Raw genomic sequence first — 72,089 nt, forward strand, 5'->3', positions numbered from 1 at the left:
AAAGAAGATTTTCTATGACGATCTTCTCAAAACTCAAAGAAGATCTGTTAAAATGCTAATTTTTGAAAAAATCAGAATCATTACCACCAGGTTAAGTAGATATCCTTCAATGGAGCAGACATTCTGAGACTATGACCTAGCATGACTAAATAAAGAGGTAATTCGTTCTTCCCTACACTAGTTTGGGAGTTCTACTCAAACTACCAGGCTACCTTGAAAAACATGTGTAAGAAAAAAAAAGAGGCAGATAAGCCTATGTTGGAGAAAGTTTTGGTGAGGGGCATAGTGGTAGATCTCTCAGAAAGAACCATCAACAAATTCCTTCATGGTCCTGACTTCACTCCTCAGGTCACTTTACCAATATTCTACTATCGGTTAAAGGACCATGAAAAATAGCATCCATGGTTAGCCAACATCATAGCTGAAGGAGAACCGGAATGGTTGACCAACCCGAATGAAAGAATAGTCAAGTCCTTCCTCACTCAAGAGGTAAAGTTTTGGTGGGGTATAGTACGTACCGGATAGATACCTACGGTGGGAGATAATATTTTGGGTGATGATAGAGCAGTGTTAGTTGCGAGGCTCATGGCTAAGCTTCACTAAAACTTTGGGGAGATTATTGCTGATGAAATAAAGATTCGGGTATCAAGACCTGACACTGCATATTGTTTCCCTTATCTCATTACAAAGTTGTACCTGGATGCTAATGTATCGGAGGTTGTAGGGGTAGACGATGAACTTCCTACTAAGAAAACCCATAACCCTATGAGATTTGATCAAAACCACCCTAGGCTGGTGCTAGACAAGGGAGCAGGGGTTGTATCAGATCCAGTGAGGGTTGCAGAAGTACAACCAGCTATTATGGGTGCTAACTCATCACCAAATATAGAGGTGTAAAATTCTGAAGTTATACAGTCAACACCCCCTACGGGGGCAAGTTTAGTGCATAAGGATGAAGCAAATCCCACAGCAGCTATGCAGGTGTCGGCATTGACTTTTAATGCTCTAAATTTCAGGAGAGTGGCAAAACAAGTAAGGCGATGCGAGGCACAGCTGTAATAATTTGCCAACCAGTTTTCCTCGGTTATGGATAAGAGGATCAGGGTAGCCCTTAAACCCTTCCAAACTTTGCCTGGTCGGGTGGATAAGTTGGAGAACCATTTCAATGCATGGTTAATAGAAATATTAGCCCCAGATCTTGCAATACTCAGAGAAATATTGGATAAGTTAAAAGCTGATATTGGGGCATTACAGCAGCACCAACTTTTGATATTTGTGGATATAATTATGAATGAGTCTGAGGATGTAGTTCCCTTACTTGATCTTAATGGGGAACCAGTGAAGAAAAGAAAAAAGAAGGGCAAGATGAAAGATAAGGGTAAGAGAAAAAGGCATGATAGAGACAAAGAAAGTAAAGTGGAGAAGAAAGTGAGAATGAGAAATGAGAGGAGGCTCTATGAGCGAAGATTGTAGGTGCCTCAACTAGTAGGCCACAAACATCTACTAGGCTAGATACATTAGAACGGAGGGAGGTTCCCGATGAGGCAGCTGAGGATGCAGCATCAGGGTCAGCTACCCATGATTCGCTTGCTTAAGCCACTGCAGGTATGTCCTAACCCCTATGATTACGATTTTTTTAGATATGCATTGGGGACACTGTATGTTCTTTTCTGTGGGATATCTATTTGTTAGTTGTGTTGGTGGTTTTCTCAGTGTTATGTTTAACTAGGAGAGTTCGTATGGCAGTCATCATTGTTTTTTTAGATTGAACACCTCTTTGAATATGTACAGTGCAACTGTGTGATATGTGTCGACATGCAACAATTTTGAATCTTGGTTTGGCATTAATATTAGGTACATAATAATCAATAACAAGTGCATAAACTAGATAGGTTGCTACTTCTGATGTAACTATGTGCCAGCTGTGTATGAGATACTACCAAGTTCCCACTGTGTGTTTATCCAGAACTTTCCCGATTGGTCTTGCCTTGGTCTTAGGAAAGAAGTTAGGAAAGGATCATAGGCTATTTTTATATTAGTCCACTGTTAGCCTAAATGACCTTCCATGTATGAATAATATCCCTTAATCTTGACTTTGAGTCGGAATGCCTATTCTTTTTTATTATACCATCACCTTCTCATTTGTACCGTAATAAACCTATTTTGGCCCTAGTCCTCCTTAGGTATTGTGCACTTTGACTTAGGAAAATCACCTAAGTTGAGGGTTGCTATTATAGGGGTGCGTGATGTAAAAATGCATACAGAGAAAGGTAAAATAACAGAAAAGAGAATAAATTTGGGTGTGGTTAAAAAAATTAAAAAATAAAAAAGCAAGAAAAGAGAATCTGTGAATATAGGAAAATGAAAAGACTAAAAGACTGCACCAACCTTAAGTTGGTTGCGATAAAGAGAGGAGAAATAAAGAAAAAGGCAAATAAGTAGGACCCCAGAAACTTTTGTAGTGCCAAGGAGGTTTAGTCACATTAAATGTCCTTACATGTCATACCAGCCCCAAGCCTACGTTACAAGCCGAAGAAAAGTCCTACAGTGATCTTAATTCAGCTGTCTGAAAACCTCGAAAATGAAAATAAGGGCAAGCCCATGGTATTGGGCATACAGTGACTGGAAATTCTTTCTGAGAGTGTCTCTTGATCTTCCCCTTACTAACATACTTGAGTTCATATATATGTGAGGAGGGAGTTCTTTGTTATGAGGACATAATGGTTATATTACGAGTTTCTAACTTATTCGGATAAGTGTAACTTGTAGGCATGCATGATGATTGTTGCTAGGTTGATGCCCTTTCTTGATTTCTTTGTGTTATATATTAATCTTCATTAAGATACACAGTTGGGTTTAAATGTACTTGAACTTGGAGAGGATAACATGTTTTGTACTAAAATTGATGACTGACTATCGTATGTACTTCATATTCTCTTGGTTGAACATCGTGGTGCCATAATTTTCTTGTTTATTGAGGACAAGCAATTATTTTAAGTTGAGGGTGTTGATGTGCAAGCTTGATGCTAGCACATTTAAGGCTTTTAACTCGAAATAATTGTAAATTCTTAAGCAACTTTTGTTGTGTTTAATTGTTTTCTCTTTGATATTGCAGTAAAGTCAAGATGCAAGAAAACCAAAGACAAAGAAGTCAATGGATATGAAATTAGAGCAAGCAGACATCAAAGTATAGTTGACGACTTGTCTGATAAGTCATCAAAGTCATCATCAGCCTTAGGCAATGTATGGGAGTCAGATTTTGAAAGTGGTGACATCTGCTGATAAGCTATCAACTTTATGATAAGTCATTTGGATTACCATCAGCCTTAGGCAGTGTTCAAAAGCTGAGTTGAAGAAGTGATGAAATTCTATAATAAGACATCAAATCTTTGATAAGTCGTCAGACTTGTCGTCAGCTGAAGAAAGCAACATATCAAATACAGAAAGAAGTTGACGTCATATTTGATAAGCTGTCAACCCCCTGATAAGTCATCACATGTTGTCATCACCTGTGCAAGAAAAAGTTATATGCTATGATTTTCTTCCAAAATCAGGCTAATTATTTAAGGCAAAGATGAAGGTTTTTGAGGGCATCTTGAACTTCACGACATTAATTTGTTTTCTCTCTAGTTTTTAGGCTGAGACACTACAAATATTTTGGGAGATTATTATTATATTTTTATATATTTCTCTTGGGATTTCTACTGTGATTGTGAAGGAGGAACAACAATTGCTAATCATTATTCCATAACTTATCATCCATCAGATTATGAATGCAATTTGTATTGTTGCTTTTTACATCATGAATAGCTAATTTCCTTAACCCGAATTATGGGATCTATGGGTTTGGTCTTGTAAAGTAACTAGTGGATCAAGATTTGTAAACTTATAGGAACTTCTTGATAATTCCTCTGTTTTACATGTTATCTATTAGTTGCAAATGATAGACTATACCTAACTAGTGATTTGCTTGAAATAAGAAATCAAATCTAGTAGGAAGTGGATTATCTACAGGGACTTGGAAGCATTAAACTTCCATTTAATAATCAACGTTGTAACAAGGTTGATTAACCTGAGATAAAACCTGGTTAACAATTAAATTCCCTAAGTTCAAAAGGATTAAGCAATTGAATACCTGAATAGGTCGAGAGACATTTAGGCATTGCTTCGATACTAATGATCTGTTGTTTCTATTTGTAATGAGAATCTTGCATCTTTAATAGTGCATGTCAAGCACCAACACCCATAGTGAACACAATTCTGGTTTCTTCCATAACATTGATTTGAAACACTGAAATACTAGTAACAAGTGATAAACTCGAAGTGAGAAATAATTACCTGTTAAATCTCGAAAAAAAACCATTTACAGGATACTATTAACTATTAGTTGATTGACTCACAAATAACTTAAATTAACACCATATTCCCTGTGGGATTCGATCCCAACCTAGTTGGATTATATATTTGACAATGACTACTTACTGTCTCGTACGAGAGTTGTAATTTGGGCGTATCAGTGTCCGAGTATCAGTATCCAAAGTCACGATGATTTCAGTTATAGTTTGTGCATTTATGTATATGTCCTCATTCGGTACTCTCATGTTATTCAATTAATCTATGTTTATGCATAAGCCCTTGCAATTAACCTTACCTCATCTAGTATACCAGTACATTCAAAGTACTGACGCATACTTTTCTCTTGCGCTATGGTGTCTTATACCATAGGTTCAGAAGTCCGAGATCCAAGGCACCCTTAGCAGTCCAAACTCAATCAGTAGTAGTAGACATAGCAGTGAGTCCTCTTTATTCGAGGATGATCCTTATTTTATTATGGAATTAGACTCAGTTTATTTTCAGTAGACGGAGTTAGTTGGGGACATGTCCCATCAACTCCACAGTTTAGATAGTTAGAGGCTTTTCATACAGATGTATCAGTATTCATTGTTCAGTTTTGAGTATTTTAGATGTTTTAAACCTTATGAAAAGTTTCAGCTAGTTTTCCATATTTATTATATTATATTATGCAGTGCTCAGGTGCAGATATCAGTAGAGGGTTAGTTTGTGGTCCTTTGGGATCATGAGCACCGTTTGGCATTTTGAATCCAGAAAATTGAGGTGTTACAATGATGGAACTTCAATACCAAGAAATCAATATCGAGTGAGTACATGATGAACAAGTATTGTAGGAAATACTATCCTAAGGAAGTTATGTGGAAAACTGGAGGGGAGTCCCAAGTTTGGAACAAGATATTGCAAGTAAGGGATCTCACAAACCATCTTATAACATGGAAGCTTAGAGAGGGGGATGATCACATTTGGTATGACAACTGGACTGGTATTGGTGATTTGTACACTATCATGCATGATTGTAAGGAGTGGGATAATAGATAGGAGAAGGTTGGGGACTTAATGCTAAATGGATAATGGAATGCAGATTTACTAACAGAGTTGTTTACAGAAGAGATAGTAGAGCATATTCAGTAGAAAGTGACACCTCCTTGATAGTTAGATCAATATTATAGTGCAATATGGAGTATAGATTCAAAAAGGAAATTTAGTGTGAGCACAGCCTGGCACTATGTGAGATACAAAGAGCATCCTAATGAGATCTACAAACAGATATGGATAAAAGGTGTTCCCTTCAAGAGTTTTTTCTCATGTTGAGAATGTGGAAAGGCAAAATCTCAGTTGATGCTACTATTAGAAGATGGGTAATAGAGGGCGCCCCCAAATATTGGTGTTGCCAAAATCTAACTCAAGATACTATATGTCATGTGCTATTGAAATCTTATACTGCTAATAAGACTTGGTCCTATTTTTCTTCTTTTACAGGTATTAATTTACAAGAGTTGAGCTTCAGAAATACAATTCTAGCATAGTGGGAGGCACAAATCAAAGCAAGAGAGAAATTATATTTCAGAGCAATTCCTAGGATGATTATGTGAGAACTATGGAAAAGAAGAAATTCTTTGAAACATGATGGCAAAGGAGTAACAGTGCAGAGACTAATATTTAATGTCACTAAACATCTGAGAATGCTACAAAAAGTGAGAAAGCCAGCCTTAGATTTTCCATTGGAATGGCCAGACATCTTGAAGCAGTTGAATTAGATGAAGCATAGACTTAGAGTCATAACAGTGTTACAGAAACTACCAGAGACAAATTGGGTGAAGTATAACTCTGATGAAGTATCTAAAGGAAATATTGGGAGTAGTTCTTGGGATTTTTGTATTAGGGATACACATGGAGATTTAATGCATGTAGAAGGAGCAGTAATGGAAGACATTAATTGCATGGAAGCACAGGTTATGGCTATTCTACAAGCAGCAATGCATTGCAATAAATCAAGGAAGCTGAAGGTTATCATGAAGACAGATTCACTACTTATGTAAAAATTACTGACAAACCAATGGGAAGTACCATGGAAAATAATAGATAAAATAAGTCTAATATGGTAGTTATTATCTACTAAGCAGGTAGATTTTCAACACATATACAGAGAGAAAAACCAACTAGCAGATTATCTTGCAAATTTAGAACTGGAAAAGCAGGAATTCAAGTACACAGCATTCAATCAACTACCAAGTACAAGAAAGAGGATTTTAAATAGTGACAAGCAGCAATATCCTTACTTGAGGGTAGCCTTAATAAAGAGGTAATAAGACTAGGAAGGCTCATGACAAGTAGTTCACATACTACATATTTACAACTAGCAAAGCTTCAAAAAAAATAGGGAATTACTACTTAGCCGATCTACACCAGCCAAGAAAATTAGATTCTTAGTAGATCGGGAGGTTACATGGTTAGATTGTTAGTGCATGCAACTGAAGATATTGATAGCATCCAATTACATGTGGGTCCAAGCATCTCACCATCTCCATCCCTACCATAACTACACAACCACAAAGTCACAGTTGAGGGACAATGCAGGCCATGGTTGGAAGCATACGAAGAGGGATCTATTACCTGGATAGAATATCAATCTTTGATTGATGAGACCCAGCTTGTTAGAACCAAAAATCATTGAGTATACCCTTACACCGAAGAAGTCAGCTGGAAGGAAAAAAAGGTAATTATTAAGCAGTAATGGACAAGGTACTAGCAGCCAAAACCCAAAAACAATGAACTTACTCTTGCAAGCTAGAAAAAGAGTCAAGCTAACTCAACCAAAGTATGGTATTAATCACCCACAGCAGAAGTAGCTCAAAGTGGATATTTTTAAGATATAAATAGAGGAGTTGGTGGAGTGGAAGTGAGTTTAATTGATCTCAAATTTAGAAACCCTACTCCTTTTATTTCCTTTCTCAATTAGACTGGGTCGGTATATGGACCTGTCCAAGTTATATGTTGGATTATTTTTGTAGTTTTTTTTGGATGGGTTGGTCCATTCATGTTTGGATTGAGTTAAATAATTAATAAAATTCCAAATTAAACTAAAAAAAAAGAGGGCTTATCATTAGCATAATTGATAACTTATCAATAGCTTGATTGATAGCTAATCAGTAGCATAATCTATAGTTTATTCATAGCATATTTAATAACTTAATTTATGAATTATCCAATGTCAGACTCAAGGGCTCATTCAATAGTATATTCGGTAGCCTAATCAATACCAAAACAATAGCGTATTTAACAACTCATCATAAGCTAAACCAATAATCCATAAATAGCATAATAGTTTACGCATTACTTCCGACATCATTCATCATAACCAACAATTACCATGGCATCAAAATATTACCAAAATAACCTTCTTCCTAGATGTACACAATTGTATCAAGGGTCTTCAATAACTATCACAAGTGTTGGCCTAAGGTGGGTCAAAGAGCCCACTTTTAGATCCTTGGAATCATTTGCAAGTAATACCTATTCCGGACTAGGCTAAGGTATAAAAATCCACTATTAGATGTCGAACAAGTCACAACACTATTAGATGTCGAACAAGTCACAACTAGTCCTAAGATAGTGATTTCTACTAAAATAGAGCACCTAGATCAATTTTATCTATGGTAAGGCAATTTGAGAAAGTTTCATCCTAAACTCAAGTAACCAAGGAAATCTCCTCATTAATAGAGTAAATAAGGTATTTCCACCCCCAACAAGAGCCTACAAGGTCAATTTCACCTAAGATGGGAATAACTAGGCTAATTTTGCCCAAAACGATAGCCAAAATAGCCTAAATGATCCAACTAATCTCAAGTATTTCAATTTATCACACCAAAACCTAAAACACATCCCAAATATAACATAATATCATAAAATTACTATCAATTAGCTCAATCTAACAAGGGATAAAACCTAGCCTATCTAGACGCTGAAGAAAGCTCACAAGATCTGACATATTAATATTTTTCCCTTTTGAGTAGCTTCTGTAAGATGTCAAGCTATCAAAATCACATTATACTTATCAATAACACTATTTTTGTTTGTGTGCAAAAATCACCCAAAATTCCATGTGTGCCTCATTTATGAAAAATCACATTTCTGAAGCCAGCCCTATGTCTACACATACTCTAGGAATAATTAGCCTCAAAGATGGGCCAATTCCAAGAAAATTTAGGGATAAATCAAGCCCCTAAGATTTTTGGATTTTCAAACAAGAAATGGAATTTCTACCATGAATCTTGAGGAATCTTACATCAAACCCGAAGGAGAATCAAGAAAAAAGTGTTAATCAAGCTTCCCAAATCACCTACAAGCTTCAACCCCTAGTTATCTCATTATTTAGGGTTTAGATATCAAGAAGATGACTGAAGAATGGGAAAAATCAAGCTAAATTGGGGTATTTATACCCATACCAGGTTCATGGGAGCTGTTATCGTGATACAGGGCCTCAGACTCAAAAGTCGCGATCATGATATTTAACTCTGCGATCGCAGTTTTGGCTGACTGGAAAGGGAGTTGAATTTGTGACTTGAAGCGTCGTGATCCTGACACTTACTAGTGCTGCCAGATTGTGATTGCAATCTAAGGCCCACAATCGTGGGTGCACCAGATCACAATTGAGACTTAGAATTTTACAAGTCTCCACTAACCCCTCGAGATTCATCCGAAATCCTGTAAATGCAATGAACTATGCAGTCATACCAAATTCAATATTCCAAACTCAATGGAACAGTCAAAATTTCCATCTAAGATCATTTTTACATAATGTGGTTCCCACACCCCATTTTCAATTTCTTAACTTTTCGACCAATAGGTTGAAATGAGCTCGGGTGCGTTGGGACCCAAAACAAGAGTCCTTCTTGCATAATAATCAATATTCATTAGCTGCTGGAATAGTTAGAATTTTCATTTGAGATTTCTTAACTAGAGTTTTTTCCGGTGACCATTTGGAACCAACGAAGCTTTAAAATAGGGAATTTGCTCTAAAAACCAAATGAACTGCCCGATAATTGCACTGTTAGTTCCATCAAGTCATAAATGATGGGGAAGATATAGAATAGTTTTAATGGAAAAAATAAGTAGAAATATGGGAAATAATCTGAAGGCTCATTATAACAGGGGTGCGATCAGGACCTTTTTTGTCCATGTAGGTAGCTTGGCTTTCTTGAGTTTTGAAGATGGACCAAGTTCCCTTCTTACTTGTCTCTTCTATTTTACATGTTTTGAAATATTCTTCTCAGTTGATAGCCTAGCTTTACATTCATTATTGATATGTCCATTTCTCCCATAGTGAGTACACAGTAGATTGTGAGACATTGGCACATATTTACTATAGGGATTGTAAGGAGGGTTCAATTTTTTGCATCCTATTCCTTTGCCTTTGTTGGGCCTTTGAAAAGTTAGACTAGCTAAGATTTGAGATAAAGTAGTCCATTTGAGGGATTTATTAAGTTCTTCCTTAATATAGACCAGGTCCCTCTCTAACTCAACATTTTTTTTCAAAAGAGGCTGTAAGATCAACTTGAGATTTGTTCAATCTCTCTTCAACCTCAAATTAAAGACTCTTGCCTCACTCTTTACTTTTTAGCACACTCAGAAGGCTTTCTTAACTTCTTCTTAAAATAAGCATTTTCAGAGGACACTATACAAAGCTTTTCTTCCAACTCAAAACATTGAACAATTAAGGTAATTTTTTAATTTTCAAAATCATCTATACTCATGTTCAACAAAAAATCTCCTTTGTAAGCTTACAGAGAGAATCAATTAAGATACTAGCCATACTTTTTAGTTTCTTCAAAGAATAGTTCTTAATATTTTGTTTAATGTCAAGAAGGGTTACCTCTTCATCTTTATCATCTTCATATTTAAACATAAGAGTAAAGCGAGTTAAAAATATTATGTTCATATTCTATGGCTGTCATGGAAACATTTTTAGGATGCTTAGATTCATCAGATTCACTAGATGAGTCCCCCCAATCAGCAAGATATTGCTTGACATCATAGTCTATAACAACTCTTCTTACAGATTTTTCTATAACCCGGTCCCTCCTTTTATATTTGTCACCACCAGTTTTAACATAATTTTTGTACTTAGCCTTGTGCATTGGAAATTCTTTAATGAAGTGACTAGGTTTGCCAGATTTATGACAGAGGTTATTTCCATTTGAAGACTTGCTTGCACTTCTTCTTCTTATAAATTATCCATTTTTCTTAACACCTTTTGAAAGCTTTGAGAAAGATCGGTCATGTTTTTATCTTCTTCACGATACTATCCATTTAGCAGCTATAAGAGCCAGAGATTTCTCCTTTTGGGGGATTCTTTGTCCATTGATCCTTCTGTTTCTTGAGTTCCTTAAAATAATGTAGAGAATCCATCAAAATAGGATCCTCGCTCGGTGTTAAACATATAGGAAGTATGACTCTGATACCAATTATTGGCTTGTATGAGTCCACTATGATACTAGGAACTGGTCCCTTGACAGATTTGCACAATAGATTAACAAGAGATGAGGTTAGGTGCAAAAAGATAAACAACACCAAGGGTCAATAGACCAGGTTCCTTGACAAACAGTTACAATACTTTAAAGAACATTGAAGTTAGATGCAAGAATAATAAATGAAATACAATATTTACGTGAAAACCTCCTTATTTAATAGAGGAAAAACCATGACCTGTCTCACAGGATTTTCAGCAACTCTACTTACTTCAAAGCCAATGTGGTTATAAACTCTAGTAATCAATAAGGATTAAACTCTTAATCCTAACTCCTTGTAATAACTCTATTACAAGACTAATGTAGTGACTCTACATATCCTCTCATCGACCAACTCTAGTCAACAATCCTAGGTAACTCTGCCCAAGAGATGTACAGTAACTCTACTACACACTTTAAGCCAACTAAATCTAGTTGACACTCCTAGGTAACTCTACCTAAGAGAAACACTAAAAATGGTGAAAACAAACTTGACTAAAATAATAGATGATTCAACTAACCAACACTAGTTAATGTGACTCAACTAAAGACTTAGACAAGTGAAATATCTACTATTCTTTATAACATATGAGTTGATTATAATTTAAGAATGAAATACATAAGACTCAAAAATACAACAAAGACTAAAGCAGCAACTTGATCAGGTTCCTTTGTTGAAAATGAGTAATGTTCTTTTCATGAGGATGACTTTTGCTTTTGAGGGATAAGAATTTTTTAGCTTTGCAAAAACTAGATTTTGTTGTTGTAACTCTAGCTTATATAAGAGAGAGCAAAACCTAAGCACCATACCATTGGTTAAGGTTTGATAAGCTTGCTTCACCTCTGTGGCAGTGCCATCAAGCACCTACAAAAAAGTACAACTTTACAGTATTACCAAGTTGACTTCAAAATTTCAAAGATCGATGGACCTGGTCCCTCATTCAGTCCCTATGAAATAAGACCCGTATGAGGAATAGTTATAACTTCTTCTCCTTGAAATCTTGATTCCCTTGTTACTTTTGATATCTACCTAGTGTGGGTACCTGATTCTTCATCTGGTCCTTCAGCAAGTCTGTCAAATCATCAAAACAAAGCATAGTACCATAGTAAATATGAATCATCAAAACTTAAGTTCACATATAAAGAAAAATGGGTTATATTTTTGAGTGAAGAGAGATGGAATTTTATAGGTTTTTTTCTAGTATTAATTTAAATTAAAGTGTAAGCTGAAAATAGATGAAGGAAAGAAGAGAAAGGAGCAACGAGCAAAACTAAAAGCATGGAGAGAGAACTGGTAGGGATAAGAAGAAGAAAGAAAAAGTCTTTAGATTCTAGTTTTTTAACTTTTTGGTTAAGGAGGGGTACTATTAATCCTATGGTGTAATGATAAGGGTAATTTTGCATCCAACATAAAATGGAGGATATATCTTCTTCATTTTCAATAGTTGGAAGGTATTTTTGATCCTTTTCCATTTTCATAAGTTGTTAACCTGTCCAAGATGGTTCAATAAGACCAGCAACCTAAAGTCAATTTTAACACAATGTCTTCTTTTTCTATTTCAGCCATTCTTTAAAAAAAAAATTAACCTATAAACATGTTACGGATAAAATTGGGGCTTGTCCTCACATAAGAAGAGGTTTTGGGTCGGAAACTCAATATAAAAAAAATTAGGTTATTTTTTGTTTCCCACTTGGCATCAAAATTTTAATAAAGTTGTTATTCAAGTTGGAAAAAGATCAACCCCAAAAAAATACAAAGAAAAATCATAGGGAGAACTCTAAGTTGTGGAACCGGAAACAAGTATGCGAACTAACGTACTGTTTACATGATGGAGATTTCTTTGGATGTTCGTTCCACTATCACTTGATTTCGCCTTTACCGATAGTGACAAAAAAGTGGTCACTCTTTCTTACCTAGCTTCCATCCATAGACAACCTTATTATTTGAAGTCTAGCGAGAAAATCCATAGATTCAGTGTCTGGCGCCTTAGGTACGAGGAAATTTATGCTAATATTTATTTATAGGTATATTTTGTGATAATATAATTCAAGGAACTTATGAGAATCTCGAGTGAATTCGAACAACAACAAGAATTCTACAGAAGAATTTGAGTGGAATAGCTCAATAGGGAATGGAAGATAAGAAATAAAAAGAGTGAGTGTACAAATTGAATTGTATTATTTGATTGATAACTACAATGAATGGAATTACAATGATTTATACTAGATGACTATCACTATCAATTGTTACTAACTGTCTCACTAACTACGTTGCTGACATGGCGTACTAACTAACTTCTTAAGCTATCAACTATAGTAATTCTTCTTCCACTATGTAACTAATTTCCTACAATGTTAATAGTAGCAGTGTAACAACTTTCCTAAAATACTTATATCAATACTTCCCTCCATAGAAGATCCTTGACCTCAAGGATCAAAATTAGCAAACCTAGTATTGGGGACAGTAAGAAACTCTTAGGTAGAAGCATCTATTGGTACTCCATGCCACTTAGCCAACACCTGTGCAACCGTTTTATTACCTTTCTTCACCATCCTTCTCTATAGTATAACTTCAGGATTAGGGTAAGAAGTACTAGAAACATCAGTGGTTAGAGGGTAGGTAATTTGGGATAGAACTTCATAACACCTCTTTAATAATGAAACATACACAGTTGGATTAATCTTGACTGAAGCTAGAAACAACAATGTGTAAGAAACAAGTCCCACTCTTTTCAAAATCTAGAAAGGCCCATAATATCTTACAGCTAACTTGTGGAAGGGTTGAGCTAAAATGCTGACTTACTTGTAACGTTGCACCTTAAAATAGACACAATCCCCAACAGCAAAGACCCTATCACTTCCATGAGTATCTTCTTTCTATTTCACCCTATGTTGTGCCCTCACAAGATAGTATTTAAGGACTTGAAGTTTTAATTCTCTGTTGAGAAGGGAATGATCTACTTTAGTAGTAGAAAACCCACCAGGGAGGTATAGGAGATGTAGAGGGGAAGGATGACCATAAAGAGCCTAATATGGAGTGAGGTTAATTTCAGAATAATGACTAGTATTATACCAGTACTCATCCATAGGAAGGCGAGTGAACCAACCAGTACCAGCTTCAGCATAAAAACATCCCAAATAAGTTTCTAAATACATGTTTAAGACCTCAGTCTAACTATTAGATTGAGGGTGATAGGCAGATGACATATTAAGCTGAACACCTTGCAGTAAGAACAACTTTTTCCAAAAAAAAATGCTTAAAATAAAGCATCTCTATCACCAGTGATATCACTATCACGAAGACCATGTAACCTTACTATAATATCCATAAACACCTTAGCCTCATATTCAACAGTATAAGGGTGCTTCCAGGGTATGAAATGGCTATACTTACTTAGCCTGTCAATTACCATCAGAATGACTTCATAGCCATGTGATTTAAGAAAACCATCTATGAAGTCCATGCTGATTTGGGACCATACCACCTCAGGAATTAGAAGAGGTTGTAATTAACTAGGATAAGCAACTAAATCAACTTAATTTTTCCAACACACATGACATCTCTATACAAATAACTTGACATCCTTCCTTAAACCTTTCTAGTAAAATAGAGTTAGCAACCTCTTCAGTGTGGCATCAATACCAAAATGGCCACCCTGAGCAGTGGAGTGCTAAAAAGTGATGATGTTCTTCCTTAATCAATCTGATTTGCCAATAACCAATCTACCTCTCCTTCTAAGTTGATTATTGCTCCATGTGAACTAGGAAGAACTAGTGGGATCAACACAAAATTGGTCAATGAGAGTCTTCAATTCTACATTAGATTCCTAACTCTCCTCAATGGCCTATAAAAGGTCAGAGTAGGTATTAAAAATAACCAGAGATAAGAGCTTAGCACTTGATACTCTAGAGAGAGCATCAACAACTTTATTTTTTACTCTTTTCTTATACTCAATGGTATAATAAAGGGCATGAGCTTGGTTAGCCACATCAATTGGGAATTGGTATGTAACTTTTGTTTAATCAAAAACTTTAGGGCCTTTTGATCAGTTTGTATAGTAAATTTCTGTCCCAAAAGATATTGAGACCATATAGTCATAGCATATACCATAGCTAGTAACTCTCTATCATATACAGATAATGTTGCATGCTTTGGTAATAATATTTTACTGATAAAGGCTATAAGGTGGCTTTGTTGATCAATACAACACCAATTCCATATCCACTTGCATCAGTCTTAACTACAAAGGTCTTGGTCATATCAGGTAGAGCCAATATAGGTGAAGCAGTAAGGGCTAACTTGAGTTTTTCAAATGCATCAGTAGCTTTCTGAGACCATTTGAAGTTATCCTTCTTTAAGAGGTCATGTAGAGGTTTACATATAACACCAAAGCCTTAGATGAACCTTCTATGATACCCTGATAACCAGATGAATCTTTAGTTGTTTCAAAGTTGTAGAAATAGGCTAGTTTTTTACAAATTATATTTTTTCGAGATCAGTAAGGCTCTTTTTTCTGTGATAAAATGCCCTAAATATTCAATTTTTTCACCCCTAAAGAATCACTTAATTTGTTTAGCAAATAATTGATATTTCTTCATTTCTTGAAAAAAAAAATTTCAAATGCCTCACAAGGTCATCTAAGTTCTTGTTATAAATCAGGATATCATCAAAAAAGCTAACACAAACTTCCTCAAAAAAGTTGAAAAACTGAGTTTATTAAGCCTTGAATAGTTGCGGGTGCATTAGATAGACCAACGGGAATAATAAGGTACTTGTAGTGGCCTGAATGAGTCCTAAATGCAGTCTTGGGTATGTCTTCAGTAGCCATTCTCAGTTGGTGATAACCAGACTTGAGATCTAGCTTACTGAAAATCTGAACCCTCCTAGTTCATCCAATAAGTCTTCTACTATTGGAATGGGAAATTTATTATTCACTGTAGCCTTATTGAGGTCTCTATGATCAACACATAACCTTCACGTACTATCTTTATTCCCTACCAATACCACAGGTACAGCATAAGGGTTGCAGCTTAGTTGAATGACGCCTTGATCCAATATCTGATTTACTAAAGTCTCTATCACATCCTTCTTAACTATTGGATAGAGATAAGGCTTTTTATTAATAGGTTCAGCCCCCTGGTGAAACGCTACTATATAATCAAATACCCATCTAGATGGGGGAAGTTGTATAGGTTTATTAAACAATTCCTTGAACTCAACTAGTAAACTAGATAGGATATTGTCAGTTTCATCTCCTAGAGTTTCTAATGTATACCATTGTACATCATTAAACCTGTTAGGTATCAATTGAATCATGCATAATTGAGCCTGATTACCTAAAAATTTTGCTAACTTCCCAGCATTTATGCTCAAAATTTGTTTACCAGATCCTCTCAACACATGTCTCTTGCCCTTGTACAAGAATTCCATAGTTAAATCTCTAAAGTTCATCTTTATATCCCCAAGGGTGAGTAGCCATTGCACTCCAAGTACTACCCCATAACTTCCCAAGGGTGATAATAAAATTCAGGAGAAAACTCTGCTCCTTGCAATAGCCAAGACAATTTGCACATTTTTTCAACCTTCATAATTCCATTAGCTGATACAATTTCCTTAGGCATAATAAAAGTTACTGGACACCCCAACTGATTCACTAAGGAGGGATCAATGAAGTTATATAAAATGCCTATATCCACTAGAATATGCAAGGGCTTCTTTAAGTGATAACCAGTAACTTTCAAAGTTTTGTAGCCCAGTGACCCATTCAAAGCATGAAGAGATATCTCCACTTGTTCTTGATTATGGTTCTGCTCAATTTCTTAAATCATCAATGTTTTTTGTGCATCTTCTTTTGGATCTCAATCACACTCTTCCTGTACTTCCTTCAATTCTAGTATGCACAACTATTTTAAATTCCTGTACTTATGGCTAATGACATACTTATCATCACAGAAAAAACAAAGTGTTTTTTCCATCTTCTTATTCATCTCTTCTGGGCTTACTGTTATCCTATGAAAAATCTTTTGTTGGTTGAACCCATTGCTTAGAGTAGGCAAGATAGCTTTTCTCTGGTTTCTTTGATCTTAAAATTTTCTATTCTAATATAGTAATCCAGTAGGGGAAGAAAAAGGATGCCTAATAGTAGCAAGATAGGCTTCTTGCATTCTAGAAATCTTGTAAACTTGAGACAATGTGGTGGGGTTAGTTATCTTTACCGCAATATTCAACTCACGTATCATCCCCCCAATATAACAACTGATTGCATTTTCCTTAGATAATTTACCCTAGTTAAATACATCTCAAATATCCTTCGGTACTCTTTTACACTTCCAACTTGTTTCACCTTCTTGATTTCCTTCATAGGTTCATCGAAATCAGTACAAAATCACTCTACCATAGCTAGAGCATACTCATTACATGATGCAGGTTAGATATATTGCTCGTATCTCATGAAAGTCAAATACCACTAAATGGCTTCACCCTCTAACTATAAAGTGGCTACTTCAACTTTTTCTTCATTTGGTACATTTTTTACTACAAAAAAAATGTTCAATCTTGAACAACCAAGATCATAGGTCATCTCCATTAAACCATACTTCATTCTAGACCACCTATTAAAATTTGAGTGGTGTTAATGGTAATTGTTAGGGATTTTCTCCTTAGCCCTTGCTCCTCTTTCTTCAGATTCTTCATCCCTAGAAAGATTATTATCCCATTCTAATGGTGTTTTCTCTCTTAGAGTTTCCAAAGAAGAGACCTTCCCTGCTAATGACCCAACTTTCGTTATCAACTGTTGCATTATATCCCGTAATTCTCCTACATCTACAGATAGGGAATCATTGTTCTAATCCCCATTTGATTGAGCCTTCGCCATTAATTCTAAGAATCATCTGTCTCTGATACCACTGATAATAGAATTCAAGGAGCTTACGAGAAGCTCAAGTGAATTCAAACTACAACAAGAATTCTACAGAGTAATTTGAGTGGAATATCTCAATAGGGAATGAAATATAGAAATGAAGAAGAGTGAGTGTAGAAACTGAATTGTATTATTTGATTGATAGCTACAATGAACGGAATTACAATGATTTATACTAGCTGACTATCACTATCAATTGTTACTAACTGCCTCACTAACTACTTTGATGATGTGGCACACTAACTAACTTCTTGAGTTATCAACAGTAGTAATTTCACTTCCACTGTATAATTAATTTCCTGCAATGTCAACAGTAATAATGTAACTACTTTTCTGAAATGCTTGTATCATTTAGCTACTAAAGTTGTTAATATTGATGAGCTTTCACTTTTACTTTTATGTGAAAGTTATCAAACATATGAGTTTCCTCAATTTGCATATAAAAATTCGTTGTTGGGGAATTTGGTTTTAAGGCACTACCAATTGAACCCTTGTGGTAGTTTTAATTGGATTAATTTGATTTCTCTTGCAATTGAGTACGTGGAATTGACAGATGGTGTCATGGAAAAGGTATTATTTAGTTTCCTTAACTTGGAGAGCTTGGAACTACAAAAAGTTTTGGGTATACATCATCTAGAAATTAGCTCAGTGAAGCTGAGAGAATTGACAATAGAAGATTACTACAATAAGAACAATAAAATTTGGCATGAAATGTTAACCCCACATATTAAGCATTTGGAAATTTTGATATTGTGTAGTAAGATACGCATCGGACAGAAAAATATGTCTTCACTTGTTTATGCAATCCTTTGTTTGAATTTTGATTTTAAGGATGAGGAACACAACTTGGAGAAGGAGTTTAGCTATTTGAAGGAACTTCTTCATAGTGTTGCCCATGTCAAGAATCTTGAATTGGGTAGCTAGTGCATCGAGGTGTATTCATACTCTTCACTATCCAAAATTCAAAATCTTTTTTCAGTTTCAAAAAGAAAATCAAAATCTTTTTAGGAAAATTTTATTTGCTATTGGATCAACACTTCAGTACCGTTAACCCTGCTTAGGATAATTTGATAAACTAAGTTAGTAAGGACTAAATAGTAAAGAGCTTCCAATTGTTTGAATAACATTAAGTCATGTTGATGGGTTTTTCAAAGTGTTTAAAGTTCCATGTTTGGATTTTCAAACCAACTATGAACAATTTGATGTGGAAAATCGTGTAGCATTAAACAATTTTCATCTTTTTTATCAAGTATATCATAATTCATTATTTTGACATATTCTGGTTTATCCATTTGGTTTATAAGTGCATGTTTTCTTTAGAGTTGAGAGGGTGGTGGTCTCCACCATCAAGACAGAAATTCTTGGACTTAAGAGGGTGGCGGTCTCCACCATTAAGTTGGAAATTCTTAGAACTTAACGTAGCCGAAGATTATTTGGACTTTCCTGAAATTTGCAGCTTTCTACAGAGCTCATTGATCTTGAGTCATTGGTTATTGACTGGTGTGATGTTGGACCAAGAGTAAGTTTCCTTTAGACCTTTAATTTTAGTTACCTCATGTTATCCATATCAAACAACAATTATTTGAGGAAGAAGTTGATACATATCAACATATTTCTGATCTTAAGTACTTCAGGAAAAAAATCATAAAAGTTTTTTTTTTCAAAAAAAATTAAGCCACCTAAGTGATATATTTTATAGATAATGATTATATGTTATCAAGAGGGGGACCTGACTAGCTTACCTATTGAAAAAAGGTACAACTCGACAAAAGTCTGGGAGACAAGCCCCCAAGTGTAAGGAAAAAGAGGGAATTTGTATAGGAAGAGCAATCCAATTTGCAATTGAAACATAACTTAACTTATGTACTTGTGGAGAGTGTCCCCGTGTATGTAGTTTCTATAAGAATTAAATAGAGCAAAAAGTGAGATAAGTAACATGTGAACTGACAGAAGAGGATCAGACCAGGAAGTTCATCCTGTTGCATTATTGGAGAAGATAAGCTCTGGGTTTTCTTTCAAATTTTGTAAGAAGGGAGATCCACTTGTCAATTCTTCATTTCTCTCTTGTTTCTCTCGGTAGCTAGATAAAGCTGAAATTTTTCTTTTCTGCATCCAATAGGTGACTGTATCGAACTAAAGAATAAGCCACACAGAGACTTCTATTTTAATACTGTGCACCTTGACTACTCTTTGAATCATTAATCTCTTCAATAATAGCTTAATAGTGCCAAAACATTTTGTGACTCCCTTGACAATATTTACATTAAGTTAAGGGTGGTCCGCATCCTCTTTATCCATAACTACCATCTGTGTTTAGTTTTAACCATCCTAGATGAGGTCTGCACCATTTTACAGTGCTAGTCCATCAAGGTGAGTATTTCTCAATGTGTTACAGATACAGATCCATTGGAAATTTTATTTTAATGTTGTGTTGTTTGGATTTTAGAATCTATTTTTTAGTTTGGAAAGTTGATGTCTTCTCTTTGCTAAATCTGCTGCAGCAGTGTGCTTATTGTTCAGTTTTTTGTGTAAGATGTTTAGAGGAACTCTTTGTTCTCTTTTTTTTTATAAATTTTTTACTGGCCGCATGGCCATTTCATTAATAATCATAAACCAAATCTGGCAAAAGGCCCATAATTACATAATGCCTGAAATAGAAATTGTTTGGGTCCAGTCCACTTTCTAAAACCCTACCATTATTGAAGGACTGTACTTTCCAAAAAAGAGAACTTTCCATCTTCTTCTTCAATGCTACTCATTGATGACTCTATTGCTGTGGAGCCCTCATTCCCATGATGAATATACTTTTTTATTAGCACAAGATCTTAATCTAGGTAAAAGCTTTCTTATTTTCAACTGATGAAGGTGGATGGATTTGTGGAGGTTGTGATCTGAAGAGGAATACATCTGAGAGAGATCCCAATGGTATACCTTTTCCTTCTTCTCCAATTTCATCACAATAGCCATCCTTTTCACACCTGAGTTTGATGCTGCCCTTCTGTGCTCATTACTGAAGTTAATGCCATTACCCTTTTTTTTGGTGATTTTTTGAGCTAACCTAGATTAGTAATTTGATTAACAGTTGTACTAGTTAGAATCTGTGACCTTAGGATCTCTGTCTCTGTTGATCAAATTCTGCATGTGGCCTGATGTATTTAGCTTTTATCCTTACTGAAGTAATTTGTGTTTTCTCTATGTTGATGATTTTCCTGCCTTTGCTTGGTAATTATTGGAATGTGTGAAATCTCAGTTTGCTTGGCATATCAATTGCTAAATTAGCTATGTAATCTGCTAGTGCAGTCCCTTCTCTGTATATGTGCTGATTTTGTAGGTCGATTAGGTCCTCATTCCTTCTTATGTCCTCCAGTAGCTCTATCACTTCCCATGGGACTTGCCATACCCTTTTAAGCACTCGAACCAATATCAAAGAATCTGACTCAACCTGCACTTTTATGATGTTATTCTCTTTGCAATACTTAATTTCTTCTTGTAATGCCCTCATTTCAGCAACCACATTAGTAGTAAAACCAATGTTCTCACCTTGAGCATATATCAAGTCTCCTTCTTCATTTCTTAGATAGAAACCATACGATCCAATACCTGGGTTGCCTCTGCAAGCCCTATCTGTATTGCATTTAATGTAGCCAGCTTGTGGGAGCTCCCATTTCACCAAGTGATAGTGAATCCATGGTTTATATCTTGTGACAAAATTGATCATGTCTTCCCATTTCATAATTGAGCAGCCTAGATTTTATATCTCTTCTTCATCAAGTAAGTAAGGCTTTGTTAAATCTGATAAGCCATCCCAGAGAATGTAGTATGACCTTCATGCTTAATGTTATTTCTTTTTTTCCATAGTGCCCATAGGATTAGAGCTGGAATGGCCTGCATAACTGTTACTTCCTTCTTGAGCCTTGATAATTCCACCATATCCTCAAATGATGAGATAGTTGTCTCCCTTCATCCTTAATACCTATAAAATGAGCAAAGAACCTCCATAGCTTTAAAGCTATTAAAGATGTTAGAAAAGGTAATTTATAGTCTCCTAATTACTTGGGTCACCACACCAGCATCTAGACACCAAGTTCACTCTCATCTTCTGTAAATTGTCATCTGTAGGAACTCTTGCCTTCCAAACTCTCCTTAAGAAAAAAATCATCTTGAATGGTAGTTCCTTGTTCCAGATTTATAGATATTCTTCTTTCTTTTCATATTTGGATCTTAACAACTCCCAAGTAGACCTAACAGTCAAATTACCATTAGTACTGCCCATCCACCAAGATCTATCTCGTGTATCATTTTGCAAGGTCGGAGTGATATTGTTCACTATATAATCCATCATGTCTTCTGATAAATACCGACTGAGCATCAATTTATTCTACCTCTATTTCCACACCCCCTTGATCATGATCCTCCATATAATACAAAGCACCTTGCTTAGTCCAGTTATCAAACTAGACACTTACCTCTCCTGTCTTGATTTGACCCCATATATTATGTTCCACTTCTTCCCTCACTTGTATCATTTTCTTCCAAATTAGTGATGCCCCTATAACTTGTGCTATCACTGGATGTTTCTTTTTACAGTACTTGTTCCACATAAAGTTGCTCCAAAGGGTTCTTGCAGATGTCCTGAAATTCCACCAAAGCTTTGCAAATAAAGCATCAGCTACTAAATGTAGTGATCTAAGACCTATTCCATCCTCATTCATTGGACTGCACAATTGATCCCATGCAATCCAGTGTTTACCTTTCAGCCCCCCTGTATTACTCTAAAAGAACTTAGCCATTAGTTTATGTATTTGATCAATAACCCCTTTGGGAGGGTTCATAGCTGATATCAGATAGATAGGTAAACATTGCAAAACACTTTTGATAAGAGTGTATCTTCAACCATATGTCTAGAACCTGCTATGCCAAACTAAAATCCTCCTTTTTACTTACTGAATCAGATCCTCAAAGTAACTTTTCTTTCTTCTACCATAGTAGATAGGACATCCCAAGTAGGTGAATGGGAAGGAACCTATATAAATACTTGTGTACCTCCTTATTATATTCTTGACTTCTAATGGAACCTTCTCATGTATGTATAAAAAGATTTTGGAGAGATTAATGAGTTGACCAGACACCTTCTCAAATTCCACCAACACATTCATCATCTTCCTTATCGGCCCGTTATGACCTGAACAAAACAAGATTGTATCATCTACATATAATTGGTGATTAATCTTTTCACTCCACTTAGGCATGCCAAATCCAAGGCTCCTTGACAACACCTCTGCAGCAATAATAAAAAGATCAGGGGAAAGAGGATCTCCTTGCTTAAGGCCCCTAGAGGATTGAAAGAACCCATATGATTTACCATTAACTAATACAGAATAACAATTATTTCTCATTAATCTCCAAATCATATCTATGATTCTTTCTGTAAACCCAAACCTCCTCATCACCTTGGTCATATAGACCCAAGTAACTCTATCATAAGCCTTAGCCATGTCTAACTTAACCACAATATTATGAAACTTATCCCTTCTGTTTATATCCCTGATTATCTCCTGAGTCAACAGGACATTCTTAGCTATACTTCTTCCTTTTATGAACCCAGTTTGATTCTGAGAAATGATCATAGGCAACAAATCCACCAGCCTTCCATGAATTACTTTGGATATAACTGTACTAATATATGTGCTTACACTTATTGGTCTTAGATCAGTAAATCTCTTGAACACCTTTTTTTAGTATAAGCACTAGATTAGTATGAGTTACATACCTAGGTAGTTCATATCAGCAAAAGAAAGAAATTACCATATTAATGACATCTGTCTTGATGATATCCCAACAACTCTGATAAAACTTCCCTGAAAAACCATCCGGACCACAAGCACTTTCACTGTTGAGTGAAAAAAATTGCTTTTCTGATTTCATCTTCAATTGGTGTTCTATCCATAATCTCTTTCTATGACTCTAAAATGATACTTGGAATACCGTGTAGCAATTTATACTCCTCATTCTTGTTGTCCTCCATAAATTGTTTTTTAAAACAATTCATTGTTTCTTCCCTAATACTACGTAGTTCCTGCAAAACTGTTCCCTACTCATTTTCTATTTCATGTATACAGAGTCTCTTGCTCTTGGCCCTGACATAATTGTGAAAAAACTTAGTATTTCTATTATCATCCTTGAACCATGTCATTCCAGACTTCTGCTTCCAGAATTGCTCTTCTAACTGGTAATGCTTCCTCAATTCTTCTTCTGCTGCTCTCAAATCCATTTGATTCTCTTCTATACAATTTATTTCTAGTTGCAACTCCTTCACTCTTACAATATCTTCCAATTTTGATACTTTGTGAAAGATATTCCTATAAGTGCTTCTGCTCCAAATAGCCAGCACCTTCCTTAAATGCTTTAACTTCTCATTAAAAATATGGAAAGGATCGCCCTGAGATGTTCCAATTTGCTTGAACCACATCTTTAAAAGTACTGTGATGTGTCCAGAAATTTAAAAACCTAAAAGGTTTTAAAACTCTTTCACTGCGCCAATTACATTTTAAAAGAAGTGGACTATGATCTGATCCATCTCGTACTAAATGTTCTACCTCGGAATTAGGTGTCTCTTGCAAGAAATGTTAGTTAACCAAGATTCTATCCAACCTCTTGAAAATGCACTCATCCTCTATTCCGCCATTACACCAAGTATATGTACTACCTTTATAAACCAGGTCTGAGAGTGCACAATTGTTAACACATTAAGCAAAGTCAATTGTTTCATCAAAAGTAACATCAAAACCACCAAGTTTCTCATCTGCATTAAGAATAACATTGTAATCACCTCCGACTATCCAGGGCTTATTAACCTCATTGCTTATTTTTTCCAGCTCCTCCCAAAGTTGTAATCTCTCAAAAGCATTGCATCTAGCATATATTGTGGTTATCCACAACTCCTTTCTATTGGCAGAATGAGTAAATTACATGGTTATTTGCTGTTGAGAATCATACATCACTTTTTCTTCCCAATCATCATTCTAGAAAATCCAAATCTTTGATGAGCAATGAACTACAGCATTTTTTATCCCTAACTTACTCCTATAACTGTCTAATTCTTGTAGCCCCTGGAAAGAGTTCCAGAAGAGCTATAAAAGAGACCTTTTATCTTTTTTTAAGATCAATCACTCTATCAAAGGAATTTTGAGTGTTTGACTGATCTTTATATTCCAAAACAAAGATGTTCAGTCATTATTTAGAAATATTAGGTTTTGCCGAGCTACTCCTTGTACTTCTAGCCTTTGATACTTTGTTGTTTCTTTTTTCTGCCCTTAACTTTCTAACATGCCTAGGAGATAAGTCTCCTTTAGCACCAACTTCCTTAATATTTTCTTGCAAATCCTCTTCATCCTCTTCTTCATTTCTCTCCACCTCTTTATCTTCTTGTATCATGTCCCTTTTGCTAACTTGTTCCACTTCTTTTGTGCTTGAATTTTGGTGTCCAGTTGAGGATTCTTCAGCATCCATCTCACTATTTGCTCTGTGATGATCATCTGGTGGTTCTTTTTCTTTGTTCCCACTCTCTTTTGTTTTTTGATGTTGTTGCTCTTGATATGAGTCAACTGCTTCTACTATCTCCATCACCTTCCCATCAGTTTTCTTAGTAACATGTGTTCCTTGTATGTCCTCAACTACTTGTGCTGCTATGTTTGCTCTGGTTACCTCCTTCTTGTGCTGCGTTGTCCTCTTTGTTTCCTGTCATATGAGGATTGTTTGCCTTATCATTTGTTACTTGAAAAGTCTCTTCCACCCATTTTCTTGTTGACCTGATTTCCTTCCCCTTTGTAGCTCCCTTTGTTGCTGACTGATTATTACTTTTTTCTTGTTGTGACTCCTGCCTTTAAACGTCGTTGGTGTTCACTTGCTTATCAGATTCATCATTGTTAAGCATTTCAAACTTGTTGCCTATTGTGACTACTTCATCATTTATCACTTTCTCTCTTTGGCTCCACCTCTGTATCATACCTCCTCTATTATGAAAACCGGCTCTCTTGGTGAGGCTATGGTGAGGCTAGAAGCGCAGGAGGTAAAGAAAAGGGATAAGTTCAAGTACCTCGGGTCCGTGATCCAGAGTAACGGTGAGATTGACGAGGATGTCTCGCACCGTATCGGGGCGGGATGGATGAAGTGGAAACTTGCATCGGGGGTGCTGTGTGATAAGAAGGTGCCGCCCAAGCTTAAAGGTAAATTCTATAGGGTGGTAGTCCGTCCGGCCTTGCTGTATGGAGCGGAGTGTTGGCCAGTTAAGAACTCCCACACCCAAAGAATGAAGGTGGCAGAAATGCGGATGTTGCGCTGGATGTGTGGACTGACCCGAAGGGATAGAGCTCGGAATGAGACTATCCGGGAGAAGGTTGGGGTGACTTCAGTGGAGTGTAAGATGCGGGAAGCACGATTGAGATGGTTCGGACACGTGAAGAGGAGGGGCATGGATGCCCCGGTCCGTAGGTGTGAGAGGCTAGCGTTGGATGGTTTTAGACGGGGTAGGGGTAGACCGAAGAAGTACTGGGGTGAGGTGATTAGGCGGGACATGGAACAGTTACAGCTTACCGAGGACATGACCCTAGATAGGAAGGTCTGGAAGACGCGAATTACGGCAGAGGATTAGGGCCTGTTCGGGTCGCTAATGTAGGGAGGTAATTGGTGGGGGTGTATTCCTGGTATGATTCCGTATTCAATGTTCTGTTCCGTGTTCCGTGTTCTATGTTTGTTACGAATCTGTGTGCTTTCCTCTGCTTTATATTCCTGCATTCCTGCTTTACTCTGTTTTATATTCCTTATGGCTGCAGTATCTATGTTATGTCATCTGCTTCTGTGCTGTACTATGTGTTTGTTTGATATCTCGTAACTTGAGCCGGGGGTCTTTCGGAAACAGCCTTTCTACTTCATCAGAGGTAGAGGTATGGACTGCGTACATCTTACCCCCCCCAGACCCCACAAAGTGGGAATACACTGGGTTTGTTGTTGTTGTTGTTGTTTGGCTCTCTTGCCTCCATTTCTTCTTCTTTGTTGTTGAAACTTACTATCATTATTGTTGATTTTTCTTTACCATCCTCTTCCACCTCCTTCGGCTCCTTTTCAACTTTGTCTTAACAGCTCACTTTAATGTCCTCCTTATCATTATCGTCTTCATCTTTCGAATACAAATATGGATGCAACACAAAGCATTCCTTCTCATTGTGACCTTGCAATTTGCAGTTTTTGCAGTATTTTGGTAGATAGTCATATTTAATGGTGATCCACTTTGCTACTATTTCTCCTGACTTCTTCTTAATTCCAACGTTAACACGCTTTGGCAATTCTATTAAAAGATCCACTTCCACTTTCACCCTTGCACAACTGGGTCTTGTCTTGTTGCTGGTTGCCATGTCCACTTGCAAAGGTTTGCCCACTGCTGCAGCCAATGATAAAACGGACTCTTTGCCAAAGAAGTTTGGTGGTAGCGCCGGCAATGATATCCATGCAATTGCAATGGAAGTCTCCTCTTGCGGATCAAACACAGGATCCCACTTCAATGTCCGCATCGGATAATTCCAATTTTTGTGAGCAATGTAAAATATAGGTTTCGATAATAGGTTAACGTAATCTTCCATCCTTGACGTTCTTATTAAGAAGTACCTATTACATAATAAACCTATATTCACATCCCCTTTGAGTTCACATTGTTTTGGAATGAGTTTCCTCAATTCCTGAATGTCCGGCCAACCATTTGAGAACTTCCCTACAACAGCATATTCTAAATCTTCATTGATAATCATTTGGGACACTTCCTCCTCATCCCAAACCACTCTTGGTGCACCATGCAGATACGTTAATGGCTTTATGGGAATGGTTGCTCTGGTTGCAATGTAGCTGCTTAATTCATAGTTGTGGGGGGTACTACGATAGCGGTGCCATTTGGGTGCTGGCCAATCTCCGGTGGAGAGTGGCCGACGGCCATTAAGGCCATCCGACGGTGATCTCAAAACTAGGGATTTTTACGTAGGGTTTTTAGGGTAGAGAGCTCTTTTTGTTAATAACATATTTCCTGTTTTATGTTATAAAAATGTCTCTTTGTTCTCTCAATTTGTTTTTGTCAAGAAAATGGTTCAGCTTGAGTTTCCTTGACAGAAACTTCATGTTGTCACTATCAAAATTGATTGTTCTCACCTTCATGCTGGGATAAATGATCAGATTCGATGAAGCTTTGAGCATATTTGCTGTTGTTTGCATGTACCACTTTGTAACATTTGCTAAGTACTTACGATGTCCATCTAAGGAGAGTAACTGGTTAATATAGCAGATTCTTTCCTACAGGACCTGCTGTCAAGGTACACAAATGAGGATGAACAGACCAAGAGGTTTGAGACACATAATTTTAACGGCTCATTTCCACATCTGAAGACCATCAAGATCGACGACCTTTATGGACTACTAAAAACAAATTTGTGCTGCCATTGGTAAAATATCTGCTCAAGCATGCCATTGTGCTAGAAAAGTTTGTCATTTCTGCCACATTCTTAGGGAGTGATGCATTTCCAGATCTTGCTAAAATGACACAGGAGTTCCTAAGCTTTCCAAGATCCTCTCTGCACGCTTCAGTTGTCTTTTCTTATTGATAACCTTTGGCCTCTTATCATTTGAAACGATTGCAACATATCGAACTAATTTTGTAAATAAAGCAAAGCAGTGGAACCTTGGCCCGTCATGCATGCTGGGGGTATTACAGAAGGAAAGAAATAGCTGGTGCTTTGAACGAAATACTTTTTGTTACGTAGTCAGAAGGCTGCTGTGGTGACAGACTTAAACCCTCACGAGTAGCATGAGTTGTATATAATTTTTGTACTCACGAGCATGGTCCTAGTGCTTGACCAGATATATTCATAAAAATTAAATTTTCTTTACCCATCGAAAAACTATTCTAGTTTATTTATCTTATATAGTCTCCACTGGAAAGATAAATATATATAGGTGATGTTTGATGTGGCATCTTTTGGTAAAAAAATATGATAGTAGAATGATAAGAGGTGGAAAAGTTGCTGAACTTGTGCTTTTTGATAATTTGTAAGGGAGTAAAGTCATTTGTTCAAGTCTTGAACAAGTATATAACATGTTCGAGAAGGTCACTTGTGAGTCGTGACCTGTACTCTTGGGGGTGGTTCACTGATTTCAGTCCAGTACGGACTCACCATATTTTGTTTACTAATATAACTACATTTTCCTTTCTTAAAGACCAAGGACGAATGCTACTAATTCAATAATGTGATTGATTTTCCCTCCCACAGTCTAGCTATGTTGGTATATTTATTCTGATAAGCTGCACGGGAAAGAATTAAGTGTTGCAACCTACATGCAAAAAAGTTTGAAGAACGATCATGCTCTATAAAATTGGATCGGCTATTTGAATTGTCACTATCCATGTAGCTCAACATTGATGGTTGGGCAAAAGGAGTAATAAAGAAGATGTTTCCTCAAACATATGTTCCTTAACAAATAGGGAAACCCTAAGATGGTATTCGAGACTCAATCAATCTATAAAAACAAATCATTTTACCACTCAATCTTCCAAAAGACAAATTATCTTGCACGCGTGCAAAAATAACAACTACCCTTCAATTCCAAGACTACTTGATTTGGATTGTCATTGTTCATGTCACTCCGTTAAAGACAGTCATAGTTCAATATTATAGAAAAACTTGTTTCTCCAATACTATGTATTCTCTACTTTTTTCGTTGGCATATAATATGACAGTGAGCACTGAGCAGCAAACAGCTGCTCCACAGAGCTAATCATTTTACAAGATGAAATATCAACTTTAAGTCCAGCATTCAAAAGTTAATTTCACACTTTCAAAAGTACAAGCAACTACAGAAGGACGAAAGATCTGTGTTAAATGGATCCTATTCACACTTTCAACACTTACAAGCAACTACAGAAGGATGAAAGATCTGTGTTAAATGGATCCTATGCAGCGAATCTGGATAAAACAGAGGGAAGCTTAAAAGGGAACTGTGAGTCCACGATGTCCTGTTATGCTAACAAAAAATCTAGTAAAGATACCCTAACAAGTAAAATCCTAACCTTTGTCTACTAGCTACAAACCAGCTACAACCATAAAGTAACCGGTGTTAAGTTTAACTCAAATTATCAATATGAAAAGATAAATAAAGCATGTGAAGAGGATCTCAGAAAGCTTGCAACTCCAGTTCCATTTTAACATAATCCTGAGATGTAACAGTCTCTTTGTATCTGGCAGCAATAAAAACTTTTCTAGCACGGTTTCATGCTTGAGCAGATATTTTGCTGATGACAGTACTGACTTACTTTTCCTTAGTGGTCCAAAATAGTTAATGAGCTTGATGGTCTTCAGATGAAGCAATGAGCAGTTGAAATGATGTGTCTCAAACCTCCTGCTTCGTTCATCCTCATTGATGTATTTTGACAGCACATCCTACAGGAAAGAATCCGCTATATTAACAAGTTATTCTCCTTAGATGAAAGTACAAAACCAAGAAGTTGATTGTGGATAAAATGGAAAGGTGATGAACATTTGGATTCGAGGAACATATCAAGTACTCAGAAAATGTTACTAAGTTGTTACATGCAGACTACCAAAAGAAACGTTTCATAGTTCCAATGAAGCTGATCTTTTGTCTCCTGCCATGTGTACTATCGGCTTGCTAAATATTTTTTTCTACAACTACAACAAATGTTGATCGTAGATCCACTTTACTCATCAAATCAATTTCCATAGTGACTCATGAAATTTCAGCCGAGCAACTCAAGTTGCACTATTTTGTTTAGAAAATAAATCAAGAGAAAAATAATTCCTCCAAAACACTTGCATAAACTTCAAGACTAAAAAGTAGATTCTGAAATCCTTGCAAAGCAGCATTCGAATGAAATTTCGAGAATTTGAACTACATATTCCTTGGAGAAATTTCTGTCAACATATGGAGAAACTCTCACATCAATGGACAAGCACTACGGTAAAATTGTGCAAACCTAATCTGGGATGGGTAAAACTAGATGTGATGACAGTTGCAGACAAGGACAATGTGGACCAGTAAGGAACAAATAATGCGGCTGAAACATTTGCACTTTCCTGTAGGCTTAAATAGTTTCTTGAACATGGTATTCGTGAAAGCCTCAACACTGACGTTCAATGGCAACATATTTGATTAGTTACCTTCATCAATGCCGGATGCAAAGGGTAAAAACTCCAGACTAGTAACTAAAGGGTTGAAAGGACAGTGGCAGAATATAGCTCCCAGAATTTTAGCATCTTACTCCTAGAATTCACATCACTATAATGGTAGAGGCCACCTAGTGGAAGGCTAAAACTTAACTGTGACGGCTGTAGTGAAGGAATTCCAGGGCCTGCTACTGAAGGTGGTAGTTTGAGGAATGAGTTTGGACACATGATCATGGTCTTTATTGAGCCTATGGATCAGTGTTTGAATAACTTAGCAGAATCTCAAGCTGTTCTAACCGATATGAAGTGGTGTCACGATCATAACCGGAAGGGCATAATAGAAGAGTCCAATTCGTTACTACTGGTGTATACCCAACAACAACGTTTCTAACCCCATGTGGCAGTGTAAGTATTAGGTGCAGGAGATTTGAAAATTGCAGGAAGAAGGCTACTATACTTTTGCTCATGTCTTAAGAGAAGGCAATCAAGTAGCGGATCATCTAGTCAACTCGAGCTTGGAACTAGAGGACACTTTATTCTTCAATCCAGATGTTTACTTGCCTAGGCAGTTAAGATCCAACTTGAAGCTGGACAGAGTTCAATAACCAAATTTCAGAAGAAGAAATTTAAATATGCGCCTTAACCTCATGGTTTTGTTGTTAATAAGTGCCATCTGCAAATCCTATATGCTAAACTCTCTGGTATGCAATAGGATCTCTTTGGTCAGTAGCTACGATCAAGAATTGACTGTCAATTCACTCTTGGGCAGTGAGAAGGATCGAATTCATATCCCTATACTTACTGGTTATGAATCCACAGGTTGGGGGCATAGCGCGCGATAGCCCGCACCACGTGGGCCACCGCGGGAGGCTACTGCCTCACCCGTGCGATGGTCCCGCACCACGAGGGGGTTAGCCCGCGCCAGGGGTTGTGCCGCAAAGCGGCCGCTTCGCGCTAGGGGTCGCGCCGCAACCCCCCTTATTTCTGTCGATATGACATTGTTTTTAAGTATATTTTAAGGGCAATTGGATCTTTATATGTCCCTAAGTCGTTCCCAATTTCAATATGCGTGATTAAGACCCTAAGAACAACTCTTTACACTAAAAGTCATCTTGTAATCATTCTTACAACAAGAGCGGAGAAAACCACCTCGGGTCTAAGTTTTCTAAACTCCAAGGGTCAAATTACGCTACGATCTCTACAATAAGGTATGAAGAATGATCCTAATATCCATGAACTTGAAAATTACGTTTTCTTTATTCCAAATCAATATATACATATACATATATTATACATATACATACATACATACATACATATATATCTATATATATATAAAAAAGAGCAACCTGTTGATGTGGCATGCCTTATTGACAAGAATTGCTATTTATCTTTTTTTCCTTTTCTTTTTTTTTTTTTTTCAAATTTTTGAAGTTTAAATATATTCATGTTAGAGATTTTAAACAGAACATCAAAAAGTCATTTTTATTATCTCCTATTTAACCTTCGCTTCCCTATCTTCTGCTCTTCATTGACAATTGTTACGTTCTTCTTTTCCCTTAATTCTCTACACACAGTGTGTTTTCTTCTCTCAAATATCTAATTTGTTCTGTATTTTCAATTGGAGTTTTGATTTTTCTTCTGTCAAATATCTATATTCTTTATTTTCAATAGGAGTTTTGGCTACTCTTCTGTTAAATTATAAGCCCTTTTCATCATATTACTCATGAATAGATCTTAGGAAACATTCAACCGTATATGTTTGTTATATAATAAAGTTGGGAGATTTTTCATACATGACTATAGTGTCTTACAGAGCAATTGAGGAAGTGTTTTTGGGTCTTTCCAACTTTCTGTCTATTTTCGAATTGAGGAAGTGTTTGGGGATCAGTTCTGTATTTCAATTTGTTAAGTTTGTTATTTTGTGAACTAATTTATTGTAGTATTATGATGAATTTCTCATTTTTACTTTGTTTTGCAGAATTACCTTCAAGTTTTCATCATAGAAGTAAATTGGTGAATTGGCGATACCTTGAAGATCTAAAAAAAAATTGGAATTGAGGAATGACTTGAAAATAGAAAAGGGAAATAGTTGTGTAATGTTGTATCTCCTTATCCTTTTCTGGTCATTCTTAATGTTTCTTTGATTTGTTTTGAAGAACTATGTGATAGAAGTTTGCCTTCTCTTTTGATTTTGACATGAAGTTGCAAATCTTTCCTGAATGTTATACTTTTTCCCTCTTCCCAATTCTGATATGTTTTTCTTGTCCATTGTAGAAAAAAAGAACAAGATGGCAATGTTAAGGTTTGGGAAGGATGACTAGTTAACTTATCCCTGCATTTGTTGAAAATGTTATTTGATCAAACATAACTACAATAATCGATGTAGAAAATATAATCTAACAGTTTTTGTTAGTCAAATTTTGCATAATGGTTCTATCAAAATTGTCGAGATGAAGCAATTTTGCTCTCTCATTTATTGATTTTAAATACAATTAAGTTTTGCTCAAAAAAATATATTGTGTTTTGATACTCTTTGGTTCGTGCCTTCATGTCAGTTTTCCCCTTTTCGTTTTCCTTTCTTTCTGTTTGTATTTTTTCTAACTACTTTTTATGTGTTCCTTTCAAACTAGCAACAAATATCAAATATCGAGTTAGTATGATTGACTTTAGCTTTGAAAATTAGTTCATATTGACTTTTGAGATGTGACGACTATTTTGAAATGGATTCTCACAAACAAATGTAGACAAGTCCTAATGAATGTATTTTGAGGATCTATGTAGTTGATTGATTATTTGGGCATGTGATAGGCTTACCGAAGCTTACATTGGATCATCTAAAGAGCTAAATTGTTTTTATTTCCTGCTAAAATATAATACTTCTTCGTGCTTTGGCTTGAATTTCTACTTTCAATTGACTTTAAAAGGCCAAGATTGTTTTTGTGCTGATTGCTACATATTCTAGGTGGATTTGGATCGAAAATATGATTTCCACCTTGTCATTTGACATATATGTAGCATGTTAGGCTGTCTACGTCGCACTCTTTAGGTACAGTCCTTCCCCAAACCTTGCGTGAATGTGGGATGCTTTGTGACCTAGGATGCCCTTGCCCATTATATGGCGAATTTCTAAACATTGTGTGTGCATCTTTCTTAACCAAGAAATATAACATGCTTGAAAATTTTGATCACCTGAAGCCTTAGGACAACATCAAAATTGTGTCCATGTGATCTATATAGGTCACGTGTTAGAGCTATGGGATTAAGCACTAAACATACAGGGATCAGTCGAAAGTCTTGCAATTGTATGCAACTGGTTTACTTCTTGGATTGTTACATATACTTTTAACTTCTTATTTCCATGGAGTCCTTCAGGTATGCATCATTATTTGTAGAATTGCTCGAATCGATGGTATTTATTGTTCCAAGTCTGGAAATTTTCCATTTTACTAGGTGTGTTCATCATGTTCATATTTTTTTCTGGGTTGATGGTCCCATTTGTTGCAAAGATAGTACCAAAGATGAAAGGATGGAAGCTTAAAGAAATTCAGGCATCCATGACACTGCTTAACTGATGTTGATTTGCAAGAAAAGACCGTTCATGCGTATTTTATGATATATTCTATAGTTCATTGCTTAAACGATTACACCACTATTATAAAATTGTGAACGAAGTTACTTTTCTTTCATTTGTATAAAAAAATTATGTATCTTTTGCTATTTCACTCGAAATCATGGGTTACCCGTTCCCTTTTTCCTATTTAACTTTACAAATAGTTTCTGTTGCAGGACTAAATTATCATGAAGATAAAAAAGTGAAGCATAAAGCAGCTTATAAAATAGGGGAGACCTATCAGTGGATAGAATTGATCGAGATTGTGTGATATACAACAACTGCTGGCATGGGGGAATGTTGGGAAACCAGACCATCAGACAACTCAGGTAATAGATTACTCAGAGTTTCTGCACCATAAGACTGTTTTTCAGAATTTGAAATCCTCCCAGCAACTTTAGAACTCAATGTATTGTTCTCAGGTTCAGCCTTTTTTATCCCCTTCGAGGCATACTCAAATTGATTTCTTTGGGACCCCTCATGATACAAGCAAAAGTGCATCATGGCCACGGTTTATGGACGAAGAGGAATATTGTGATCCCCCATGAGAAGATCGGAAGAATGAAGACTACTTTTGTTATGTTTTGGGCTTTGGGTTGCATTTGGGCCCAATAGCTTTTAAGGTCACTTTTTGGCCCATTGTGTAATAAATATCCCATGGCTATAAATAGCTAGTTTTCTTTCATTTTTAGGCAGATGATTTTGGATATGTTTTGAATACACTTGAGTGTGTTTTGTAGAAACTTGTTGGGAGTTTCATTAGTTGTTTAGAAACGTGGGTGCTTGGAATCAATTTCCATTTGTGTCCTCGTAAGAGGTTGGTATTGTCGGTGGTTAATAGGAAGGTCTAGGGTTTAGTATACCCTTGGTTGTCCTTTCGTTATCGATTTATGTCAATCCATCTAACCTTTACGTTATTTGTTTTATTTTCCTCTATTTGTTCTTGTTTCGTATTTGTTTCCATTTTTGTGTTTCATTTCTCGTATCATTTGGTATCAGAGCTGAGCTTAGAATCGTTCCCATAATTAGAGTCTTGGGTTTTGCTATCTCAAAAATCAACAAAAAAGAGAGTCAAAAACCGAAAATAGTACTATTTATGTTTTTACCTATAGATTATATTTTGATTCTTTGATTTTGGTTTTTTCTTGTGTTTTGGTTTTATATTCTTGTTCCCTAACACCATTAGAGTCTAAACCTTGAATTTGAGCTCAATCGGAGGTGAATCAGAGGGTCTACCGTTGTTGAGAAACTCAAATTTGAAGGTCGAAGGTGGAGTTAAAATCTAAACTATTTGATTGAGAATTTGAGGAAATTGATGCTTGGAATGTGTTTAGAAGGTTGAAAATATCCTTGGCTAAAAATTTCGTTGCATTCCGATCAACGGTTTAAGAGATAGAAAATTTTGAACTTCTTGGTATTCTTAAAGGAGATTCAAATCTTCATCTTGAATCTTCTTCAAAAAGGTGGTTTTTGATCCTCAAAAAGTGTATAAAAGGTGTGCAAATGTGTTTGTACAAGTACCTTTCTGAAGGTCCTAAAGAATATTCCTAAGTGAGGACAAAAAAGGGGGACCATTGATGTCCATAGTACAATTTCTAGCTGATTGGGTAGGTGATGTGTGCCTGATGTGTGCTGGATCTGCCCCAGCAGGTCAGCCGCATCTCAATACTGTGATCAAGCATCCAAGCTACGTCCAAGGTGAGTGGAACCTACTCCCCACCTACTGCCACAACCCCAACGCAGACCAAGGCAGTGAGCAATCAACCATCAGCGCCCAGCCTGCATTCCAAATGTCCTCAAGGTGTGGCCATACCTCCAACGTACCTAGGCTGCTTTGGCATATTTCCAGTGCATCTCCCACGCATCTCCACCCCTTTTAAACACCTTATCAACTTCAAAACTCAACCAAATCAGGTTTAAACCCATTGCTTTCATCTCTTAATTCGTCTTTTCATTTCTTTGATTCTTGAAACTAATTAACAACTAAATTGTAATCTACTTAGTTGTTCAATTAGTTCTTGTTTGTTCTTCTTTTGTGTCATTGTTTCTTGTATCTTTTCCTTATTTTATCCTTTGTTTTTCTTAGTTAACATTTGAATTAAAGTTCTTTAAAGTCCTTTACTTCCTAATAGAGTCCAATACCAACTACAATCAACCAATATCAACAAGTTGAACTAAAGTATAAGCTAATCTAAACACCTGGGTCGAGAGGATTGATTTCACTAATGTTAACCTTGTTTGTTAGTTGTGTTTAGTGTCTCATTGATAGGTATATGGCTTTGGGCGACGAGATGCAACCTATCTAAAATGAGAGAATAATGGAAGCTATAATGGAAATGCGGCAAGATATAAATTAGAAGTTGTCACTTTTGGAGGAGAGAGTGACAAATTTAGACAGAAGGTTGGTGAGTGTGAAAGGAAGCCACAATTCTTCCAATACGACTCCTTAACTCTACCTCTGGGCATCCTCAAGTGCGTAAGTTCAAGAGACTTCAACTACCTTCTCTCCTAGAACTCTCCACCATATGTTCTACCCTCCCCCACAAGTAAGTGCTCCCTTTCCTACCACTACTACTACCGACCAAACTCTACAACATGTAGCCGACCACTACAATTCAACCAAAAAATGCCCCAAAACACCACCCAAGCTCCCCAAATTCTCACTCCACCCAATCAAACACCCTCAATTTAAGTTCCAAACTACTAAATTCCCCAAGGATTGAACCCACAAGGCCTCAATACACCATACTACCCATCCTATCAAGTACTACAAATCCAAATACCACACTACCAAAGGCCACCAAATCTGAATCCACCCTACAAAGCTCCACTTAACCAAATTCTACCGCACCAAATGCTACAAAACTAAGCCGTTAGAGTTCAAGGAGAGTTTGTAGGACGTGTTGAAAGAGGTTATGGATGTGGTGCACAAGGTCATGTACCAAGAGACCAAGGTTTCTATGGAGGTCATAATATGGGTCTTAATTCTATCAAGGTCACTCTTCCTAGATTTCATGGAGGTATTGATGTCGAAGGATACCTCAAATGGGAGTCGCAATATGATAGGGTCTTCCAAGATAATAATTTGCCTGATGTTAAGAAGATGATCTATGTCGTTGCTCAATTTAAAGGATATGCTTTGACTTGGTGGGAATCGGCTAAGAGGATACAAGGGATCCTTCATGGAGGTCAATATCCACCATGGGATGATATGAAGGCCCTTATGAGAGCCATGTATGTACTGAAGAGATATAGATAAGGGTTGTTTGATAAGTTGTACAATTTGAGATAAGAAGACAAAAGTGTTGAAGCATACTATAATGAATTTCAAAATCTACTCTTGAAGATTGATTAAAACGAGGATGAAGAGCACACCAAGATCCAGTTTAAGGTAGGATCGAATCAAGAGATTGCCTCTCGAATGGTAATACACAAGTTTGCCCAGATAGATGATCTTTTAGAAGTGGCTTTTGATGTTGAGGGAGATATTAAGTTGGAGAAGGAGGCAACTAAGCCTAAGGTGGGGAATCAATTTTCCTCCAATTAGAGTCAAGGCTCCAACTTTAAGAAGATTTTTGAGAAGAAGATCATTGAGAAGAGTGCTCCAAAGTATCCACGTAGTAAAGAAGGTAATCCTAATCTTAAGGGTACTTAATGCTTTAAATGTCAAGGATAGGGTCACTGAATGAGTGAGTGTCCAACAAGATGAGCCATCATACTTTGAGAAGGTGATCCATACTATAAAGATGAAGTGAAGCATGAGGAAGGAGTTAGAGATCTTGATGAAAATGTGGAGATTGATGTGAATCCATGTGATGGGGATCTTACCGTTCCAAATTTGCTAGTCAACAAGGTACCGATGGAGGATGTTTGGCCTCAAGAAGGTGAGCTTAGCATTCCACTTTACTTAGATACACATATTATGTTCCCTACCACTTCTAAGAACTCACCGAAATTCCTTGATCTTGAACATGTTAAACTCTTGAATTTGAGGACAAATTCTCTTCAAGAAAGAGAGGATGATACAAGCGAAAGTGCATCATGGCCATGATTTAGGGATGAAGAGGAATATTGTGATCCCCTATGAGGAGATCAGAAGAATGAAGACTACTTTGTTATGTTTTGGGCTTTGAGTCACTTTTGGGCCCATTGTGTAATAAATAGTCCATGGCTATAAATTTTTAGTTTTTTTCATTTTTAGGCAGATGATTTTGGATATGTTTTTAATACATTTAAGAGTGTTTTGTAGAAACTTGTTGTGAGTTTCTTTAGTTGTTTAGAAACGTGGGTGATCGGGAATCCGTTCTCGTTTGTGTCCTCGTAAGAGGTTGGTATTGTCGGTGATTGATAGGAAGGTCTAGGGTTTAGTATACCCTTGGTTGTCCTCTCGTTATCGGTTTATGTCAATCTATCTATCCTTTACGTTATTTATTTCATTTTTCTTTATTTGTTCTTATTTGGTATTTGTTTCCATTTTCGTGTTTTACGCCTCGTATCACCTCACTAATGTATTAATAAAAGATGTTGATGCAAGGAATTTTACGTCAAAAGTTTGTGGTTCTTCACCAGGTTTATCACCTCTATTATTAGACACCACAACAAACTTAACATCAGGTAGTTTTTTCTCAAAATCCATAGCTGTTTTGGATGACTTGTTATCAGGAAATTTACCCTCATGGCATAGCAATGCATTATTAATATCAGATGCATTCACCATCTCACAATTTGAATTTTTCTCTATCTAGTTTTTCAAATCGGGATGATAATTTTCCAAATTTGCTTTAGCTCCATTGTATGTTGTGTCTGTTCCATTAATATTTTTTTGCACGGGTCCATAGTTACTCACTGGATTTAAGTCAAAAGGTAAAACTGGAAATTCACCAAGTCAGTGGCCACAGTTGATTCCCCATTATGTACCCTAATATGATTTTGAGAACTGACTAGATATGTACTCTGATACAAAGACCCTAGGCTTTCTTGAGCAGAAGACACACCGAGTGACGATAACTTTGCAGGTAAAAAGTTCAAAGAGAAAAACGAGCTTATTCCCTCTTGCGAGTAGTAAGCTGATCTTTTTCCATATTCCTGAAGTTTTGAATCCGAAATGGCATGCGAAATTCCATTCTGAGTAACAGTGGAAGTATATCCCAGTAATACACCCATTTCATCATTTGGTTTGTTCAAAGAGAGCAGTCATTTCCTTGGGTCATTTTCTTTCAAAAGAGTACTTCTGAGAGCTTCCATCACATTATTCCAATGTTGGAGCAACAAAGTCTCTATTGAGGCCATCGTGATGTGAAAGCAGTTTGTTGTCAAAGAGAACCAGAAACCTACTGATGTCTCATTGAATTACTGCAACTTTCTTTACCAGTGTCTTATTTAGTATGGAAATTTTATTTAGTAATGTACAAAGCATATTTGTCAATAAAATTGACTGAATAGGTTACACGGGATAGTACTGGGTGGTTTTTTTTGGATGCTATTGGATTTCAGTTAACATAATATTGTGATCTATTAACTTTTGTCGATATCTTATCATATTTGAGTTATGAAATGTACCATGTGTTTCGTGTGTCGAACAAACCATTGATGAGGGATTTTAAATCTATGTTTCAAAAGGTTAAGCCCAAGAGGAAGTTACCTGAAACTGTGGCTGTGAGTGGCAATGCAATTACTGCTTTTTGTTTGGCCTATAAGACTATTGTGGAGTGTTGATACAATAGGATATTTGGGTTTGTTTTAACAGTCAACTTATTGAATTATGGGGGAGATTTGTATAGGAGAAACTAAGAGTATTCAAATTATATTTGGCTGGAAAGGAATGCACTTAATTTGACTGGTAAAATTCTTAACTTTCCTCTGAAGAAAAGAAAAAAGTTATCCACAAAATTTGTTATGTATACAAATCATTCAGTGTAAACATATACAACATGCAAGACATAAATTACTATGAAAAATTGTAATGCGGCACGACACAAGTTACTATAATAATTGTACTTCTATAAACTGTATTAGATGGAACAGATAGATGTTGAACTAGCTAAATTACTAGCTTTAGTAATCCTATCTATGACGTTATAAGAACTAGGAGACTCTCACATCCAGTGTTTTCTTCTAGTTCTCTTTTGATATTCATAGATGAAACCTGAAGAGAGTCGACACAGTCAATTAGTTCACTAAGTCACAATGTTGGAATATCCACAAAGCTAGGAGGGATCTCCTTGAAGTAGTAGCAAGTTCTTAGAACTAGCTTGTCAAGCACAAGAAAAGATGCATCTGAAGCATTCCATTCTCCTATTGTCACCCCATGTAACTTCAAGTATTTGAGTGTATGAAACTCTAGAGGTGTGACTTCTCAAATCTCATCGTCCAAACAAAATTCCCTAAAGAGTGTTGGTCGTCCCAATTTTTTGAGACGTTAGATTGAAATTCAAAATAACGAAAGTACCTTTTCCAACAAATATTCGATGAGTTGCGTTTCTGGTAATTTTGATATGCCTCTCCTATTAGTATTTTAATAAAGAGACATCTTGTAGATGAAATGTTATGTCCTTTAATTTTGTGGCTTTCACCAATTCTATTTAATCGTCCAAAGATTTCTCTTCTTCCAAACGATCAAGTTCAAGTTTCCCGTTTTCCTGTAGAATTTCTTAGTTAGACATCATATATATCTATGAACTTATGCCAAAGGTAATAATTGTTTATGTATGTATGTACAAAATATTTTGTTTTTACTTTTTTGAACCAGCTACACCCTATCATCTAATGTATATATATTTTCTTATCATTGTTTGGGATTTTGGCTGAGAAACTTAATTCGTTTTGCTTATCAGATAAAAAAATGATCTTCTTTTCAATTTTGTGTTCATTCATTAACTTAGTACCCCAGTTATTGATATTAAATATAATTATTTATATATATATAAAATATGTGTACAAGAGACTTAATGACATTTTTAATGCTAAGATTAATTTTTAAGAAGTTGTGTTCATGAAAGACGAGTAAGTAATCTGTACAACTTGTGTTGCATGTATCCCGTCATTTAATGATTAGCAATGTAGGCAACTTAATTGGAATATAGATAGTTGTTAAATTCTGATCTTTTAATTCTCCTTTTATGAAATTTGACAAATAATTATATCAAACACATTTTATGTTTGAATCTATTATAGAGAATTTAATTGTAGGCAAAAAAACAAGAAAGTTTTGTTTTTCCTATCTTATAGATGTATGAAGCCATTATTTTATTAAAATTATCGCACGAAGCACGGCTCAGTTTGCTAGTTATATATGTAGAGATATGTTATAGATTTTGGAATTGATTGAAGAGTATGAATCATGAGTCCCCTTTTAATGATGAAATTTATGCATTTACTAATGTTGTGGACTGTTTAATGAAGGATGATATGCTTGAGTTTCAAATGCTTCTATATCAAATTTGCATCATCGTTTATGTGCATTCAAAGAGGTGTTTCTTGTTTCTAATGATTTGGTTCTCTTATGAAAATTTGTATATGATTATGAAAGAGACGACCACCTAAGAGTTAAGTCTTTAAAGGAAAACATTTTTCTTAAACTTGTATGTCTTATTTCGAATACAAGAAACTCTTGTTTGATATTTTGAATCATTTATGGTGGTCAATAATATGTTTTTGAATAAAGGTCTATGGAGTTTATATGATATGATTTATACGGTTTGCAAGTCTTGGTATGATGATACCAATGTAGACATTGCTCTTTTAGACTCAAAATAAGAATTTGGGAAAAAGTGTATGTTTTACAGAACTAAAATGGGATCTAAGAGAGTTAGATAGTTATCCAAAGAAGGCATGAGTTGAAAGCTTATTACTCGAAATTGTGTTTTGCTAATGCGGAAGTAATTCTTTCCTAAAAAATAGATAGTTTACTAGACAAGATACTTCAATCCTTACGGCAAACTCGAATTGGGGGCTTGGCCGACGAGTTAATGACAGACCCATAGCCCGTGGTTTAATAGACTTGTAGGGCATACCGTCTTGCTCAGAATTAATAAAAAGAGTTGAGTTTATGCTTTTATAGGATCGACTGAAGTTTTTTATTATGCCCATGTATTTTGATTCTATATTGTTAAATTGTTTTAATAATGCCACTGTTGTTTTGTATAAGGAAATGTACATTGTTTTTGGATTGTTCTACATACCAATACATTCCAAGTATTGATCATCCTCGGGCGGCTTCATTTCTCATAATGTAGGTTCTGAGGCTTAGTCCTGTGGTTCAACATAATAGTAGGATATCCCTGAAGCTTCAAAGTTGGTGTGCCCTTCATATTTTGGAAGACATCTATTCATATATTTAATTTCTTTCAGTTTATGATTCGGTTGGGGGCCTTGTCACAGCTTAGATAGATAATCACTAGTAGAGGCTTCGTAGACTAGATTTGGTTATTGTTTTGTTATAACTTCATTATATCTTCAACATTTTGATGATTTATGCTTATGATAGTATGTTAAGGGGTCTCTCAAGCCTTCATGGTTCGAGATGCTCATCGTGGCCAGGGCCTCAGCTTGGGTTGTGACAAACTTGGTATCAGAGGATAGTTCAAGGTCCCAAGGTATCTACGAAGTCGTGTAGAGTAGAGTCCCTTTTATGGGTGTTTGGCGCACCATACTTATGAAGGAAAGTCTATGAGTCATTTAGAAATGTATCCCATTGTTCATGTTCTAGTTCGTGCTGCAGAGTCTAGTTACAATGAAATTCTCCTAACTTATGACTTTTTGCATTTCAGATTATGCTTCCCTGAAGATCCAACTGTTAGGAAACTCAGCTTGAACCTTCGTCTCTACTGGGTCAAATACTAAGAAGGTCCATCCTACTCAAGGGATGCAGACCCGGCATAAAGCTCATACTCTGAATTTCACTGCTACTCCTAAGGTTCCACCAGCCCCACCTAGTCCACCTCGAGCTCCACAAGTTGGTATTAATCATATGCAATCCCTACAGAGAGAGGTCTCAAATGCTAAGTTATATCAGTCCATTCATATGTTGGCTCAGATTGTGGAAGCGCAGTCTCGTCAGTCTGACCATGTGGGTTTTGTCACTGTCTCATCTAAAGTTACTAGGGTTGGTTAATTCATAAGGCTGGATCTTCCCTCCCCCCCCCCCCCCCACACACTTTTTTTGGTTCTAAGGTCAATGAAAATTATTAAACCCCAAAATTTCAACGATTTGATTTTGATACCTCTTTCATGTTTAATGGTGATTTTTGAGTTAAATTATGATGAAGAATGATAATGGGACTATTAGGTAATGTTTCAGAATTTTCAGAATGCATATGGGTTCATCTCGAGACCCCAAAATAATGAGGGTCTACGATAAGGGTGTGCCATACCCAACGACGCAGATTCTTTGAGGGACTTTTTGGTCTTTCGCCTATTAAATGACTTTTACACCATAATAAAAACAAATCTCATCCTCATAACGCATATTAAACGATCATTCTTCTCCCCAAATCCTCAAGAACACAAAAGAAGGTTTTTCTTTCCAAGATTCAAGGTTTCAAGGTCCCAATTTAAGTTTTCTTCAAAAAATTCATCAATTCCAGGTATGTGGGGTTTGAACAAGGATATTCTTCCATCCTTGTGCCCAAAAGTTTGATTTTTAATTGAAATTTAAGAAATTAATTTACTAGGTTCTTATGCTTTAAAGATGATGATATTTTCTCATGAGTTAAATCTTATTTAGTACAATATTTCTTGTTAAATTATGTTTTATTCATGAAAGTGATTTTATGCATTGAGTTTGATATTTTGACATGATTTTCTATGAGTTGATAAATGATTAAAATTTTGAGCATTTGTGTACTCAGTTTACAAGACGTTCAAGTTTATTAGTTCAAGTTATAAAGTATTACAACATGATTTAAGTTTATTTTTGATCTTATGATCTCAGATAAGTTATGAAATTCACATTTTCTTTATGAGTATGATTTAAGTAAGATAAACATAGTTGGTTTCAGTTTATAAATTCATATGCTATTTTAAGGTAAATTTCATAAGTATGAGCAAACGAGTATATATTTTGAGAGTAGTATTTATCACTGAGAGGAGAATATGGGTTGTGTATATCCTATTTCCTAGAAGCCACTGTAGGTTTAACGGACCTCACCAGAGAATGTCTCTTCGTCTCAAATGGGCTAAGTTTAGTGATCGCTTTAAGTTATGGTTTTATTCCAATGGAAAGAGTATTACAACTCTCTTCAATATGGGTAAGACGTTTAACTCCATGATAGCTTATGTGGCTTATGTCGGTTATAAGAATCTCCTACAAAGTGTAGATTTTAGAAACTAAGTGTAATGACTCACAACCCTTATTCAGATGTTATTTTATGATTTATGCTTATGTTATTTCAGCTTTCAGTTTTATTCATGATCAAGGTGAATTCACCTACACTTAGCATGCATGTTTATATTTATGACATATAACAAGTTTTATTTAGTGCATTCACCCTCATAGACTAAGTATATTCCAAAAGTACTAACCACATATATATTTGTGTGGCTCATTGTTTCATAATGTAGGTTCTGGTGTTCGGCCCCAGCAACACAACTATTTACGATCACTACTTACTATATCTATCTAGTTGGTGATTCCTCATAGTTCGAGGGACAAACTTATATTGATTTCAGATGTTGATTATTATTAATTCAAAAGTTACATTTTTAGTTTGAGTCGTCTGGGGTCTATCCTAGTGGCTCTTTTGTTTTAGGTGAAGGCTTTTCCAGACTAGTCACACAATGTATTCCTTCATTCTTCATGGATTTGAATGTTACTAAGTTACAATATTCTATTGAGATTGATCTTTTATTTGAATACAAATTATGATTTTTTTGTTAGTTTTTGCTCATGTTTCAAGTTAATGTAGTAGATTTTAGAGCCTAATAAATATCAAGGGTTGGTTTGGGGCTACTTATAGTCATAAGCATCATGTAACGTCCAGGGGGTATCTTTGGGGAATTACAAACTTGGTATCAGAGCCTAAGGGTTTAAGGAGTCCTAGGGAGTCTGAAAAGCCATGTTACATAGAGTCTTGATTATGGGTGTGAAGTGCACCACACTTATGGGAAAGAGACAGTGAAATGTATTAGGAACCATCCCTTCTTTCATAATCTCTATCATGCTCTGAATTTATTTTCATCTGCTTTAATATGTGCTTTCATGTGATAGAGAAGGTTTTCTCATAGAGCTTATACCTACAGAAATGGTAATCAGCCAGCCCCACTCCAACCTGCAAACCCTCTAAATGAGAATGCCTCTTATGGTGAGTTTCGAACTGTCTTCCAAATGTTAGCTTAGGCTGTGAATATAAATGCTCAGGGAAATCAACTAGTAGTAGTCCCATTTCAGCAGAATGGTAACTTAGTTACAAAAAGAGTTTGAGAATTCATTAGTATGAATCCACCTGGGTTCTTTGGGTCAAAGGCGAATGAGGATCTTTGATTTTTTATTGATAATATGAAGAAAATTACTCAGATTATGCATGTTGCCGAAGAGGAAAGTGTGGAATTTTTTTCTTATCAATTGAAGGATATTGGTTATGCCTGGTTTACTATGTGGTAGAAATTTAGGGGTGAGAATGCATCTTCTATGAGTTAGGACGTACTTTAAATAACTTTTCTGGAGAGGTTCTTTCCTCGGGAGATTAGGGAGGCTAAGGTAAAAGAGTTTATGAACCTGGGTAGGGCTCTATGTTTGTGAAGCAATACTACCTTAAGTTTACTCAGATAGCTAAATTTGCACCAAAGTTATTGCTAGATTCCATAGCTCTTGCACCAAAGTTATTGCTAGATTCCATAGCTCTTATGAGTAAGTTTCTCATTGGAGTATAGAACTTGGTTGTCAAAAGGTATATGATTGCCACGTTAATTGGGGATATGGATATCGATCAATTTATGACTCATACACAGAATATTGAGATAGAAGTTAAAGGAATGGGAGAGATGGATAAAAAAGGATAGAATCGGACAATTTGAGTTCAATAGGTAGAAGTCAGGATGTAGAAATCATTTTCAATTTTAGAGCCACTCATAAATACCTGCATCATAATTATACAGTTCCATTGCACCCCTAACTAAGAAAGAGTAGTGGGCATAGCTCCAACTTTTAGATCCCATGATAGTATTGTTCGGAGACCCAATTATCCAGCCTGCATAAAGTGTGGTAAGGACCATCCATGCGAGTTCTTAATGGGTATAGATAGTTGTTATGGTTGTGGTATAATGGTCCACAGGATCAAGGAATGCCATTTTACTAAGAAAGGAAGTTAGATATTTAACCTCAGACTCAATCCACAAATTAGCAACTCAGTCAGGCGGCCTTGCTCCACAACAGGGCACATCATCCAATACCGATAGAGGTTAGCGTAAAAATTAGTTTTATGCTATACTGTCTTGTTAGGAGCCGGAGAGCTCCCTAGATATATTGACTGGTATGCTTCGTATCTTTCATTTGATGTTTATGTATTATTAGATCCAGCGCCAACCCTCTCTTTTATGACCCCTCTTATTGCTGTTAATTTTGGTGTGAGTCCTGAAAGTCTTTCTGAACCTTTTTCAGCTTCCACCCTAGTGGGTGAGTCAGTTATCACTAGACGAATGTATAGAAAGTGCCCTAGTACAGTCCTCCATAGGGTCACTTCAAAAAATTTAATAGAGGTAGAGATGATAGATTTTGATAAAATTCTAGGCATGGATTGGCTTTATTCATGCTATGCATCAGTCGATTATTGCACCCGAGTGGTGAAGTTTTAGTTACCTAGTATGTCTATCCTCGACTAGAAGGGCATTTAAGTATCTCCTAAGGGGTGTTTCATCTTTTATCTCAAATCTAGAAAGTTAATATCAAAAGGGTATATCTACCACTTAATCCAAGTTAAGGATACCAAGTCTGAAACCACAAACATTTAGTCAATAAGTTTCCTAAAGTTTTCCCAAAGGATCTACTTGAGGTACCTCCCAATAGAGAAATAGAGTTCAAAATTGATCTTCTTCTAGATACCTAACTTATCTCTATTCTTTCCTATCATATGTCCTCGATTAAGCTTACAGATTTGAAAGAGCTACTTAAGGACCTTTTAGATAAAGAATTCATCAAGCTTAGTGTCTCAAATGTGTATAGATTACAAACAGTTAAACAAGCTCACCATCAAGAATAAGTTCCCCATCCCTAGAAATGATGACTTATTTGACCATCTTCAGGGCACCCATTGGTTTGCAAAGATTGATCTCGATCCAGGGTATTATTAGTTGAAGGCCAAAGAGTGACATTCTGAAGACTGTTTTTAGAACCCTATATGGTCACTTTGAGTTTGTGGCTATGTCTTTGGGGCTAAAAAATACTCGTGCAACCTTTATGGATCTAATGATGTTAGGTTCTTAAAGTACTTGGATATGTTTGTTATTGTCTTCATAGATGACATACTTGTTTACTCTCAAAGTAAGGAAGAGCATGCATAACATTTGAGGATAGTGTTGCAAAACCTCAAGGATCGTCAGTTGTATGCGAAGCTTAGTAAATACAAATTTTGGTTGGAGTCTGTTACCTTTTTGGGGCATATGATTTTGGGTGCAGCTATTCGTGTAGACCCTCAAAAACCTGATGCAGTAAAGCACTGGCCTAGGCCCATTACTCCATTTGATATTCAGAGTTTTCTAGGTTTATCCGATTACTATATGAGGTTTGATAAGGTTTTTTCCTCAATAGTTGCACCATTGAACAAGTTGACACAAAAGAAAGTGAAGTTTATATGGTCAGATAAATGTGAGAAGAGTTTTCAAGATTTAAAGGATAGGTTGACTTCAACACTAGTGTTAGCCCTGCCAAATATGTTAGATGGATTTATGATGGATTATGATACCTCCAAATTTAAGTTAGGTTGTGTTTGATGCAGAATGAGAAGGTAATAGCATACGCCTCTAGACAACTTAAAGACCTCGAGAAGAATTATCCAACTCATGATTTAGAGTTGGCAGTTGTTGTATTTGCCTTGAAAATTTGGAAACACTATTTGTATGGTGTATAGGATGATATTTTCATCGATCATAAGAGTCTACAATATGTATTTACCAGAAATAGTTAAATCTTCATCAACGAAGGTGGTTTGAGTTGTTAAAAGATTATGACTTGAATGTGCTCTACCATTCGGGTAAAGAGAATGTAATGGCAAACACATTGAGTAGATTTTCTATAGGTAGTATGGCCTATGTGGAAAAATAATATAAGGAGTTAGCCAAGGAAGTGCATAGATTATACAATTCGGGTGTATGTTTACTTGATATGGATGATGGGGGTGTAGTGGTTCAGAAAGGTTTAAAGTCATCTTTAGTGGTGGAAATAAAGGAGAAGCAGCATAATGATCTCATACTTAGTCAAGTAATAGATGCAGTTTAGTAGTAGAAGGTTGAGGTTTTCTCCTAAGAGAGAGATGGCATACTTAGTCGGCTATGTGTTCCCAATGTTGATGGATTGAGAGTTACAATATTGACATAAGCCCAGTATTTGATTCATCCTGATGCTACTAAGATATGTTAGGACCTACGGTAAACTTATTGGTGGAATGGTATAAAGAGGGACATACCAGAATTTGTGGCTAAGTGTCCCAATTGTCAGCAGTTAAAGATTGAGCATCAAAGGCCATGAGGTACACTTCAAGATATTAGCATTCCTACATGAAAGTGGGAGGTCATTAATATAAATTTTATTACGAGACTTTCTCACACCAGATATCAGTATAATTTAATCTGGGTCATCATGGATCGAATGACCATGTCAGCATATTCCTTACAAGTTAAGACCTCAAATACAGCGGAAGATTATGATAAGTTTTATATTTGAGATTTATTGAAACTCCATAGGATTCCCTTGTCTATTATTTCAGACAAAGGTACGTAATTCACTTCTCATTTTTGGCAATTATTTTAGAAGGGCCTTGGAAAAAAGGTAAAGCTCAGTATGGCTTTCCATCTACAGACAGATGGTCAGGTTGAGTGTAAAATTTAATCATTGAAAGATCTGCTTAGAGCTTGTGTGATAGACATCAAAGGAAATTTGGATGATCATTTACCCTTAATTGAGTTTTCCTATAACAATAGTTAACATGCTAGTATCCAGATGGCTCCATTTAAAGAATTGTATAGGTGTAGGTGTAGATCAGTATAGGCTGGCTCGAGATTGGCGAAGAAGCCTTGGTTGGGTTGGATTCTATTCTTGAATCTATGTAGAAGGTTCAGTTGATTCATGAAAGTTTAAAACTTCTCAAAGTCTTCAGAAATCATATTCTAATATGACAAAGAGAGAACTAAAATTTAAAGTGGGTGACTGGGTGTTTCCAAAAGAGTCTCCCATGAAAGGGGTGATGAGATTCGGTAGGAAAGGAAACCTAAGTCCCCCATATAATGGTCCTTATGAAATAGTGAGGGCGTTGGGGAATTTGTTTATAAGTTAGACCTTCCATCAGATTTAGCTACTGTCCATCTTATTTTCATGTGTCGATATTAAAGAAGTGCATTGGAGATCCCTCTTTAGTAGTACCCATAGAAATTATTGGTGTGAAAGATAGTCTATCTTTCAAGGAGATTCCAGTTCAAATTCTAGATCGACAAGTTCGAAGATTAAGGAACAAAAAGGTAGCTTTGGTGAAAGTTCTTTGGAGAAATCAAACAGTTGAGGAAGTGACATAGAAAGCAGAGGCAGATATGATGAATCTATATCCTTATCTATTTACTCTCGGATAGAGTTTGTTTAAGGTAAGACTCCTTTAACTACATTCTATTCACCAATATGCTTACTTTTACTTTATGAAGTTCACATCTAATAAGTCATTTTAGTTGTAAGCTCATGATTGAGGTGAATGATCTAAGTGTAGAGTAAGATAAGTTTCATGCATCATCTTAATAACCCCATAAGATAGGTTGTCTTTCTTTCTAGACCTTCATTCGAGGGTGAATGGTCCCAAGGGGGAGACACTATTAGAATCTAAAATTTCAAAGATTTGATTTTGCTACCTCCTTCGTGGTTTGTGGTGATTTTTAGGTTGAATTATGATTAAAAAAATAATAATGTGGGGAGGGGGGGGGGAGGTGGACTATTAGGCAGTTTTTCGGAATTTTCAAAATGCATTTGGGGTCATCTTAGGATCCCAAAATGGTAAGGGCCCATGATAAGAGCGTGCCACGCCCATTGATGCAGAAATACTAATTTTGTTTTTTAGTTTTATTTTAGGGAATTTTCGGTCTTTCACCTTTAAAATGACTTACCAATCATAATAAACACAAATCCTACCCTCATAACTCAGATTAAACGATCTCTATTCTCTCTAAACCTTCAAGAACATAAAAAAAGTGTGTTCTCTCCAAGATTTAAGCTTTAAAGGTCCCAATTCAAGTTTTTTTCAAGAAATTCATCAAGTCCAGGTGTGTGGGGTTTGAACAAGGATATTCTTTAGTCCTTATTCCCAAAGGTTATGCTTTTAATTTAACTTTAAGAAATTAATTTACTAGGGTGTACCTACTTTTCTTATGAGTTAAAGATTATGATGTTTCCTCATGTGATGGGGCCTTATTTAGCACAAGATTACATGTTTACTTATGTTTTATCCATGAATGTTATCTTTTGCATGGAGTTTAATATTATGACATGATATTCTATGAGTTGGTAACTGATTACAACTTTGAGCATTTGTGTACTCAGCTTACAAGAAGTTCAAGATTATTAGTTCAAGTTACAAAGTGTTACAACATGATTTAAGTTTAGTTTTGATCTTATGATCTCATATAAGTTACGAAATTCATGATTTTGTTATGAGTATGAAATAAGCAATAGAAGCATGGTTGGTTTTAGTTTATAAACCCATATGCTATTTTAAGGTATTCTTCATTGTTATAAGCTAATGAGTATATATTTTTAGAGTAGTATTTAGCACCAAGAGGGGAATATGGGTTTAGCGCATCTAATTTCCCATAAACTATGTGCCACCATAGGTTTAAGGGACCTTTCTAAAGAGTGTCTCTTTTCCCCAAAGAGCCTAAGCTTACTGTTCACTCTAAGTTAAGATTCTATTCTGATGGAATGGGTAAAACAACTCTCCTCAGTATGTGTAAGACGTTGGACTCTATAATAGCTCACATGGTTTATGTCAGTTATAAGAATCTTCCACAAAAGTAAAGATTTTGGAAACTAAGTGTAATGACTCACAATCCTTATTCAGATATTGTTTTATGATTTATGCTTATGTTATTTAATCTTTTAATTTTATTCATGATCAAGACGAGTCCATATACACTTAACATCCATGTTTTCAGTTATGGCATAAAACAAGTTTTACTTATTGCATTCACACCCATATACTTAGTATATTCCAGAAGTACTGACCATATATATGTCTGTGTGGCTATATTGTTTCATAATGTAAGTTCTGGTGTTCATTCCCAATAGCATGACTAGCCACGATAACCACTTCCTACATCCACTAGTTGGTAAGTCCTCATAGTTCGAGTTCCAAGATTATTTTGATTTTAGATATTGATTATTATTAAATTAAAAGTTATGCCTTTAGTTCTAGTCAGTTGGGGTCTGTCCCAGTGGCTCTTCAGTTTTAGTTATTGGCTTGTCTAAACTAGTCAGACAGCGTGTTCCTTCAATCCTCATAGATTTGAATATTATTGAGTTACAATAATTTATTAAGATTTCTCTATTATTTGAATCTAGTTTATAAATTTTTTTGTCAATTTCCTCTTATGTTTTAAGTTAATGTAGTAGAGTTTAGAGCCTAATAGATATCATAGGTTAGTTTGGGGCTGCTTGTAGTCCTAAGCCCCACGTAACATCCAAGGGTATCTTTGGGGCGTTACAAAAATCCTCAAGAGTTCATGGATGGGATGGATAAAATATTTAGTGTTATGCATGCTAATGATACAAAGGGGGTAGAATGTGCACTATATTAGTTGAAGAGAGTGGCTTACTAGTGGTATGACGAGTGGGAAGAGTTGAGGGGTGAAAATGTCAAACAAGCTGTGTGGGAGAAGTTTTTTGATGATTTTCTTAACCACTTATTTCCTCGGGAGTTAAAGAAGGATAAGGATGAGGAATTTTTGAATCTAAAGTAGGGGAAAATGAGTGTCAAAGAGTATGCACTGAAATTTACCTAATTGTCTTGTTTAGGACCTACATGAGAAAGTTTGCATTTGGACTTTCTGGTAATATGGTATTAGAATGTAAAGGGAGTATACTGAATAGCGATATGGATATATCTAGCCTTGTTGTGTACATGGAGTAGGTAGAGGAAGAGAAGAAGAAGCAGGCAGAGTTAGAGGAGAAGCAAACCAAGAGGGTTAAGTCTACAAGTCAGGATGTTAACCAACAATAGTGTGGAAAATAAGGGCAAAAAAGTGCAATAAGAAATTTTGGGGTAATGTTCAGTTGTCAACTAGTGCACCTGCACCCAGACCTTCAGTCGATCAGTAATTCAGGACCAGCAACAGGTCGAGGACTCAGGGCACTTAGTTGTAGGGTAGTATAGCTTGGAATTTCAAGCCATACCCTTATTGTAGCATTTATGGGAAGTATTATCCAGGAAAATATCAGTATGGGACTTTGGTGGGCTATGGATATAGCTAGACCAGTCATTTTCTAAGAGACTATCCCTCTACAAAGGGAACCTTCAGGGGAACTAAGGCCCAAGCTACTTCTTCAGCCTCTCTTCTAATGGCACTACTTTTGGTACGAGCAGTCGTTGCAACTATTTGTATGCCTTATCTACTCACCAGGACTCAAAAGCTCCATTAGATATTGTTATAGGTATGTTACAAATCTTCTCTCACGATGTTTATATGCTACTTGATCCCGGGTCTACTCTGTCTTATGTGGCCCCTTATGTGGCAGTGAGTTTTGGTTTTGAGCCCGAAAATATTTTTGAACCCTTCTCTATCTCTACCCCCATTGGTGATTCTATTATTGCTATACGAGTTTATGAGAATTGTATGGTGTTTGCTTTTTATTAAGATACTATAGTAGACCATGTGGAGCTTGACATGGTAGACTTTGATGTAGTTCTAGTAATGGATTGGCTTCACTCTTGTTATAATACCTTAGATTGCAAAACCAGGAGAGTTACCTTCTGTTTTCCTAATGAACCATTTGTAGAATGGGAAGAAAATTATTTTGCACCTATGGGGAATTTCATATCTTATCTTAGAGCCCATAAGCTTATATGCAAAGGTTGATTGTACCATCTTGTTTAGGTCAAATATTTTAACACTGAAAATTTCTCTCACCGGTGAGTCCCAGAAGTTAATGAATTCCCAGAAGTCTTTCCTGATGATCTTCATGGGATTCTCCTAAATAAGAAGATATACTTTGAAACACTCAGCCTATTTCCATTCCACTGTATAGAATGGCTCCAATAGAGCTAAAGGAATTGAAAAAGTAGTTAAATAACCTTTTTGATATGGCTTTCATTCATTCTAGTGTCTCTCCTTAGGGTTCTCCCATACTTTTCATGCATAAGAAATATGGTTCCCTTCATATATGTATAGACTACCGTTAGTAAAATAAGGTTACTATTAAGAATAAGTACCCTCTCCCTAAATTGATGGTCTTTTTTACCAGCTTCAGGGTGTTAGATATTTCCCTAAGATAGACCTTTATTCTGGTTATCACCAATTGAAGATTAGGGAGGCTGACATTCCCAAAATTATTTTCTGAACCTGATATAGTCATTATAAATTCTAGTCATGTCCTTTGAATTGACTAATGCACCTGAAGCTTTTATGGATCTCATGAACAAGGTATTCCGACAATTTTTGGATTTATTCATCATAATTTTCATTGATGATATTCTGGTTAACTCCACTAATGATGAGGATCATGTCAAGCACCTCCTAATCGTACTTCAGACCCTTAAAGACCAAAGTAGTATGTTTAATTTTCTAAGTGTGAATTTTGTCTCTATGTAATAGTTTTTATGGGGCATATTATCTCTAGTGAAGTGATTAAGGTGGATCCTCAAAAGATTGAGGCAGTGAAGAAATGGCCTAGACTCATGACTCCAACTGACATTAGAAGCTTTTTGGGTTTGGCGGGATATTATAGGCAATTTGTGGAAAGTTTTCTATCTATAGTTTCTTGACTTTCTAGGTTGACACAGAAGAAGATAAAGTTCTTATAGTCTGAGGTTTGCTAGAGTAGGTTGAAAGGTTAAAAGACAAGTTGCCAACTGCTTTGGTTTTGATCCTTCCTTGAGTTATAAAGGGGTTTGTTGTTTATTATGATACGTCCAAGGTGGGACTTGGTTGTGTACTTATGCAACAAGGTAAAGTGGTAGATTATGCATCCAGACAATCGAAAGTTCATGAAAGGAATCACCCCACCTGTAATCTAGAGTTGGCGGCTGTATTGTTTGAACTTAAAATTCAACGTCATTATCTTTATGGGGTGCATGTTGACATTTAGACTGATCATAAGAGTTTACATCATGTATTCACATAGAAAGATCTGAATCTCAGGCAAAGGTATTGGCTCGATCTGCTAAAGGATTATGACAAATACTTGCACTATCAACCAGACAAAGCTAATGTAGTTATTGATGCTCTTAGCAGGTTGTCTATGGGTAGTCTAGCTCAAATGAAGTAGAAAAAGTGGAACCTAGTTACGAATATTCATTGTCTTGATAATTATAGGGTTTGACTCTTGGACTCTGAGGATGAAGTAATGATCGTTTAAGGGGTGGCTAAACCATCCATATTTGATGAATTTAAGGAAAAACAAGCTAATGACCTCATATTAATGCAAATCAAAATAGATGTTGGACAATAGAAGGTTTTGGTGTTTGAAATTGGGGGAGATGGTATATTGAGGTATCAAGAGAGGTTGGGTGTTCCGATTACAAAAATTGAATGCATGGACTCAGAAAGATCACTTTTCCATGCCCCATATGGACCAGATACTAGATAGACTTGCGGGCAGAGGATGGTACTATTTTTTGGATGGGTACTCAGGCTACAACCAAATCACTATTGCAACTTAGGACTAAAAGAAAACAACTTTCACGTGTCCTTATGGGACTTTTTCATTCAGACATATACCATTTGGGTTATGTATTTCTCTAGCTATATTTCAAAGATACATGATTTCAATCTTCTCTAACATGGTAGAAAATACCATCAAAGTGTTTATGGATGATTTCTCAGTTGTTGGTGATTCTTTTGATGACTGCTTAGTTCGCTTAGAAAATGCTCTATGATGTGTAAAGAATGCAATATGGTACGTAATTGGAAAAAGTGCCATTTTATGGTCAAAATAGGTATTGTGCTTGGGCACAAGATTTCAAAGAGGGTATTGAGGTAGATACAGCAAAGATTGAAGTGATCAAGAAATTACCTCCACCAATTTCTGTGAAAGGTGTCCGAAGCTTTTTAGGACATTATGGGTTTTATATGCGATTCATCAAGGATTTCTCCAAGATTGCCAACCTTCTTTGTAGGATTCTTGAGAAAAAGGTGAAATTTGATTTTACTGAAGCATGCTTGAAGGATTTTGAATGTCTGAAAGAGAAGTTGATGATTGCTCTTATCATTGTGCCCCCAAATTAGTCCTTGCCATTTGAGAATATGTGTGATGCAAGTGGATTGTCCTTAGGTGTTGTACTAGGCCAATGAAAATAAAAGATTCTTCATCCCATCTACTATGCTAGCAAGTCACTAAACCCTGCTCAAAAGAACTACATAGTCACATAACAAGAGTTATTGGCAGTGGTTTTTGCCTTTGAGAAGTTTAGGTCTTATTTGATTGGGACAAAGGTTATTGTGCACATTGATCATGCAACATTGTGGTACTTAATGGAAAAAATAGATGCAAAGCCTAGACTGATTAGGTGTGTTCTATTGCAGCAAGAATTTGATTTTGAGTTCAAGGACAAAAATGGCACTGAGAATCAAGTTGCAGATCATATGTCTAGTCTTGAGGAGAAAGCTATGCAGAATGTTGAAGATGGGTTTGAGATTGATGATAGTTTTCCAGACGAGCAGATATTGGTAGTTTCTCAAGATCTTTTTTCGTGGTTTGTAGACTATGCAAATTATCTAGCAAGTGATTTAGTTACCAAAGATTTTTCCTTTCAGTAAAGAAAGAAGTTTATGCATGATTTTCTAGGATAAATCTTATTTATTCAGAATCTGTGTGGATGGGATTATTCGTATATGTATACCTGAGATAGAGTTGATGAGCATACTTGAGGCCTATCACTCTTCACCAGTTAGGGGTCATCATAGAGAAACCGACACAACCCACAAAATCATGCAATGTGGGTACGATTAGCCAAAAATTTATAAAGATGCCCATGATTTCTCTTTAGCTTGTGATCAATGTCAACACCAAGGTAACATCTCTAGACGCCATGAACTTCCTATGACTCCTATTTTAGAATCGGAATTGTTCGATGTATGGGGTATAGATTTCATGGGTCCTTTTGTGAGTTTGTTTGGCATGAAGTATATTTTAGTGGATGTGGATTATGTATCTAAATAGGTGGAGCTGATTCCGCTCCCTAACAATGAAGCACGTAGTGTCACCGTATTCTTGAAAAAATATATTTTTCTTGATTTGTCACGCCACGTGCTCTCATTAGTGACGGTGATTCACATTTTGTAATCGTCTATTCAAAAGTATGCTTGAGAAGTATGGAGTAAAATAGAAGGTGGAAACATCTTACTATCCACAGACTAGTGGATAGATTGAGATGTCCAATAGAGAAATCAAGTCCATCTTGGTGAAGACAGTGAATGCCAATAGGACTGATTTGGTCACAAAAGTTAGATGAAGCATTATGGGCTTACCGAATAGCTTTTAAGACCCCCATTAGTGCTTGTCCTTATCAACTAGTTTATGGCAAGGCCTGTCACTTGCTTGTTACACTTGAACATAAAGCACTATAGGCTTCTAAAAAGCTGAACTTTGAGTGGCAAGATGCTGCCAAGTCAAGGATGAACAAGATAAATGAGTAGGATGAATTCTGACTTTGGGCATACAAAAGTTTTGCACTTTAAAAAGAAAAGATGCAACTGTCTCATAATCGTACGATTTAGTAGAAGATATTCAAAAAAGGTGATCGGGTATTGCTTTATAACTCTAGACTTTGTTTCCAGGTAAGTTGAATTTTATGTGGTATGATCCATTCACGATGACAAAAGTTTATCGATATGGTGATTTGGAATTGAAGAAGGATGGCAAAGCCGGGTTCAAGGTAATGGGCAAAGAGTTAAGCATTAGATGGGTAACAATGAAGAAGTGAGTGTGGTTTTTGAGATTGACCTCAGGGAAGTTTGAGCAACCAAGGGAATTATGACATGCCGCGACGTTAAATCACACGCTGCATAGAATCCAACCCATGTTTTGTACTTAATAATTTATTAGGTAATAAGTGTGTTCAATGTGTAGAAAGAAAGATTACAGAAAAAAGCTAGAAATTCTAGAAAATAAGGTCATATTGACTCTTAACGAGTCGTATCTTAAGGTAATGACTCATGAGTAGGAGTCGTAAGGACCAGGAAGTTTGTGTAGATCTAGGTAAATGTTTCTGGAGTCTTTATGACTCTCCAAATGAGTAGTACCATTAAGGTACAAGTCTTCACACTAAGTCGTATCAACTACAGAACCCAAGTAAAGTTTTAGGTCTTTACGAATAGAGGAAAAGACCGGTAAGCATAAGTTACGATTCATACACATGACTCATAATAAAGTTTGCCAGTTTGCGAGTTAACCCGATCTAGCTTACCTAATTTTAAACAAAAGAGGGTACCCAATTTGAGTACCCGACACTAAGAAACATAAAATACCTCCATTGATTCCCATTTTGAAGCTCTAAACGCATAATTTCACTTTGAAAAACACACAAACTAGTTTGGTTCTCTCATATTGCATGAATTTCACAAGAAATTGGGGAAGAAAAGTGATAACTTCAAAAAGCCTAGAATATCACCAACTCAAGTAAGTATTTGAATTTAAATTCTATATATTTTGAGTTTAAAGTGAAAATGTGTGAGATTTTAGACTTGCTTGGAATTGACTATATTTGTGTAGGAACATATGAACGATAGTTCTTAGAAATTGAGTTGGAAATAGTATTTGAGAATAAATCTATAATTTGCTTATTGAATATGTGTGTTTTTTGGACTGTTATGGGGTAGAAATGTTGTATAATGGAAGGGTAAATTAGGGATTCTGTGTTGGAATCAACTCATAAGTTAAATCTTTATGTTGCAGTGGATACGAGACACCTTACGACTCGTACCTATAAGTAATGAGTTAAGATGAGACTCATAAATGCTGACAACATAAATATTTAGCTGGGTGTAGGTACTGACCTGGGTACGACTTGCCTATGTGAGTCGTATCCAACCCCTACGACTCGTAAACACAAGTTGTACTGACCTGGGAAGATATCACATATTAGAGTTTTGTTTCTGGTGTACTTACGATTGTAGGTAATGAGTCGTAAATTTTTCTTACGTCTGGTTAGGAGGACCCATAAGTAGACCAGTGAACTTTCATATACACACTATTTAAAATACGACTCAGTCATATGAGTCGTAACCAGCTCATACAACTCTTACCCCCAGTTGTAACATGAACAGAACTTGCACTTCGATACTTATTTTCGTTGTTTTTCTTTCCTTTTCCTTAGTATTTACTAATAAGGGTATGCTTATAGGTACCATGGCTCCTAAAGGCGACTCCTCAAAGAATAATACCAATAAGAAGTCGGCTCAAAAGGCTAATTACCATTTGATTGATGAGGAGGCAAGTGACTCATGTGGGGATCCTGTGTCGTTCCCATGAAAAAAAAAAAGCTCCAAGGGAAAAAAACCCTCATGGAAATAAAGTAGCCACTCTGGAGGACACACCTCTACGGGGACTAAGAATGAAGAATATGTATACCTTCCCTCCACACTCACCATCATCTTTTTATGATGATGAGGATGATGAAAATAAAGAATTTAAAAGTGATGCAAGGGCAGAGGAAAATATTGAATCAAGCTCGAAGTCTAAAAATACCAGTGAGAAAGAAGTTGATTCAACTACCTTTGATAGATAGGACCTACCGTTAGCCATTACACCTGCTCCGGTGCCCATGATTAGCCATTATACCTGCTCTGGTGCCCACCATTAAATGTGGGGGTACCTCAATATGCAGGAGTCATAAATGATAGTTTGAGAAGACTCCCTAATGACAAAATAAAAAGAAGTCTTTATCTTGAGAGGAGGTTGAACACCATAGGGATGTCCGAGTTGCCCAAATTTGGGACTCAATTTAAGCAGAATAGCTTCGAGTGTATAACTACAGCGCCAGGGAAATATATTCCTATATTAGTGCGGGAGTTTTATATGGTGTATAAGGGAGAGTTGAAGAGGCAGTATCCATAAGGTAACTTATGGAGAGGTGATGATCCCATTACCCAAGCCCACCCCAGAACCGTGGGCTATAGCAAATGATTTGGCTCGAAAATGCCTCAATCACACTGTTTTGCCCGTTTGACTACCCAAATATAATCACCGACCCCAACGGACCATACTAGGCTACTCCTCAACCTCCCTAGCATGCCCTAATCAATTTTTGGCCCACAAAATGCTCAGACCATAGGTCCACCCCCGAAATCGTGGGCTTTAGCATACTGATTTGGCCTAAAAATGCCCCGATCATGCTATTTTGCCTATTGGTAATAAATATCCTCATGTTCTACCATAAGAACTTGGAGTTTGTATCGTAGTAAAGATAAGGTAAGGCTTTGATTCTTGCTCAAAAAATTGACTGAACGCCTTCGAGTGCTCATTAATAATTTAAGGAGTGTGGGTGAACATCTGTCTATGTACTATTTCATAGTTCTTGAATGGACTGAGCTTCTAGCCACCAGTAAACATAGAAGAGATAGATTACTAGATAGATGAATTGTGGAAGATTGCATGGAAGTAACTGAGGTCGGAAGACAAGATGAGACATTTTAGGTAGAATACAAGTTTGATCACATTGAATGGAGAAGATGTAGTTTGGGTAGTTGGCGGACCAGGGTTGACTTTGCATAAAATCGAGAAACATGTATTGAATTTTGAGGCCAAGGCGTGGTGGACACTGGCTCAACACAGATTGTGTCCCACTACTGGGGACAATGTGCTTAGCCTAGTATGTGATACATTGATAGCAGGTTTGATGGATGGGTACGAGTTTGACGTAGGCGATTTGTTAGCCTGAGAGATTTAAGATAGAGCTGTAGGTGAAGAAAATCTACTTCTAGCTTATCTATGTATAATTACTCAAATCGGCTTAGCTATGGGGGTGCAGGAACTACCAGGTATTAATCAGCTCATTGAGCCTAAAAATACTATAAATTTGGGGTTAATTAGAGATGCAGCAAACCCAATAGCCAGACAAGTAACGAGAAAAGCTGAGATGTTAGCTGAGATATACAAAGGCTCGGGTGGACATACTGAGGCTGTTGAGAATGATGCCACCACAGGTGGAGATGTGTGGACTAAGCCACAGACTTCAGATACACGGGTATATCTAGTGCCCCTCTTTTAGCATAGTCCGTACCATCTCGACCCACCTCTGTGAGAGTAATATTGGCTATTTTGATAATGATCTCATAGGATATATGGGATGAGGGGATGAAGAGTTTGTCCATGTTAGGAAGAAAAGTTTAATATATGGAAGAGGTGTGAAGCTAAGACTAAGCTAAAAGACCAAGACAGATGGGTGTAGGGTAGACTGGATGCATTTGAGCAGCAGATGACTCGGTAGCTAGGAAGTGTCCAAAACTCAAATATTGCAGAGGTAAAAGTGGAAGTGGCCAAAATAAAAAAATGGTAAATGTGCTTTATGATAGGCCATTCATCCCAGCATACGTGATTACAGAGGTTGAGCCTAAAATAAAAGTTGAAAATATGTGGGCTATTCTGGAACTGAAATAAGAAAGAAGAGAAACCACTGGAGTGTAGAAAAAGATGCCTTGAAAAAGGCTAAGAAAGATAGCCTACGGAGTAAGAGAGACCGGCAGGTGAGGCTCGAAGAGATTAAAGCTGGAGCCGGTAGCTTAAAGTCACCGAGTATTAATATTGGGGAAGGCGGTGATATAGTCCCACCAATTGATGTACTATTGATAACATCAGCCACAACCAGTGCCAGTACTGTGGAGGAAGTCCCAGCTGCTGATGGGACTCCTTTTGATCTTGGTGGGACCCAATCAGAGGTCCCATATGATGATACGGCATGAGTTGGCGCCTTGAGCGCCTAAGTATGTTCCCAATCCCTTATATTTCATTATTAGATACACTGGGTACAATGTATAGGATGTAAGTTAGGGGTGTAGGTGTGCCATAGTCGCTATATTCTATACTTGCCATGTTTCGAAGCCCGTGGCCACAACCTAAACAATCTAAGAACTGGCATGTTTATTTATGTTTTGTTTTTATTGTATATATACTGGAATTACTGAAAAGGAGGAAAGTTTGTACTTGTGGCAGTATATGTTATTTTGAATGAGTATGATGAATTTGTTTGATTTTGAAATAATTGTGCTAAAAAAATTGATACCCCTCCTAAAAAAATTTATTATTTTATGATATGTATGTGTTTGAGATAACTGTGAATCTGATAATAGAATTAGGATTCGAAAGAGAAAAACTAGGGTGAATAATTGCATAGATGGATAAGTAGTACTTATCAGTATAACCCAGTGCGAATGTGTGTGAGGCACTACTTAGTTCCCGGTGTGTCAAAATCTAGAACTTGCTTGATTTCTCTCATCTAGGTTTCAGGATAGTCGAGTAGGACATGATCATAGGTCATTCTTCTTGAGTCCACTCGAGCCTAAATGTCTGACAAAATATTTTATGAATCCTTTGATCCCACTGTTTGAGCCTTAACTAACCCATTCTTTTGATTATACCAATTTTACCTTTTCTTTTGACTTATAATGAACCTGTATTGGCCCTGGTCCTCCTAGGACACAGTGTACCTCAACTCAGGCAAGTCACCTAAGTTGGGGGTGGCTATTATAGAGGTGCGTAGGGAAAAGAAGTATGAAGAAAGACGCACGAAAGAAAAAAAAGGACAGGTGCAGTAAAAATAAAAGAAAAAAATAAAAAATAAAGTGAAAAAAGAAAATTGCACCTGGTCCAGTCTGAATGTTCTTTAAATAAAAAGGAAGACCTAAGAGTGGAAATAAAATGAAGAAAAGGTAAAAAATAAGTGGACCCCGAATAGATCAAGTGTCAAGGAGGCATAGTCACTAAAAATTCCAAAAAGATACCATACCAGCTCCAAACCTACGCTACAAGATAAATAAAGTCCTTTAGTGATCCTATCTCGACTGTCCAAAAACTTAGAAAGAGAGCATATGGGCAAGCCTATGGTATTCTGTATAAGCTGATTATACTTCTTTGTGAGCGAGAGTGTCTTTTTCTATATCCCTAAATAAGTCGATTGATCTAAACTGAGGAAATGGGATTTTTTTGATTGTGAGCGTACATGGGTTATGTTACTAGGTTGCTAGATTGTTCGGTTAATGTGATTTGTATCTATGCCTGGTTGTCTGTCACTAATGTAATGCCATCATCGAATTCCATTATGTTTCTTCATGTACCAAATCGTATACAAAGTTTGATTCTTGAAAATTTAAAATTAGGAGGGGGAATAAAAATGTTAAAAATCGAATAGAAAAGTCACTGTCGTAAGTATCTTTGGATCTTCTTGTTTAAGCATCGTTGTTTGGATTGGTAGTTTTGGTTTTTGTTTTGTCAAAGGACATGCAAACTTTCTAAGTTGAGGATGTTGATGGGTCATGGAAGTACAAAACTGTCGATACTTAAAACAAAGAATTATTCTTGGACTTAGGTTGTTTTAGTAGATATGATGTGCTTTTGTGGTTGTTACAGGTGAAACGGGTAAATAAAAGTCTTGGAAGGAAATTTCAAGAAAAAATACTGAAAAATATGAAGTCTGCAAATGATACAAGTCATTATAACAGTCTACAACACATCACATAGTCTATATAGTTGACTCATAAGCACAACAGTGACATAATCTAAGCCGAAAAGCTAAGTGAAGGAAAGATACGACTAGAGAATAAGAGTGGTAAAATGCAAATACGGGTCATCTCAAGCAACTGTAAAAATAATAAAACCTGAGGCTGCCATTTAGAGTTAAAGTCATAGAAAAAGATGAGTTAGAAGTCTGAGCATGACTCGTACTATTTAATCGTAAGCTGACCAGTGTCCAGAGTAATGAAAGATCAAGTCCTAGGTGGTAACAAGTGAAGACCACAAGTCATATAGTTAAGACACGACTCGTGAGGATGAGTCATAACAAGAACATAAATTTGAAACCCTAGAAGATCATGCACTAGGAAACATAAGAGAGGCAGTATACGACTCGTAAGAATACCTTACGAGTGGACGATGTGATTCGTACCTTGTGCCGACTTACTTTTTCTATTCCATTTTAATTAGGATTTTTGGGTTGTTTTGAGATACTATAAATACCCTAGGGTTAATCTTTTATTATTTTATGTTCCTTAATATTATTTTTATGTTCTTTAATACTCTATTATAGACTTTTACAATACTTTACATTATTTTTGAGATTTTTGGCTTATTATTCAATTAAAGACTTTAAATTTTATTCTTCTTATTCTTGTGCAATTAATTAAATGAATTCGTTATTGATTATCATGGATTATTTCATGAATATGAGTGGCTAATTTTCCTAACTAGGGTTGTGGGAACCCTATTAGGTTAGTTTTAACCTACTTGTGTGTGTATTTGATTAATTTATAATTTGAATAGTTAGTTTTTTTTTTTTCAGATCCTTCATTTTGATATAGCAATGGTGGATAATACTCCTACGAAGATGGTTACTAGAAGTATATCATGTAGTGACCCTGATGTACATACAGTTCCAACGTTTGACTTAGGAATTTCTCAATCCAAAAAAAAATAATGCATCTCCTTCGGAAGAATTAGAGGTATTGGGCATAAAAGAAAAGTTAGAGATGATGTTCCGAGTTCGAACAATGATGATGATGAGTTGGTGAAAGAGGTATTTTGTTTTTCAAGTTTTTACTTTATTTTTCAATCTCTTACTTTGTACTGAATGATTGTTATTTGTAGTGTATGCATGTATTTATGTATGTGTATTTGTCCTATTAATGTGTACTGAATGATGGTAATTTTTTGTATGCATATTTGGTACTGTGTGCATGTATTTATGTATGTGTATTTGTCCCATTAATGTGTACTGAATGATGGTTATCTATTGTATGCATACATTTATGTATGTGTATTTGTCTCATTAATGTGTACTGGATGATGTTTATCTGTTATATGCATATGTGGTATTGTATGCAAGTATTTATATATGTGTATTTGTCCCATTAATGTGTACTGAATGATGATTATCTATTGTATGCATATGTGGTACTGTAAGCATGTATTTATGTATGTGTATTTGTCATATTAATGTGTATTGAATGATGATTATCTCTACTGTATGCATATTTGGTACTGTATGCATGTATTTATGTATGTGTATTTGTCCTATTCGACACTTCGATTTACGCTTAGGAAATTTGCAATCATAACAGAATTAAATTATGTTGCTAATGAAGATGATTTTGTGATTGAAAATAAAGAGCCTAATCGAATTATTTCCTGATATTTTGGTGGTCAAAAGATCGTAAAAAATTATCTTTAATTAAATATTTTGAAAATCGAGAATGAAGTGAGGGTAATGATGATGATGCTGTCAAGATTGCTATATTGTATTTCATTAATATCTTTATTTTTCTGGTGAGAAGCATTGTGTATCTGTCCCTAAGATTCACTTTCATTTGGTTGAGAATGATAAATACAAGGATTACCCATGGGGTAAAAAAACTTTTAAGGACTTAGTGAAGTCTATTTCTAAAAAATGGATGCATAGAAACAGTACTATAGAATTCATGGTATGCCACTTGCTATGCAAGTTTGGCTTTATAAGTGTTGCTCTGCTGTTGATCCAAAAATTATTGTCAAACATAGTAGTAGAATTTCAAGATTACTCAATTGGGAGACCATTTATAGACGTCCTTATTTTGATTCTTTCATTGAAGGGATGTTAGCTGATGTTGACAATCCGATAACTATGACATTATTCTTACATTTAGAATTGAGTTATTTACATGTATTCAAAATAGTACACTAATGTATCTATTATTTGCAGTTTGTATACAGAAATATAATAGCTACTTCTAGAGAAATAGCAATTTTACAATTGCCTTCTATAGATGCAGTAGAAGATACAACCTCAGATGATGTTTCTTCTGATGATGATTTTCAAGATGCTCCACCAGCTACTGAAAAAAAATAAAGCAAAGAAAAAAGTTGATATTGCATCTTCTCGACCACATAAGAAACAGAAAAAAATGAAGTCAGTACCTTTATCTTCAAACATTCCTAGCAGACCATCCTCAAGGAATATAGCAAGCCCTCCCATTTCTATTTCAAAAGCATCAAAGAGATCGTTGTCTCCTGTTGCAAAACATCAGACAAAGATAGTTGTGACTCAAAAGACTGCTCCTGGAAGGACACTTCCTAAGAAGCCGCCTATCCTAGAGAAAAGAAAATTTATTGTCAAGCCTCCAGTTAAACCCAAACCATCCAATGTTCCTGCTAATGTACCTTCCAGCAGCAAGTCGGATGAAGAATTCATTTTGGCTAAACAATTTACCATTTTTTAGAAATCGGTAAATATAATTTTAATTTTCTTGAAGTCTTTTGTATTTTTTTTCACAAGTTTCTTCTTGATTTTTCTGTAAAAAGGTGAAGGCTAAGATTGGTGATCTGCGCAAGTTGATAACTAACAACTTTAAGAGTGTTATGGAAGCTATCAAATCAATCAAAATTGCTGAAAAAGTTGTTATAATAATATTTACTTTCATTATTCTATATATGTAAATATAGTGCGTATACTATAGTATAACAAATTTCATTTACAGGGTCTTTATGTTAAAGCTGCAACTGATATACCTATTGTTGCTCAATCATCATCTCAAGATATTAATGCTACTCGTTTTAGTGTTTCAAATCAGTTTGATACATCTACAGTTAAGCTATAACGGGTATCAAATTAATAAATTTAATAATTGTATATATATACAATGTATTAATTTTTTTCAAGTACGTTTGCAATTATGTTTTCTTACAAATAGAAGTTTATGAACAAGATATTAGTCCATCATATTCACCCATCTTTCATAGGGTCACAATGTTGAAGCTGTGGAAGATATACCTGTTGTTTCTCAACCGTCATCTCAATATATTGGCACTGACAGTTCTAGTACTCCAAAGAAGGTTGATATTTGTAGCGTTGAGCTACAACAGGTATCAATGTATAACTGTATTTTAAATTGTATAACTGTATATGTGTGATATGTATTAATATTTATGTATTAACGTATCTAAGGAAATGCATGACGCATATATTAGTCCATCATATTTTGTTGTTGAGCCAAATGATGACATACAATTTAATGAGGCGCCAAAGAAAAAATAGGTACGTTTATATTTGTGCATAACCTTTATAGACAAAATGTGTTTGTATTTTTATTTGACATGGTGTATTCTATATTTGTTAGATACTTAAAGAAAATTCACATCAAATGCATACAAGTGATGAACAAGTGATTGGGGATGATGGTGTTGCTACATTGAGGCCGGAGACTGAATCACAACATGTGATCCCTGATGAGCTCCTTCTAATCTTAAACTTGGTGAAAAGTATCATCATATATCCAACTAGATGTATAAATGATACAACACCTGTACCAAACCAAAGGAACAGAAAACTTAGTCGCTGGAACTTTTCTCCTTTTACAACAAAGTTTGGATCATCATCTGGTACTCTATTGTATATGTCTCATTGTATTTGTATTCATTATTTATCACACTATAAACACATCTTAAATAATTATGCATACAACTTTCAGGTACTTCTACGAGTGCATCATGTGATTCACCTATATTGAACAAAAAGCATCCATTTACACCTTTTATTGGCTATCGATATGATCCATCTATTGAGAACAAGTATTTGAAATGGATTAAAGAAGGCCTCCTTACTACACATGAGCGAAAGTATGTTACTTTTTCTATGTTTCAACTGATTAACTTTTTATCATATTGAATTCGTTTTCACAATACTTATGGAAGGAAGGACAATGAAGATCATTTCAGGAAGCATAAATCAGACATTTTGATTTCATTGCAGTTTGGTGTGGAACTTCTCAGTTATAAGAATTGGTTCTACAAACTATCTTTTTCAGGGCAATTATTGAATGATGTGGTACATAGTACATTGACTTTATTTTATTATGTATTCAATTTTATGTATTGACACACAATTTAATGTTTGCAGCATATTAACGTCATATTCTATTATTTGCGCAAGAAAGGCAAGTATAGTCCTCCAAGTAACTACACTTACACAACTAATGATTGTGTATTCAAGATTAAAGTAGCAAAATTATATTAGAAGTTTGTGGACCTACAAAGTTATACATCTTCTGTGCATGAAGAATATGTTGTATGTGAATACATGAATAGATATAGGTTGATGGGTGGTGTCCCATGGCATATAGTGGATCATGTTATAATTTCTTTGCATGTGAAAGAACGACTCCACTGGGTACTTGTTGTAGTGTCATTCTTAGATCGTTTTTTATACCTTTACGACTAGTACAACTCTACAATCCATTATGTGTATGTCAAAACAGAGGTGAAAAAGTTTGCAAAGGTTATAACTTCTTGCCTTTTGAACATCGACTTCTATAAGAAGAAAATAGACATTGATTGGCAATGTCACCCCAAGTACAAAAATAGAAATGAATCTGATCTATTTAATGTAATTTTTGTCAATGATATACCTCAACAAAGATCTGGCAGCATGTATGTATATAATGCATTAATATCTTACTTGTAGTGCTTATGTTGTTAAATATAGTAACATACTTTTGTATTTATGTTCTTAGGGATTGCGGTATTTATGTTATTGCTTATGCGGAGTTTCTCACTAGTGGTCAAGGTATGCCAAATCAGGAATTTGATATTGCGCTACTCCGCACCTGATGTGCTTCTTTGCTTTGGGATTATGGTTGAAAAAAAAAGTGAAGCTATGAGTGACTATGAGGCACCTGCAAAGATGCATAGACCCGTCACTGATTGGGACAGTAGAAAGGATGTTACTATATTGTAATGCTAGTTTATGTTCTAGAAAGTTTCTGGGATTATGTAGTTTTGTATAAACACAGTAGCAGTGTATGTGTTTTATATGATACTAGTTTCCTTTCTTTTGAACAATACTCTATGTTTATATTTTGAATACACTTTATCTTTTGTGGTTTTGGATGAAAAAATCAGTGTATGTGGTTTATATGATAGCAATTTCATTATGTTAATGTTTTGAATACACTTTATCTTTTGTGGTTTTGGATGAACAAATCAGTATATGTATTTTATATGATAGCAATTTCATTGTGTTTGAATCATAGTATATATGGTTCTGTTTCGACATATTACATTTTATTCGCATTTGTTTTTCTCTCGATCTTTCATGTGTATTAAATAGTCTCAATGTAAAGGTATTGATATTTGTTTCATACATGATTTACAATGTCAATTGACTTATATTCTATCTCAACCTAATAGGATTACATTTTTATGCACAAGTATTTAATAAATTAAAAATCATATGTATTTGATAGTGCTATTCTACTGCAAATACATTTACTGATACATTTATGTGTATTGCTGATTACCTGATATTTGAAAAAACATAGATTATCAACTACAAAGATCATTAGCTATCACTACATTCAGGAATACAATAGTTGTATTCAGTAAATTCATTATGATCATAAAATTTGTTCAAACAAGAATATAGTAAAGAAGACTTAGATTGCAGTAGCTAAAGCAGTAACACAAGACTTAGATTTGTTCAAACTAAAGCAGATTTTTAATGCAGAAACAATTAAAGCAGTTTTTAAACTGTGTCCCAAATTGATTGTATAAAAGAAATTTAACTAGCTATTTATTACAATAGCCTTTAGCTAATCCTAACTTTAATGTATCTCCTCACGTGGTACATTACCACATGAACGTCTGTTATGACCACGGAATCCACATGTGTTATAGATTTTTTTCTTCTTTTTATACAACTCAGTGAAAGATTTTTGTCACTTTTTCTTTGGTCTTCCAGGAGGTATTTTAAACTTTGGTGATAGTACCACTTCTTTTGCAACTTCTTCAGGTACCTGTCATTCAGTCACATCTGAAAAAGGATGCACAAGAATTTTTGGCTTGTAATAATATGAGCAATATGGACCTGGTTTGAATTTCCTCTTGTTTAAAATAGCCAAAGCATATGGGAATGGTATTTCATCATATTGAAACTGTCTACAACTATATTTTTTGTTTTCAAGGCAGACAGTATAGGTGTTTTCTTTGTCATTTACTGCATATAGGTAGTTTGTTGACAGTGTTACCTGCAATGAATACATAAATACAGCTCAAATCTAAATCTGGAATACTATAGATTAAATACATATGTATCCTAACATACCATCATACGTGCTGATAGGGAATCATTCATTGTAGGAATCCCCTAAAATTTTATGCCAAGTATTATGGATGTGAAGGAAGTATTTTGCCTATTAGTGCAATTCCATCGCCCAAACATCTTTCTCACTTCTTCAAGAAAATTATAAATTGGCTTCTCTCTTGCTATTACTAGTTCTGAATTAATAGACTTTGCAATATTTGATGTCATTGTCCATCCTCTATGAACAGGCGCATACACCCTTGACCACTTGTCATATCCTGCCAACTCCAAATATTCCTTAACTCTCACATCTATATTTTGAATAAAATCAGACTGTCTGTATGTTTTAGCCATGGTATAGTACACCTTGATTAACTGGTCATGTGACTTCCTGTATCTTTGATGTACATTTTTTTATAAGTGCCATATACATGCATAATGTGTTACATCAGGGTACACTTTGGAAACAGCTTTTATGATACTCTCATTTCTATCAGAAACAATACACATCTCGCGCCTATGACCATAAGCTTCCTTAAATTGCCCAAAAAAACAAGTCCATGAAGCATCATTTTCTGAATGAATCACTTCGTATGCTAATGGAAATATGTTACCTATACAAAAATATAAATACAAATACATGATAGATGTCAAAATAATCTCTAAGTTTTTATTTAAATAATGTAGTATACTTACCTGCACCATCTAAAGTACTAGCATAGACAAATGTCCCTATGTATGTTGATTTGAGTTAGCTTCTATCAACTATAATGATTGGTCTACAATGCTCAAATCCCTTGATAAAAGAATAAATAGATATAAACAGATATAGAAATCAATTTTTAGGTGTTTTCTTCATTCGAATATGTGATCCAGGGTAAGTTTTTTCCATGATGTATAAGTATGCAGGTAACTTCTGGTAAGATTGAGCTGGTTTCCCCATTATAGAATCTATTGCCTTCTCCTTAGCACGCCAAGCCACCATGTATGTAACATCTAGTCCAATGACTTCCTTTTTATCATCTCTAATATTAGTTGGTGTATATTTTCTCTTTAAATTGGCTATTTTTGGTTTAATAATCCTTGCTATCAATTTTCTAGTAGCATGAAAGTCTTTATAGATCTTGTCCTTCAGTGAACATGTATGTTCTCTTACAAAAGTCCGAACTACAAACAGTTTAGAATCATTTATGATTGACGACTTAAAAAACCACTTGTATTCTCTATATTTACATTTAAGCCAATAGCTGCATATAACATATATAGTGAATGTACAAGCCATTACAAAACTGTATACATTATGATAGTAATAACATTCAGTGAAATCAATGTATAAAGAATAAACATACCTGCTGGAATTAGACCTAGGTACTTTGGTAGCAAATCGGTGATTAATCAAATATTTATGCATTACAGCCTGAAGTGTAGCCTTGTCTTTGTATATTTGGCCAACAATTACTTCTTTTTTATTAGTATCAACAGTGAAATTTTGCACTATTATTGGCTTGCCATAGTCTGTCATCATCATTTAAAATGGATTAATTGAAGTTGTTGTATCAATTTCACAATTCTTTGTAGACATAACTTTATTTCCAATAAGATTTTCTACTGGTACATCCTTACTGATTTCATTATCAGAAAAATTAACACATAGAGAATACTTGGCAAACACATTATTTAATTTCTTCAATTGAACATACACCTTGACTCCCATATCATTGTGTATCTCTATTGGTTTATTGGCACCCTCAACACTGTATTTAGTCTTCACGGTTTTCACTCTTAAGTTTATCATCAGCTGGCTACCAATTAACTTAACCAAG

General features: G+C 35.7%; 2 long non-coding RNA genes across 3 annotated transcripts; one reads left to right on the forward strand and one right to left on the reverse strand.

Annotated features, from left to right (window-relative positions):
- The first annotated feature begins 19,390 nt into the window (after nucleotides 1-19,390).
- On the forward strand, nucleotides 19,391-28,716 carry LOC107856980. The gene is made up of 2 exons (XR_001670754.2): nucleotides 19,391-20,704; nucleotides 28,118-28,716. It is a non-coding gene; the product is annotated as an uncharacterized LOC107856980 (long non-coding RNA).
- A 1,063-nt stretch (nucleotides 28,717-29,779) lies between these two features.
- LOC124886732 lies at nucleotides 29,780-32,282 on the reverse strand. Of its 2 annotated transcripts, none has more exons than XR_007044024.1 (2): nucleotides 31,641-32,282; nucleotides 29,780-30,252 (listed from the first exon to the last, which is right to left on the reverse strand). It is a non-coding gene; the product is annotated as an uncharacterized LOC124886732 (long non-coding RNA). The 2 variants fall into 2 exon arrangements; XR_007044025.1 differs by having other exon boundaries at nucleotides 31,454-32,282.
- Nucleotides 32,283-72,089: the final 39,807 nt, after the last annotated feature.

The sequence above is a fragment of the Capsicum annuum genome, chromosome 8 (genome assembly GCF_002878395.1).
Source record: "Capsicum annuum cultivar UCD-10X-F1 chromosome 8, UCD10Xv1.1, whole genome shotgun sequence".
In the NCBI taxonomy this organism is placed as follows: Eukaryota; Viridiplantae; Streptophyta; class Magnoliopsida; order Solanales; family Solanaceae; genus Capsicum; species Capsicum annuum.